The 70,726-nt window shown below is 45.7% G+C and overlaps 4 protein-coding genes and 6 non-coding genes across 11 annotated transcripts; all 10 read left to right on the top strand.

The window, feature by feature from the left end:
- The first annotated feature begins 31,921 nt into the window (after window positions 1-31,921).
- On the top strand, window positions 31,922-32,992 carry LOC109778161 (probable calcium-binding protein CML46). Its single transcript, XM_020336722.4, has one exon. The coding sequence runs from the start codon at window positions 32,173-32,175 to the stop codon at window positions 32,782-32,784; it is 612 nt and encodes a 203-aa protein (XP_020192311.1). The 5' UTR covers window positions 31,922-32,172; the 3' UTR covers window positions 32,785-32,992.
- A 9,005-nt stretch (window positions 32,993-41,997) lies between these two features.
- TRNAI-AAU (transfer RNA isoleucine (anticodon AAU)) lies at window positions 41,998-42,071 on the top strand. The gene has a single exon. It is a non-coding gene; the product is annotated as a tRNA-Ile (tRNA).
- Window positions 42,072-42,530: 459 nt separating this feature from the next.
- Window positions 42,531-42,603, top strand: TRNAI-AAU (transfer RNA isoleucine (anticodon AAU)). Its single transcript has one exon. It is a non-coding gene; the product is annotated as a tRNA-Ile (tRNA).
- A 452-nt stretch (window positions 42,604-43,055) lies between these two features.
- On the top strand, window positions 43,056-43,128 carry TRNAI-AAU (transfer RNA isoleucine (anticodon AAU)). Its single transcript has one exon. It is a non-coding gene; the product is annotated as a tRNA-Ile (tRNA).
- Window positions 43,129-43,587: 459 nt separating this feature from the next.
- On the top strand, window positions 43,588-43,660 carry TRNAI-AAU (transfer RNA isoleucine (anticodon AAU)). Its single transcript has one exon. It is a non-coding gene; the product is annotated as a tRNA-Ile (tRNA).
- A 458-nt stretch (window positions 43,661-44,118) lies between these two features.
- On the top strand, window positions 44,119-44,191 carry TRNAI-AAU (transfer RNA isoleucine (anticodon AAU)). Its single transcript has one exon. It is a non-coding gene; the product is annotated as a tRNA-Ile (tRNA).
- A 459-nt stretch (window positions 44,192-44,650) lies between these two features.
- TRNAI-AAU (transfer RNA isoleucine (anticodon AAU)) lies at window positions 44,651-44,723 on the top strand. The gene has a single exon. It is a non-coding gene; the product is annotated as a tRNA-Ile (tRNA).
- Window positions 44,724-52,615: 7,892 nt separating this feature from the next.
- Window positions 52,616-56,374, top strand: LOC109778172 (exosome complex component RRP41-like). Its single transcript, XM_020336733.3, has 7 exons — window positions 52,616-52,922; window positions 54,043-54,121; window positions 54,737-54,839; window positions 54,941-55,061; window positions 55,607-55,695; window positions 55,791-55,940; window positions 56,020-56,374. Exons 1-7 carry the CDS (start codon window positions 52,766-52,768, stop codon window positions 56,107-56,109), a joined length of 789 nt encoding a protein of 262 aa, XP_020192322.1. The 5' UTR covers window positions 52,616-52,765; the 3' UTR covers window positions 56,110-56,374.
- Window positions 56,375-57,093: 719 nt separating this feature from the next.
- LOC109778171 (RNA-binding protein CP29B, chloroplastic) lies at window positions 57,094-59,370 on the top strand. Of its 2 annotated transcripts, XM_040401785.3 has the most exons (5): window positions 57,094-57,225; window positions 57,298-57,508; window positions 58,176-58,277; window positions 58,605-58,922; window positions 59,045-59,370. In XM_040401785.3, the coding sequence occupies exons 1-5, from the start codon at window positions 57,161-57,163 to the stop codon at window positions 59,111-59,113; spliced, it is 765 nt and encodes a 254-aa protein (XP_040257719.1). In that variant the 5' UTR covers window positions 57,094-57,160; the 3' UTR covers window positions 59,114-59,370. The 2 variants fall into 2 exon arrangements, with proteins under 2 accessions (XP_040257719.1, XP_020192321.1); XM_020336732.4 differs by having other exon boundaries at window positions 57,097-57,508.
- A 302-nt stretch (window positions 59,371-59,672) lies between these two features.
- On the top strand, window positions 59,673-60,632 carry LOC141041562 (uncharacterized). Its single transcript, XM_073508122.1, has one exon. It carries the CDS (start codon window positions 59,816-59,818, stop codon window positions 60,515-60,517), a length of 702 nt encoding a protein of 233 aa, XP_073364223.1. The 5' UTR covers window positions 59,673-59,815; the 3' UTR covers window positions 60,518-60,632.
- The last annotated feature ends 10,094 nt before the right edge of the window (window positions 60,633-70,726 follow it).

Genomic DNA, 70,726 nt, shown 5'->3' with positions numbered 1-70,726 from the left:
ATAGTCTCCCCAACACTCTCTCACAGATTTGGATATGGTGGAAAGATGATTTGAGTGGAAAGCAACTTGGGGAAGGCTAGAAATCAAGATTCTTGTGGTAGGATTGGTATATCTTGATCTCAACACATGAGTAGGTGGTTCTTTCTCAGAAAATGTATGCTGAAAGTGTAGGCACGTTTTGATGGTTCTCTCTCACAAATGGAGATGGGGGTGGAGGGGTATATATAGCCTCCACACAAAACCCAACCGTTACACACATTTGACCCAACTCGGTCAGACCGAATAGATGAACTCGGTGAGACCGATTTAGTTCAAAATGTGAACGTTAGGAATCTCGATGGGACCGACTGGAACAACTCAGTGTGACCGATGTGCTAGGGCTTTGGGAAAACATCAACTCGGTGGCGCCGATTGCATCAACTCGGTGAGACCGAAGTGAAGCAATAAGGCAACAGAGAAGATGTCAAGCAAACTCGGTGGGACCAATTGCACATTTCGGTGAGACCGAAATAACTACAATAGGCAACAGAGAGGTTGCAAGGCCATCTCGGTGAGACCGAGATCCGTATCGGTGTGACCGTGCTGTTAGGGTTTCTGGCAGTGGCTATGTCATATGAACTCGGTGGCGCCGGGTAGAAAGAACCGGTGGGGCCGAGTTCGACTTTAGGTTTTGGACATATTTGGAATGAGAAAGTGGTTGAGGGCTTTGGAGCAATATCACTAAGCATTTGAGCAAGCAACCCATTAAGCAACATCTCATCCCCTTTTAATAGTATTGGCTTTCCTATGGACTATATGTGATCTTGGATCACTAAAAGTAAAATGAAGAGTCTTGAGCTTTTGCCAATATGTGTCCTTAGCATTTTGAGGGCCACATTCCTAGTCCATGCCATGCCATTGTTGAACTTGTCTGAAATACACTAGATAAAAGCATTAGTCCAACAAGAGATATGTTGACATTAATTACCAAAATCACCCAGGGAGCACTTGTGCTTTCAGACTGAAAAAGGCAGTGTTGTCATCGAAGCTAAAAAATAAACAAACTGGCACATTCTACCTCAGGATGCAATACAGACTCCAATAAAAAATTGCTTGAAAATTAGTTCCTTCTTCTCTTTCTTTATAGCACAAAAAAAGAATGGTACAGAGAGAACCTCTTACCACGGTCGGTGGTTGCCGATGCCTCTCGTGGCTCCGATGTCCATGCATCTCCGGCGGGGGAAGATAGGAATGCTTCGCGCGGGCGCATGACCGGCCTCCATCTCCCTAGTCCTCATCTTTGGTCACTGTAAGCCTCTCCCCGTCTCTTGCGCCAACGGTCGGCGTTCTCTACGATCTAGGGAAGGAAGGGTGCTCACTTTTTTCTTTCGGAGGAGAGTGAAGAGGCAGTAGTGTATATTGTCTCATCAGGCATCTCTACCCTAGGCCCACTAGATGCAACCCGCAATAGCCAAAGCCTGAAAAAACGATCACTTAGGTTCACGCGACCCAACATTGGGCCCGAAATAAACAGACGTTTAGTTCCTTGTAGATCCACACAAGAAAAACCATACGTTGTATTAGTTCCTTGTGTGGGTGACCGCTGACTGTAATCTCTTGTAAATATTTTGCTCTCCTTCTATAAAGCTAAGGTACGCTTTTGGCGTACTCTCGAAAAAAACAAAAGTGCTTTTTTGCAGCAACTACTCTCGAGTATTCCGCATTGCTGTCGGAGTTGATTATAATATATTATTTTAATAAAATTTTGTTGCCTGAATTTTAACTACGAGAATGAAGGCTAAAAATACATATGATTTGTTGTATTTGTTAATTATATAGTTCCAAAATCTTGTGCATGATTTGTTGTTTCTCTCACTATATTTCTCATGCATGTTGAGAGAAACAAAAATAGTAGGGTCGATAAAGAGGGTTATATGCATGTTGAGTATAAATAGCATTTCTCATATGCATCTTGAGAAAATAAAAGTAGCGAAGTTGATGAAATGGCATATGTGTCTGTTTTTTTAAACACGGTACAGACGCATGTAATGTGTATGTCAAGATAAATAAAAGTAATTCAATAGATACCGTGTCCCACATGCGACGTACGGCCGACAACGACCTCACAACCCACCGACCTTTCTCAGGTTTGGACCATTCCTTCGCCATTTTTTCAGATCTGCGCTCAAATTATTCTATTGGCTGAACACCAAGTCCGGAGGAGGAGAACGCCTGTGTCAGGTTTCAGCTATCTCCCGAGATCAGTAGCATATATGATCTGGTTCTGAACTCACAGGGAACACCCGTATGATCTGGTTCTGAACTCACAGGAAACACCCTAAATTTGTTACTTTGTAATGCAGTGAAAATACATGCATTCGGCGTTCAGAGCTAAACAGGAAAGAACCTGAACCCCAAGGTGGCACTCAGTTTTCTGTGTTTCAGTCGCAGTGCAAGGTCAGCATCCTCTTTTGTTTGGCGGTACTAATCAGTAACATCTTAATGCGCATTCTATTGTTTTTTAAAGATAATATGGATGCAGCTCAATTCCAATCTGACACTTGTTAAGATTTTCACACGTTAATTTATGCCAAGATAGCATACATGAAGTTAATGTATGCTCAAGTTAATGTGGATGAGAGTGGCTGAATGCACCATCAATGGATGTGAATTTCTCACTGTTACTGGTTTTTATTTGTTCAGTTGCAGGCACTCTACATGGACGAGAATTTATCACTATCACTGGTTTTGTTTCTTCAGTAAAAAGCATTGTCTACTACCTATCGAGTTGAAACTGATGATGTTGTTTCTGTAGTTATTAGCCCTTTAAATAGCAATGACTGTGTTGCATCTGATGTGCATGAGTTCAACCTAGCGAGCTCCTGGGAGAAGAAAAACAGAGCCACAACAGCCCTGACGAAGATCTCCATCCGTGGTCCGAGGACCAACCATGACGTCGAGCTGCTACAACTTGGAGTCAGGAGTCGTGTTCGCACCCCGGCGTGTCCCAGTATGTGCTTTGGAAGACATGCGTCAATCTCAGAAGACCCTGATGCGTCCACATTATTTGCTTCAGAAATAGATAGCAGCTCTCCGATGTAGTAAGGAGAAAGCAAGAATGACAGAGCATCCTCGTGTCAAACTGAACACACCCTGGCACTTCTCCATTATTTAATTCAGAAACAGGGAGAAACAACTGCTATCTCTGAATATATTTAAGGTTGTTTCTCTTATCTCTATTCTGATGTACATGCATCTTCCCTTGCTATCTTCCATACATATATGTGCTAGAACCCATGCCTTTTTTGTCCTGTAAATGTGCTACAGATATGTGCAGCAAAGTAGTCTTCATGTGAGAGGAAGCAAAGAAGGTATGAGGCTATGCAATAATGCTCCATGTTAGTTGGAAGTCCAATCTCGGCTTGAGTACCGCTCTTTAAGCAAAATTACTAGCAACATATCTTATCCTAGATGATTCTTGCTTAAATAACTTTAGAAGCACAACTATCAGTATGTGCACTTAATAAAATGCAATTCCAAGTGCAGATGCTGAAAATATTTTGGAAATTATACATTATTCAATCTCCCAGTTTGTGATTTGCGTTTTGTTTATGAAAAGGTGTGACGAAATCTTTTGTTTATGTTTTCCAGAAATGTACAAACGAGTGGCATGTGTCATCTATAGCATGTCCCCTTTGTGTGAAATGTACATGCAACTCTTGACAGCTATTAACATGAAGTTGCACTCAGGCTCTCGCATGGACTAAAGAGTTATTGTCAGTATGTACCACTGTTTAATTTTTACAGTCCATAGGTTTATTTATATGGCCAGTATTGATCTCAAGGACAACATACTGTAATTTCCTCTATTACTTGTCAATATTGCTGTAACTACAGTCACTCGCATTCAAAATTTTATTTAGAGGAACTACAACATGTATTTTACTGACCTGGACATTGAACTAAGGAATACAAAAGGTTCAAGGCATATGCGGATAATTGAAGTTTTATATTTGTGGACAAGGGAGACCTGCCTAAATTAGAAGGTAGAGTAGGAATCAGTGGGTTCCTGCTGACAGTGGTTGCAAGCACATAGGGATAGGAAATGAAGATGAGATCAAATCTCCTCATTCCATCTCATCTCGGTTCCTGGCGAATGGGGTTCGGGTTGAGTTGTTCGTTTGATCGACCACAATTTTTGGGTGCTTATGAAATATGCAACGCATGTACTGCGAAGCGAGATATTTAATTTGATTTTCTTGGGTAAACCATACTCTTGACATTCCAAAATCTCTACTATTAAAGGTGTAATTTGATTGTTTAACTTCATACTTTGACCATAAATCTCTGAAAAATATTTAATTGATGGTTAAAAGTCATAATCATAAGAAAGTGAGTTTGTGGTTGTTGAATGAAATGTTTTTTCCTATGTATGGTTGCCTGCACCTGCACCTGTTCGATGTCCTCTGTTTCAGATCCTATCTCAGACCGAGTTATTTAGTGCCAAATTCGTCAACAATTAGTACTGAATTATTAGCAGTTAGTACTGATCTATTGAGTGTTGAATACACCATTCTTAAGCTTGTCATTGTAAACCTATTGCAAAACTTGCTTATTTATTGTCGATTCCATCCTCTTTTGAAACAAAGATTCCGAATGTTCAAAATTTATGTCATATATGTTGTATTCTTGGTCCATTTGTTTTACAAAATATTAAAAAATGGTCGCCAGCCACTGCGGCGTAAGAAGAGCAGGCAACTCACGAGATTCGTCCAAGAGGGGAAGAGAGAGGGAGGAGGAGGATACGTCCGTCCGCGCAGGTGCTACTGGTTAATCTTATGTCCAAATTGCTCTTCTTACCTGACGAGAAAACTAAGATGTGCAGCTGCATGGTGTTTATCTTATGTCCAAACTGTTTTCAGTTAGCTTCTAAGAATATGGTATAATACATTAGAAAATATTATATTGTGCATGCATCCAACTCGGAAGGACTCATGAATTCCGCTGAAAAAACACTCGTTCTAAATAACCTTCCCATGGAACTGTTTGATCTGTATGCAATGTGTCGTCTCTGATTCTACAGCAATTGAGTTTGTGCTGGGATCGCACAAATGGCCTGCTGCTCGGTGTTCAGTGTGTTGTTTGATGAGTACTTGGGGTGCTTGTAGGCCCAGGCACCCAGCGGAGCAAGTGCCGGGTCCCGGGTGCCCTACTAAATCATGTTTTCTTAGCTCTACTGATTAGCGTCGGTGAACTAAGATTAATCTGGATGTGTGCAAGTAAGATATGCATTTTTTAGCAAGAGGAATTGTAGTTATTAAATCATTTTGTAGCATCTGAACGGGAAAATGTTCTTGTCATCCGAGGAAGATAACATTCTTTCTCAAAAGTGCAGGGTTTCCTTTGTTTCTGCTTGGTCACTAAACTGCACGCCAATGTGGCCTTTGTATACTCAATTGAAGAATGTATGTTTCCCGTTTACTGTACATCATGCTACGACTACAAGGCAACTCAAATTTAGTTTCAGTTTTCTTCAGTGCGGATCAGTAAGCTGTTTATCTTACTTTCACTTTTAAATTGTTTGCTCTATCACTACACGCATGTGTTCCTATCTACGTCATTTCTCTTAATTCTAAGATGTTATGAATAGGTTATGAGAGTGGATTTCTACTCTCAGGTGCACTACACCCGAGTTTGCAAACAATTGGGAAAACGCAATCAAACAAAGTTGAAAAACTCTGAAAATTTGAGACATCAGACTTTATCAAATATTCGAGCTTCTTGAGAAATTTCAGCCAAAAATAACATCTGAGGAGTTCTCGCCAAAAAAAAATCAATGTTCAAAGTTTTGTGCACTGTTTGAGCAGTGATTTTGTTTTTTATGGTGAGAGCTCCTCGGATGTTATTTTTTGCTCAAATTTTGCAAGAAGCTCAAACAATTGAATATTATTTTTGTCTCAAAATTTCAGATTTTTTGGATTTTGTTTTATCACGTTTTTCAGTTTTTTTGAAATTGGGTGTACTACACTCGAGAGTTGTCACACCTTTCTATATATCTCGTGGTTTTGTGTCTTATGCCTTGGAAGCTTTTTGACAATATACACATGCAAAGTCCTTTCATTTTCCTCCTGCACATCATCTCTCTCTGTATCCTCAGTCGCGTACTATAACATTTGACAACAAGTATGTGTTGTGTTGGTCTCAATGGGCTGGCACAGTACTGCAGACTATGGCTAAAGGCTATGTTTACAAACATAAATTAATGATTCAAAGAAGAGGAGCAGATGGTGATACGATATTTACCTCAAGGTTGATCAACCAGTGAACCGAGGGACTTATTATTCGGTGAGGCCAGCGGGGTATTCCATTTCCTGCGTTTTCCTCTTCAGTATGTTGACTCCAATCTCCAGAGTCCTGGATGCTTCTTTCTTAGTCCATTTAAATGGGTAATTGTTTTTACCAGTTGGTACACGTTTTTCTTTCAATATGCACTCTCAGAATAATATACTTGTTTTGTTCTTCACATTGATTTGTTGATGGTACAAGGGAATCATTGAAAAAAATGTCTTCTCATCAAGGATTGGACTGTGTTCTCATTATAGAACATAATTTATTATGTGAGGCATTTGCCATTGCAACATCTTGCCTAGGGTATATTTTTTCCCACTAAACTGAACTGCCTGGCAAACAAATTGTATGTAATACCCCCCTTCTCCATAAATAAATAACATCTGCTTGGGCAGTAGGTCATGCTTGGCAGAATTGCCTCCTCCCGGTCTTCAGCACTTCTGCAGGAATTGAGCGCCAGTGTGGTCGGGCCACATAGAACACCAACAAGCCACAACAACACACCACTCCGTAAGTTATTTTGCCTCATGTTTCGCTAAATTTGAAAGCGCGGACCTGCATGTCTATATAATTATATATACTTGTCCTCGTGGGAAGTCAAGTTGCTATTCTTCATAGCATTAAACACAATGAATTTTACAGGAATATTGATAGAGGGATTCTATAAATTTATTTATGACTTTATGATTATGTTTTTACTTTTTACTATAGTTTATGGTTCAATTTGTACCTTGCAAACTGGCAAGTAAAATATCACTTATTTAAGAAACAGAGTGCTGTTAAAATGTGGCTGATTACCTTCTAATTGTTTTACATGATTCAACGATATATGAGTATACCTCCATGTCTACTTGATCCTTTTATACAGAATATGCAGCCAGAGTTTGGGCAATGATCAAAACATGGCTTGGTTTATATGATGTTCATCCTACGGATTGGGGAGGCATGGTTTCCGTCAAGGAGTGGTGGCGCAGCAACACTTCTGGGAGGTCGCAATCTCGAAGGCCGCTTGTTTCCCTTATTCTTATCTCTTGGGAAATTTGGAATGAGCGAAATGCTCGGGTGTTCTTCAATAATGCGACTCCGGTCGTTGTGCTTGTGACACACATCAAAGCGGAGGCATCATCGGGTTGCCTTGCCGGGCGAAATATTTGTGTAATATAATGCCGCAAGAGTGATTCTTAAAATCTTCGTAGGCCGCTTGTTTCCCTTATTTTTATCTCTTGGGAAATTTGGAATGAGCGAAATGCTCGGGTGTTCTTCAACAATGCGACTCCGGTCGTTGTGCTTGTGACACACATCAAAGCGGAGGCATCATCGGGTTGCCTTGCCGGGCGAAATATTTGTGTAGTATAATGCCGCAAGAGTGATTCTTAAAATCTTCGTCTTATTCAATGAAAATGACAGGCCTTTTGACTTGTTTCAAACAAAATATAGACCCGAATGGAGTGAAATGTTTAATATGTGCATACCATTTCTGGATTGAGAGATCTATTTACTGATGGCTGGTTTTTAAAGATGTCTTATAAAGTTGTGAAATTCTACGAGAAAAGGCTTGTGAGTGGAATTAATGAGTATGGTGCTTGTGAAGTTTCCTCCATAGCTCTTTTGCAATCAATCATTGGAGCTCTTTTGCAATCAATCATTCGGCTATTATTATGGGTAAATGGTTGTCCAAATCCGAAATACACCACATATTTTAGGTTGCATATATCTGTGTATTACAATCTATTTCTTTCATATTTTTCAGTTGTTCCATTGTATGCATGCACATTGGAAGGCAGAAAGTAATGTTGGCTGGTCGCCAGAGAAGTAAAAAGGCTAACATCTTGAGTTGTATGGAGCATGGTTGTTTTCTTAAAGTTTCTGATGGACTGTATACCATTGACAGAGAGGAATTGACTGAGAGGAATCGTTCATTCCATGAGAACAGGAGGGACATTTCCGTGCGGCCTTTCCCGCTCCCCCCACCCTCCGCCACCGCATGCTCCGGTGCATCTTCCCTGGCCGTCCTTCGCCGCCATGGATGACTCCCTGCTGTCCCCCGTCACCGTAGAGGTCGCGCACGCTCCTTCCCCTCGGACGGATCTCGTCGCCGGCCATGTTGGCCCCGCCGTCGCCCAAGGTAACGCCGCGCCTGCCCGCAAGCGGCAGGGCAACGTGGTCGTGCAGGGCGGGAATCCGGCAGCCCCCGCCGCGAAGGCCCGCGCTCCGGGCGCTAACGCTGCTGCGCGATCTCGGCCGGCGGCGGAGAAGGTCGCCAAGGCCGCCGGCGGCAAGAGGAAGAGGATTTCGGCTACAAAGAAGCCGCCTCCTTCATCTGCTCACTCCGCCCCGGAAAGAGGTGTCCCGGTGATGCCGCTATTAGAAACTATTCAGACGTTGGCAACATTGTTTGATAGCTGGCCTGGGATGGACAACAACATCTCATCGTGCAACATGGTAAGTAACGTATTTTGCCTATTGTTATCATGGTTTATTGTTGTTTCTAATAGCTCCACGTGTAGATTTATCTTCCCTGTGCATCCATTGGCCGATACATCTTGTACGTCATCGACAAAGAGGCTCGTCGTCTATATATTATGGACCCTATTCAAACATCACTATCATCAGAGGATAAAAATTTGAGGCAAGGGATTTCAAAGAAGCACTCGAAATAAAGCTGCCTGGTTGGAATTCTGATATATCTAAATGGCAACGTTTGTTTCCGTTTGGTATTCCAACGAGTATAGACGGGTAATGAATTCATAATAAAAATATTTATTTTTGTTATCACTATATTCTTTATATTATTAATTTAAAAAATTGTAGGAATGTGTCTGGCTATTTTGTTTTTCATTTTATGCTCTGGTGGAACGGTAAAGAATTGGCCAAGCCGGTTTGCGCGGTGAGTATTGTCTGTTGCATGTTCTAAGACTTTTCGCGTGAAATTTTCATACTAACTACATATATTGTTTGTGCAGGACGGATATGAGTTGGGGAATCAGTTTTTATTATACTTGCTAAAAACATCGTGGGAATGAAGCTAAAGGGAACTTTCCTGATATTGTGAAAGAATTTCTTAAACACATCATCTAGATATTGATAGTTTTGTAATAGATGTTAAGGTCGAACATCGCTCAGTTTGTTACATGGACATGTCGTTATTTTTTCTTTTTGTTATCATTTTACATTGCAAAAACGGAGGAAGTAATTAAATAATTGTGTTTGTGTTATATTGTTTGTACGTGTTATATTTAACATGTAACTCGTGCAAACTTCAAGAGCCCGTAGCAACGCACAAGCATTCTCTAAAAGTTGGTTGTATTATTAACCATGCTCTAAGAAATTGTCATGTCATCTACAGCCAACCTCTTAGCCGGCATGTACAATAGTAAGTTTTAGACATGTACTATACCCACAATATTTAGCATGCATTATCTTTATGTGACTTTAACAAATTATTTCAGAAGCCCGTGGCAAAGCACGGGCACTCTACTAGTACAGGTTAGTTGATTGATTAAAGCCCGTATGCTCTCTTGTTAATTACCGCCTCCTGACTCTTACTTAGCTGTCACATTACAGCCCCCGATCAGATCCGACAGACATAGTACTGAATCCGAGCGTGGTGCCAGCTAAACTGGTCGATCAAGCCCATGACGGGCTACTAATTACGGCCTAAACAAACCACGCTCCCACAGTGACAAAAATAAACCTGTACCCACGAGCGAAGCCTGCATGCATGTGAAGCCGTCAGGTCTTGCCTGTGTGGGCGTACGTACCAGCTGTACGACCGACCGAGCACACACGGGGGCTCGCATTTTAAAGCTCCACCGGGCCAACTTGGACTTAAGTACGTACGGACGCCACTCGTAAACCGCGAACCCCTTGTGATTATCCGGATCCGCTGCGACACTGCCTCGACATGTACACGCACGGCGGGTGCTAATCGTTTGCTTAGCGCTAAGCGCGGTTAGCCCGACAATAGATCCGGATGGGCCGGTGTACGGGCGTCATGTTGGTCATTATTCTAGGAACAAGTATGGTTTGTGCCAGTTTGGACAGCAGGACGTGCGTGCATGCGATCCAAATGTGCCAGCTGCACGAAACCGGCTAAGGGGTTGTTTGAATAGATGGTTTGTAGAAAATCCGTTTTATATAAACTAGGAAAACGGCCTAACAACCTAAAACCATGTTTGGCTAGCCTAACTAATCTGTGGATATGGAAAAGCGAATTTTCTATAACCCAGAATTTCACGTTTGTGGAAAAACGACTATTAGTCGTTTTTGTAAAAACTCGATTTGCGTATCCTTATTCCTTGTTGCCTATCCCGACGGGCCCGTTCATGAGCGAAGAGAAGCTACCGAGGCTGGTGGCCATTGCCACGTCCTCACTACATATCGCCGGCCTGCTCGAGGGTCAGTGAGACGACGGCAGCTGTGATGGACTCACCGGTGAGTCGTACAACGTAGTCGTACTCGTACGTCCTCGTCTGGCCGCCGTGCCACGGCTGCCGCGTCCTTCGTGTCGTCCGTCCTGGTCGTCGTCGCAGCAGCCGAGGTCAGCTCGTTGAACAAAGCAGGAGGAGACATATATGGCTGCAGCTTGGCGTCGACCAAAGGGTTTGCACCAGTGGGCACAAGCTTTTCTCGTCCTTAACCCCAACGGCGAGGGTGCATAGCCACAGGCAGGGGCGCCATGGCCATGAACGCCGACGTGCATGCAGCGTGAACGACCAAAAGGAAGGTGGATCCGAGGAGGCTTTTGCCATGAATCCTCTTGTGTCTCTCACGTACGTGTACGTTTCGTACATTTCGCAGCCGGTTGCAGATGCTTGCCCATGGTAGCAACTTTCTACGTGTGCGTGTACGCGGCCGTCCGGCGAGATCAACTACCCAGCTCCATTACCTGCGTTTCATTGACGGAAAGTCGAGAATAAGAAGATCGCCGGAGAATAGGGAACTGGACAAACACACTTTTCGACCCAAACGTGGTCTTCTATAAACTGACTATTAACAAAAAAGTTAGTAAAACCGGTTTTCCTAAAAATCAGGTAAAAACTCGTTTTCTATAAACTCAATGCTAATATTTGTTATCCAAACAACCACTAAGAGCATCTCCAGCCGCGTCCCCAACAGGCCCTTCCAGGCGATATTTGAGTGTCGGCGCTCAAAAATCGGTCTAGTCGCGTCTCCAGGAGCCTGTTTTTCGTCGGTTTGGGCTGAAACTGACGCCGGCGGATCCAGGCCGAACCCGGCGTGCTGGGGGTGCCTGGAGGCGTCGGGGCAAGCGATTTTGACGTGAACGAACTGCGGGCCTGGCGAGTCAGCGACACTTGCCTCGTCGTCCTCACAACGCCTCGGTTTCCCCCGGGGAATCAATGCCAAGGCTGCCGCCGGTCAGCCTTCCATTGATTCCTCACGCGCGGCGCGGCGACGCCCCTCCTCCCGCCACGCGTACACGCGACGCCCACCTCCGGCCGCTATAAAGCAACGCCTCCCCCTCGCCTGTGGCCACACCCCGCCCACACCGCCGAGCTCTACCTCTCTCTTCCCGTGCGCAGCCGCCTCCGACGTTCCTCCCCTCTCTACTATTGCCCAGCCGCGACGATGGGCGAGCGATTCCCCGGCGATGGGGCGGCGGCCAATGTCTTCGGCCGCCGCTCGCTGCACGAGCGGGAAGCCCACTTGCTGTTCAAGGCCAACATCCCGGCGCCTCTCGACATGCACGCGCCGGGGCGGTGGAGACTCAGCGCCGGTGGCGTCCCCATCCCCCCGCTGCCCGACGTCACCGCGCGCGCCGACTACTTCGCCGACGAGGTCGACCGCGTGCGGGCTTTGTCGGTGTCAAAACCGGCGGATCTCGGGTAGGGGGTCCCGAACTGTGCGTCTAAGGTCGATGGTAACAGAAGACAGGGGACACGATGTTTACCCAGGTTCCGGCCCGCTCTATGGAGGTAATACCCTACTTCCTGCTTGATTGATCATGATGAATATGGGTATTACAAGAGTTGATCTACCACGAGATCGTAATGGCTAAAACCCTAGAAGTCTAGCCTGTATGATTATGATTGCCTCTACGGACTAAACCCTCCGGTTTATATAAACACCGGAGGGGGCTAGGGTTGCACAAAGTCGGTTACAGAGAAAGGAATCTTCATATCGTACGCCAGGCTTGCCATCCACGCCAAGGAGAGTCCTACCCGGACACGGGAAAGAGTCTTCAGTCTTGTATCTTCACGGCCCATCAGTCCGGCCCACGTACATAGTCCGGACGCCCAGGACCCCTTAATCCAGGACTCCCTCAGTAGCCCCTGAACCAGGCTTCAATGACGAGGTGTCCGACGCGTAGATTGTCTTCGGCATTGCAAGGCGGGTTCCTTCTCCGAATACTCCAAAGTAGCCTTGGAACATAGAAAACATATCCGGCTCTGCAAAACAAATACCACACACAACCGCAGAGAGTATAATATTTCACGAGTCCAATCTGCTGACAACTTTGGTAGCGTGACATCATGTCGCTGCCCGGTTATTATTTCGAACTGTTTCTTAACCTGCCACTCCACGCTTCAAGATGCGGTTTTCATTGGCACGTCTTGTCGCAGGAGAGATCGTGTCCCCTTATTGCGGGATTCTCATCAATACGGGTGTGGGTAACCCAACCGTTCCATTAGCACGATTCCTTGGGAATAGGCAGGTTTTAAGGCCTAGGAGGAGGCGTCTGATATTCATCGCCTTTATAAAGGGGCACAGACCCATCTTTCTCCTCTACGCTTACCTCTTCCTCAACCTTTCCAACCTCGAGTTCCAGCACCCAGGTTTCAACTTAATCGCTCCGAGCCTCTCAGTCATGTCCGGATCCAGCCCTCAAGGCCGGTGGATGGCCTCCTCTGTTGCAGAGGAGGATATCGCGAAGCTCCGGGCGGCAAGATACTTGACCGCGGAAATCCTCCACAGGCTCCCTGCAAAAGAGCAGGTTATTCCTACCCCCAGATCCGGCGAGAGGGTCGTATTCATCTCTCACTTCCTCCGGGGGCTAGGGTTCGCTCTCCATCCCTTCGTTCGCGGACTCATGTTCTATTACGGGCTAGATTTTCATGATCTAGCCCCGGACTCCTTTCTTCACATCTCCGCGTTCATCGTTATGTGCGAGGCCTTTCTCCGCATTCCCCCACACTTCGGCTTATGGCTCAAGACTTTTAATGTGAAGCCGAAGGTAATCGAGGGGGAGCAAGCGGAGTGTGGCGGCGCTACGGCGAGCAAACTCGCCAATATCCCTTGGCCAAAAGGCTCTTTTACGGAAACCTCCGACCTGTGGCAGCGGGAGAGGTTTTACATCACCGAACCCCGTGGTACCAAGTGGGCAGCTACAACTGCGTTCCGGTCTGGCCCTCCATTACAGCTTGCATCATGGATTAATAAGGGGCTGGACTGGGGATCGATCGACGAAGTGCAGACGCTTCAAAGCCGCATCCGGAGCCTCATCGAAAAGGACACCGGCCTCATCAACGTAATCCAAGTAATGCTAGTCCGCCGGGTCCTACCGTGCCAGCGATGGCCTCTCCGCATGTGGGAGTTCAGTCCATAAGGACCACGGACCCTTCAACACTTCTTCGGCACGACGCACGGAGGAATGTGGAAGTTATTCTTCGGGACACGAAAACAGTGGCCGGATACCACCGAGGACATCGGCCTCGACTGCAATCATCCGGATACCTCGGTAAGCACTCGACTCCCGAACACAGTTTAGTTAAATATCCCGCAACAATATACTGAGAAAACCATCTTCGACCAGGGCTGGATAAAGAAGGCGGAAAGAATTAGGTGTTCAGCCCCTCTTCCCGAAGACTCAGCTGATCCTGTGCTAAGAAGGATGCTGGCTTCGGTGCCATATCAAATGTCGGCGAAGGGGGACGAGGAGGAGGGCAAGAAGGCCAAAGGTGACCTCCATTCTAAAGGTGCACCGGACACTATGTCCGGGGAGATTGGAACTCCCTTTTCCGAAGGCAAATGAGAAGGAGAAACTGACATCCCTCCTCCCCATGGGAAGAAGAGGACCACCTCCGAGGATTTGGAGGTAAAGTCCCCTAAGCGAGGGAAGATGTCCCTGTCAAGTGGTTCGGGTTCAGAAGACGACGTTGTCGCGCAGCTTCTCCATAAGGACAAACCCTTAGCTGAATCGTAAGTGAATCAGGGGTGCCTTAAACATATCTCGTTCCTTTCTGGTCACAAGGATAACATATGAAATATATGCTTGCAGTCCGGCATGCAGTCTTCCTCAACAGTCCTCCTCCTCGGGGGATCTTCTTCCGGAGATGATGGAAAGCGAGTCACCTCCGCATACCCACTCCCCAATAGGGCAGACGATTTTGAGGTGTCGTCCCGGAGGATCTCTCCCGATCAACAAGTGGCGCGAGGGACAATGAGGACCACACCCGAAGGTGTAACTTCGTCCGTCCAGGGTCTGGGACGTGCGGTCACCACGGGGACCAACAATAGAGGCCCCGGACTATCCAGTTTACAGCCGGAGATGACTCTAGGGTCGGGTAAACATATCCTTTTGAAGGGAGTCCGTACTCCCACAACCGCTTCCAGGAATCCGGAGGCGCCGGATACATTGATGGGCATGTTGCAACATGCGTCCGTCTCAGAGGAACATCGTGCCATAATGGGTATGGTGGTTGAGAGGATTCTGTCCGTGAAAAGCGGGTTGAATGAAGCATTCACGGGCCTGCTAAGAGGCTTCAAGGTACGTAATGTAATATTTTCAATTGTGCTCTATGCACAAAATGCACCTGTGTATAGATAGTAGCCCCTGAGGCTCTGGTTGGCGTCCAAAGGGAGGCAATCAGAGGATCGAAAAAGACATGCCCAGGAAATAACCAAACTAATTGGAACACGGGCTGTTACATCCCTGGCGACTGCCCACACTACAGAGGTTGCAGGTCTGAAGCAGAAACTTGACATGGCGGATGACGACAGCACCCTTATTAACAAGCGACTTGACGAGGCGCAAGGTATGTTTTGGGGCGGTCAGTATATGTATGTATAATAACATGAGCACAAAGCTGAGAATTACATACTGAGACATGCATAACTGCAGATAGTGCTGCCGCGGTTGAGACCCTTCGGGCTGAGCTTGCCCGAGCCAAGGAGCAAGCCAGGATGAGTAATATTGCTACCAAGAAGGCAGCTGAGGAGTTAAAGGCCGAACATGCTGCTCGGCGCCAGTGCGAGGAGAGAATATCTTCCATAGAGCGAGATCTAAAGGATGCCACTGGCAAATGCCAAGCACTCGAGGAGGAGAACAAGGCCAAAGTAGCCGAACTCGAGAAGGTCTTACAAGAGGCGAGAGAAGCACGATCCGAGTCTAGAGCGGCTCGGGAGGAGATCCGGCAAGCCGGGGAGATAGCGGCCGGTAAGCCCTTTCTATTACAGACTAAATTCGGCGATCTGAAGTATGCCCCGCTTAATCAAATGTGGAGCTCTCCGGACGCATTCTTGGACTTGCCGAAGAGTGTCTCCGATGCGGCGCAGTTTTACCAAGCGCAAGAAGGGTATGCAACGAAGAAGCTTTTCTGGTCACAATTCGACACGCCAAAGCGCCCGCTGTTGCTGAACGAACAGATGGCCCAGTGGGCCGAGCTCCACAAGATATCCGGATCTGCCATGAAGGACGTCGTGGTCCGGCTGTGGCCGACTGAGCTTGTGCCGAATAGGTTATTTCGGTTTGGTGCAGCGACTTGTGGATGTGGTCCCACGTATCAACGCCGTGAAGCGATCAACGTGCATTGAAGGTGCACGGATGGCCTTTGCCCGTGTCAAGACGTATTGGGCAAAGATGAAGGCCACCGATATTGCAGCGAAGAGTCCACCCGGGGGCAAGGACAAACACGCGCCGGAGCATTATTTTGAAGATGTCCTAGAGGGCGCCTGCTTGATACAGGGTCAGTGCTCAAAGAATATGATCTTTGAGTGAATGTACCAAAATTGTAAAAACAATATTATGATATATTAAGGCTACGCTTTTTATACTTTTGCCTAAAAGTTTTGGTTCCTCCTGTGCGGCCGTTTTTGTATAATCTGAAAGTTTTCCGGTCGTCGGCTTCGGCCCCCTCGCATAAAATACGGGGGTGTTCGGAAAAGCACTTGATCACTCTTGACCCAACGTCTTGGTCCGTGAAGGAGGTGTCAATGCGGTGAACTAGGCAATCAGACTATAGGGCTATAACACTTTCACTTAGCCATAGGAGTTTGACGGTGGGTCTACGATATAGCCACTGGTATGTACGCGGTTATCCCAATACGGTGCGTTACATAGGTGACCTTAAGAACGGTCCTTCGTGTAATATGGAAAGAATCGCGAAAGATTTTGATAAGTCATCGAGTGGTTGACCAGCTCTCGCCGCATCATGACAGTCAGTTTTCGACTTTCTCTAATGAGGTGCTCATCTGGATAAACCGGGACACAATCGCAGTAGTTCTCCCTTTACTACCCTAGCCGATAGAGCAGAACGTAAGGTAGTAAGCACAGGAGCCGGACAACCCAGCTATTGACCAAAGACATGATTCGGAGCTAATGCATATAAGGCCAAACTCATGACGCCGAAGTGTGCTATAAAGCTGTTCGGACTTGTCGGCAACTCAATTTGTTCCCATATCGAGCCCCTAGCAATTTGTGCCGAGGTGCGTGTGTGAAACAACCGAAGAGGCAAAATCCAGTTCTTTTAGAAAGAAGTGAATACTGAATACGGATTATGTTCACTGGGACCTAATTGATATGTCAATCGCCATCTTACAAAGAATAACGCCACAATCCAGGCTATTTGACATGCCGGGGGTCGAAGGCTGAGGGAAAAGGCACTTTACAGGCTCGAAATAGAGAGTGCGGTCTACAAAAAATTATTTTGACCTCCTGTCACACGTCTGCGCCGCCTTGCCTCGGTGAAAGGACTCCTTAACAGGAATAGCCTTTGGTAAGTGTACGAAGCCGAACTCCAAAATAGTCCATGAGATGACCAGCCTTTGAGCCACCTGTGGTAAAAGATAGAAAATAGTTAGAAAAGAAAAAGAGGCTATGGGAGTGCTTGTAGGCCTGTCCGTATTGTGCCTCCGCCGATGACCAGGGTATTTTAAGTGCATAATTATGTATGCGCGGTACAAACTTCGCAGGTATATGAGGCAAACGACGGAGGCCGAACTGCTAATCCAGCTCTGATATTGATCGGTCCTGTTTAATAGAGACCGGCGGCTTAATGGCCGATGAGATACGCGGCTTGATGAGGCCGCTTTTACTTCGGCTGTAGTAGCCGTAGTATGATCCTCTGTACGGAGGGAGCGTTCCGTATTTCCATTTATTGTTATGACGCCGCGTGGACCGGGCATCTTAAGTTTTGCATGGGCGTAGTGTGGGACCGCATTAAAACAAGCAAAAGTGGTGCGCCCCAGAAGTGCATGGTAGCAACTGCGGAACGGGACAATATCGAAGGTCAAGCCTTCGCTTCAGAAGTTGTTCGGTGAACCGAAAATGACTTCCAATGTGATGGAGCCCGTGCAGTGAGCTTCTACGCCGGGTACTGCTCCATTGAGGGTAGTTGTGGTGGGCTTGATTCTTGAAGGATCAATGCCCATTTTGCGGACAGTGTCTTGGTAGAGTAGATTAAGGCTATTGCCGCCGTCCATAAGGACTTTCATGAGATGGAACCCATCGATAATTGGGTCAAGGACCAGAGTTGCTGAACCTGTGTGACGGATACTGACAGGGTGATCCTTGCGATCAAAAGTGATCGGGCAGGCCACCCATTGATTAAATTTTGGGGGACCGGCTCTATGGCGTAGGCATCCCGTAGTGCGCGCTTGCGCTCCCCTATAGGGGTGTGCGTCACGTATACCATGTTTACTGTTTTTTACTTCGGGGGGAAATTGCTTCTGACCCCCGGTGTTTGGTTGGCAAGTCTCTTCGTCATCACTGTCACTAGGCGGCCCCTTCACCCTGTCTTCGGCATTAAGCTTGCCGGCTTGTTTGAAGACGCAACAGCTTCTGTTGGTATGATTGGCTGGTTTATCGGGGGTGCCATGAATCTGGCAGGGCCGATCCAGTATCCTATCTAAATTGGATGGTTCGTCTCTGTTTGCCTTCAATGGCTTTTTCCGTTGACCGGGTTTGAAGCCGCTGAATCCGGCGTTGACCGTCGTGTCTTGCGTTCCTTCATTATCATTGCGACTCTTATGTTTATTGTGTCGTGGCTTGACGTTGCCGTCTTGGACTTCGGAAGTGTCCGGATCGCTGGCGCTGTTGCTTCTACGAGCGAGCCATCTGCCTTCTCCCGTGCAAAAGCGGGTCATCAGAGCGGTAAGGGCTGCCATGGATTTTGGTTTTTCTTGACCGAGGTGGCGGGCGAGCCACTCATCCCGGACGCTGTGTTTGAAGGCCGCTAGGGCTTCGGCGTCCGGACAATCGACAATTTGGTTCTTTTTAATTAAGAACCTAGTCCAGTGCTTCCTGGCTGACTCTCTGGGCTACTGGATGATGTGGCTTAAGTCATCGGCATCTGGTGGCCGGACATATGTACCTTGGAAGTTATCGTGGAAGGCGTCTTCCAGGTCCTCCCAGCTGCCAATGGAGTTCTCTGGAAGGCTGTTTAGCCAGTGCCGCGCTGGTCCCTTTAGTTTTAGTGGGAGGTATTTGACGGCGTGGAGATCATCACCACGGGCCGTGTGGATATGGAGAAGAAAATCCTCGATCCATACCATGGGATCTGTTGTTCCATCGTATGATTCGATATTCATGGGTTTAAACCCTTCTGGGCATTCGTGTTCCGTTACTTCATCGGTGAAGCAAAGGGGGTGTACGGCGCCTCTATATCGGGACAAGTCGTGACCCAGCTCGGATGGAGTTCGTCTACGGTTTTCGGCTCGGGCGTGGTTATGTTTGTCGCGTCCGGCTAGATGGCCGTCGTCGCGCGTCGGCGCACGCCCCCGCGATCTATAGATCGATCTGGTCTGACCTGCTCTACTGTCCAGGTCCTGCCGTAGGTTGTATGTATGTCCCCGAGCTGCTTTATCTCTGCCTTTACGGTGAGCTAGTGTGGGCTGGTGTTCGGCTTGAGTTGCTGCTTTGTCCCGGCCATGTGGTGGTCGATCAGCCGCATTACGTGCTGACGGTACAGGCTCCAGCGCCTCGTCGTCCAATTGAGGTAACAATTTGTGCTTCGGATAACTTTTGGTCGGGCACTCGAGGCCGTGTTCCTCGGCTACTACGACCTGAGTCCATCTGTCGTTGAGTGTATCCTGTTCGGCTTGAAGCCGTTGCTGCTTCCTTTTCAGGCTCCTCGCGGTTGCGATGAGCTGTTGCTTAAAGCGTTCTTGCTCGAGGGGTTCTTCTGTCAAGATGAAGTCTTCGTTGCCGAGACTTATTTCGTCTTCGGAGGGTGGCATATAGCTGCTGTCCTCCGAGTCGTCGTTCCCAACTGGCTCGTCGGGGTTACTCCGCCCTTCCTCCCTGCCTTCCTGTTCGGAAGCTAGTTCGATGAGGGCGTTTGGGTCTTCGGCATTCTCTGGAGTACTATTTTCTCCAGTGTCGGTACTGCTTTCTTTGTCACAGCGTGATTTTGAACGGCGCCGCTGATGCCGCCGCTTCGGTGATTTATCAGCGTTATTGTCCTTAAACGGATCCTTACCGTCGTCCTCGCCATCGTCTTTGGATGTATCCACCATATATATATCGTACGTGGAGGTGGCCGCCCAGTGTTCAGTATGCAGTGGGCCTTGGGCCTTCTCCTCTCCGGCGTCATCGTCCACACCGTCGATGTCTTCGGAGTCGTAATCGAGCATGTCGGTTAAATCCTCGACAGTGGCTATAAGGTGGGTCGTGGGTGGGAGAAAAAATTCCCTGCTCTCAGCCCCTAGTCCGAGCTGGGCATAGTTCGGACGTTGCTCCTCAGTAATGACAAGGGATCGCATTAAGTCCAGAGCCTCGCTTAAAGGTGAGGTTTGTTCGGAGAGATAAAAGTCCATGGAGTACGGCGGGAGGGATACTCCCCGGCCGGACTCACACAGTGCTAACTCCGAGGGTTTGGAGCCACTGCCCGAAGAAGGGTCTGGCTTCGTGATGGTTGCCAGCGACGCCACTTCAGTCGGCTCTCCCGTACTGGGTTTGGTGGGCGCAGACAGTCCGGCGGGCTCGTGAAGTCCGTCTTCGGACATGGCGACGTATTCCGGATCTAAGGCCAGAGCGGGAGTTGGAGTCACGAATCCTTGGAAGATCAAGTCTCCCCGGACGTCAGCGACATAGTCCAGGTTTCCAAAACTAATCCGGTGACCTGGTGCGTAGCTATCGATCTGCTCTAGATGGCCAAGCGAGTTGGCCCGCAGTGCGAAGCCGCCGAACACGAAGATCTGTCCGGGGAGAAAAACCTCCCCCTGGATAGCGTTGTTGTAGATGATTGACAGAGCCATCGAACCTCCTGAAGACGATGCAACGGACCTCTCAATGAAAGCACCAATGTCGGTGTCAAAACCGGCGGATCTCGGGTAGGGGCCCCGAACTGTGCGTCTAAGGTCGATGGTAACAGGAGACAGGGGACACAATGTTTACCCAGGTTCGGGCCCTCTCTATGGAGGTAATACCCTACTTCCTGCTTGATTGTTCTTGATGACTATGAGTATTACAAGAGTTGATCTAGCACGATATCGTAATGACTAAAACCGTAGAAGTCTAGCCTGTATGATTATGATTGCCTCTACGGACTAAACCCTCCGGTTTATATAGACACCGGAGGGGGCTAGGGTTGTAGAAAGTCAGTTACGGAGAAAGGAATCTTCCGCCAGGCTTGCCATCCATGCCAAGGAGAGTCCGATTCGGACACGGGAAAGAGTCTTCAGTCTTGTATCTTCACGGCCCATCAGTCCGGCCCACGTACATAGTCCGGACGCCCGAGGACACCTTAATCCAGGACTCCCTCAGGCATCGCTGACGGAGGAGGAGCGGGCCCTCCCGCAGTACGCCGCCGGCGACCACGAGGCGTGGCCGGTGTACTTCCAGCACCGGCAGGCGCAGCGGCTGGCCTCCACCAACGGGGCACCGGTGGTGCGGGGCACCAAGAACAGCGAGGGGCGCCGCCTGTGGTGGGGCGCCCCCGGCCGCACGCTCCACGCCGTTCTCCGGCACCTCGAGGCCGGCAACGACCCGCCCTTGACGTACCATGTCGCCCCTTTCCGGAGCGGTGGCCAATGGATGCCGAGGAGGACGGTGTCCTCTTCTTCCTCCTCATGCTCCTCCTCCTCCGGGTCGCCGGCGCTGTTCAGCGTCAAGGCCGAGCCCGCGGAGACGCCGCTCGGCCGGCGCACCCACAGTGTCGGCATCGTCATCAACGAGGGCAGGCGCGCCTCCTCCTCAGCTCCTTCCTGCTTCTTCAAGCCGAAGACAGAGCCAGGGATCGCTGCCGTCATGAGGACGGAGCCCGGGCTCGCCTCCGTGAAGACAGAGTCAGGACTCGCCGCCGTGAAGACGGAGCTGGGGCTCTCCGACGCGTCTGCCTTGAAGTGGGCGCGCGAAGACTGGGCGCGGACGGAGCTAGAGTGCCAGTGCCGCACCTTGGAGCATATCGCCGCTCGGTGCCGTGGGCGCGATGAGGGAGGCGTCGTAGTTCTCGATGAGGACAGCGACGATGACGCGCCGCCACCGGTCCGCTAGGGCGACCCCGGGCAGGTGTCCAGCAGGGGCGGCCGCGTGAAGGAGGAGAAGGATGACGAGGACAACGGCGATGGTGGCGACTTCTCCGCGCTCAGCGCGTTCTTCGGCCAGTAGTTGCGGCCTTTGTTTTTTTAAGTATTTCACTTTCATATTAAAAAAACTGTTTAAGTCGCCTAAGTAATGTCATGTTCGCCGAATCTTTGTCCCGTTTGCCGAATTTTAGCTGAATTCCTTTTCAAAAATAATTAAAAATGCCTTCTAGGGGCGACCCTAGGGTCGGCGGCCGGGAACCCGAAAGCCCCCACGCCGATTTTAGCGCCGGTTCGCCCCCATGCGGCGATTTTACGAGCCCCCTAGGGGACCAACGGCTGGAGATGCTCTCAAGTCATTACGGAATCAGCCGGATTCAGATCGTAATTTCGAGGGATTCTCTTTTGCCGTACCGTGGCGTGACAGCTAATGTGCATTTGAACTTGTGCCAGTTTCATGGTTTACATGTACTGTCTTATGAATGAGAAAATGTACATTTTTCTCGTCCCTTAATCATTGTCTAAGTTTTGTAAGTGCACAAAGAATCTCTAGTCCTCTAGTGGCCGACGCCCCGAGTTTCCCTTAGTCCTCCTCCACTCGTGATCGTCGATCCCCTTTGTTCTCCCACTGTTCGAGACGACTAAGGGGTAACCTGGTTGGTTGCCCTATCTTGTCTGGTTGGGAACTTAGGGTTTTGAGGAAGCAACGGAGAGATCGATCATCATGGCAGATACACATGGGTGTCTGGTTCCCGCAACAAGAAAGATGATGATCCCAACGTTCTACTAGAAAGGTTGCATTTGGAGGATGACAAACTTGATAATATGATCTGGAAGGAGGAAGTCGACGATCCGAAGGAGAAGCCGAAGTGGTTAGCCCTTGCAAGGCTATTGACTACAAAAGCTTTCAATCAAGGAGCACTAATTGCGGATATAGAGCCGCATGGCACTCGACGAGGGATGTGGCATGGAGAAGGATTAATGCCAACCTCTTCTAGGTGCAATTCAATTGCTTAGCTGATTGGAATAAGGCTATCTACCAAGGCCCTTGGGATTTCCAAGGTACGACTCTGGTAATTGCCGAAAAGTGCTAAATTGGACAAGATCGAAACCAGGTGTCAAATACATAGGCTGCCAGATGGAGTTTTGAAGAAGTAATAGTTTGTAGAGAATATGGATAAGCGCATTGGAGAAGTACATGAGCTGCAAATTACCCTACCTAGCAGTTTCATTATTGAGTTTGTCCGAGTTAGGGTTAAGCTTGATGTGAATAAGAAACTGGCCAGATTTATCAGCTTCACCAAGGCCGAGAATACTGAGTTTTATCAAGTTAAATTTGAAAAGCTACCCACTTCTGTTATTGGTGTGGTAAGCTTGGATGTTGGCATGAGGAGTGTTGCATGGTAGAGCTCAGTGAAGACAATATGGAGTGGGGTTCGTTCATCTTAGCAACCAAGAGAGGGCGTAAAGGAGGAAGAGGATCAGGCCCTAGCCGAGATACAAGTAGGGGAAAAGGTTGAGGCAATGCAGGTGGTTTTTGTGGGCGTTTTCATGCTAATACGGCTGGGCGATTTGGCGGTAGAGGTGGTACATGGGATTCAGAGCATACTGAAACTGAGGATGTGTACAAAGGAGACATGGACTATGATGCGAATGATACTGCTGCCAAGTCTAATAATGCTTTGGTGCTTACGAGCACTGGTAATGAACTGGTTGATAACCAAACATGAGAGGGTGCAAGACTGCTAGGTAAAAGACTCAATGCAAAAAAAGGAGACCCCCCCTTAATCAGTGGTAACATGGAGGGTAGATCGAAGGTTCTGACTATAGTAGACATGCTTGAAGGAGGTCAGAATGTACTGATTGATCCAGAGGAGATGCTAGAAGGGGAGGAAAGTACTCCCAAAAAATTCAAAGAACAAAAGGAACTTAAGGATGAATGATGGTAGAGTGATCAACAACCTAATTGATAAGATATTGGTGGCCTCCAAGATGGGGGGACTGAACGCAATGAAAATACTAGTGTGGAATTGTCGCACTATGGCCAATGTTGCGGCAAAGAGATTGCTTCTAGAAATCCAGAAGCAAGTTTGGCCAGATGCGATTTTTCTGTCTGAATCGCACCTAAAAATTCAAGGTAGAAAAGCTTACTAAGTGACTAGATTTGGATTGTTCGAATGCTCGAAAAGTGATGGATTGGCGGGAAGTTTGAAGTTGACGTGGAAGAATTCGTTCAAGGTTTTTCTGCAATTCACTCAACCTGGGTTTGTTGATGTGCGATTAGAGAACAATGATGGAAATACATGAGATTTACTTGTTTTTATGGGAATCAAAATGGGAGAGGAGGCATCTCTTATGGAGCAATTTGCATGATCTAGACCGCCAAGCTAATCTTCCATGGCTTGTGGCAGGTGACTTTAACGAGATCCTCTACTCTTTGACAAGGAGGGTGGTAATCTTAGACCAAATAAAATGATGGAGAACTTTTGAGATGTTCTTGTTGATTGTAGTTTGGAGGATCTTGGTTATTTAGGAGATATATTCACTTGTCGTCGAGGCCATATCAAATAACGCCTTGGTCGTGCGCTAGGAAATGGACTTTGGCAAGGTATCTTCCCTACGACAACTGTAACAAATGAAGAACATTTCAACTCTGACCACCACCCCCTTATCATTTATTTGAAACCAAATGATGTTGTTATTCATCAGTTGGCGGGAGGAAAGAAATTTGAAGCGCAATGGCTACAAGAAGGATCGGTGAAAGAGGCTATTTCAAGTGCATGGAATGATGCGTTAGAGGCACCTAATTTTGCTACATGTACTGCTCTAGTACATGGTGTGCTGCATAGGTTGGATAACCAAGTTTTAAGGACCCCAGAGGAAAGGCTTGACGATGTGAAGGCTCGCAGGAGACTACCCGTAGGGCGTAGCCCATAGATGATAATGATGCTCGGTTACTAGAAAGTTTGATTCAAATTTAAAATGTATTGGAACAAGAGGAATCTATTGTTTGCAACGTTGTCATGCCATCTAGATCAAGAACGAAGATCACAATACCAATTTCTTCCATAATTTCGATTTGGCCAGGAAGAAAAGGAATTCTGTTAAGAAGTTGAAGGGTGATGAAGGTAGCTGGCATGAAGGTAGTGATGAGCTAGGTCATCAAATTTCCTTTTGTTTTCCTAATCTGTTTGGTGCGGATATTGTTGAACCAGATATGGAGGTTACTAATAATTTTATCCATGGGTTACGAGGCATATGAATTATTCTCTTATTACCCCATATACTGTAGAAGAAGTCAAAAAAAATGTCGTTTAGTATCGTGACCTTAAGGCCACAGGTCCGGATGGACTTCATGCGTTCTTCTATACAAAATTTTGGCCACTACTAGGGGATGATTTGATAGTGGCAGTACTAGGGGCAATTAACTCTCTAAGCATACTAGAGGGGGGGACAATACCATAATTGTGCTCATTCAAAAAATAAAGAGTCCATAGAATATCACATAGTACCGTCCTATCACTTTATGTAACGTTATCTGCAAGGTAATATAAAATGCGTCCTGTCTAAAGGTGTTCCTACCAGAGAGGATTCCGACACCAAAAATGTGTTTAACCTGGGTCCTATTATCACGGACAATGTTATAGTGGCTTATGAGTGTTATGATGCAAAAAGAAGAAAGGGGAAACTGGTCTATGTGTGGTAAAGTTGGATATGCATAAGGCATGTGATCGTGTTGAATTGAGTTTTTTGAGAGTCATTCTTCTCGGTATATAGAGTTCTCCATGGAATGCGTGAATTTGGATATGCAATGTGTGAGTACATTAAAATATTATGTCAGGTTTAATGTGAAACAGATGAGATTATCCCCACAACAGGACTTTTGCAGGGCGATCCCCTCCCCCTACCTGTTTATTCATTGTATAGAGGGACTGACAACCCTTATTAATGGGGCGGAAAGGAATAATGTTTTGCATTGAGTGCAAGTTTGTGGAGATGCCCCCTTGGTCTCAAATATGTTATTTGCAAAGTATTGATTAATCCTTAATTACGAAGGCAGACTCACAGAGTGTATTAGCCCTACGCAATGTTTTGAACAGTTATTGTGCAGCTTCGGGCGAATTAGTAATGGAGATAAATCATCCATTTACTTTATCCTGAATAGATGAATACAGAAATTACAGTTAAGGCGGAAGTCTGTCAAATCTTGAATATTCTTACTGATTCATTATCAGATTAGTATCTTGGACTTCCTTTGATGGTTGGCCTTGATAGGTCGTTTTTTTTTGCATCTTATCGTTCTAGTTTGTCAAATGGTGAACGGTTACAAAGAGAAAACCTTGTCTCTTGGGGGCAAGGAGGTGCTTCTGAAAGTGATAGCTCAAGCAATCCTAACATCAATTCCCGTCTTTAGGCTCCCAGAAAAATCCATAATAAAATCACTGATGCGATGGTGCATTACTGGTGGTGTGATGATGAGAACTAGAGAAGAATGCACTGGCTAGTGTGGTGGAAAATGTGTGTTCCAATGGAGAAAGGAGACATGGGATTCAAAGATATTAGCAATTTTAATCAAGCTATCTTAGCTAGACAAGTTTCACGATTGATTGGTAATAATAAATCTTCATGTGCAAGAATTCTTAGGGCGAAGTATTATCAAGATGGTAATATCCTTTCAGTTAAGTTGAATAAGAGCTCTTCATATGTTTGTTAAAGAATATGCTTAGGCATTGAAACGTTCAACCAAGGGCGTATCTGGAGAATTGGTAATGGTGCAAGTGTTCATCCTTGGGATGTTCCATGGATCCCTACTAGTAGTTCCAAAAAGATTGCTACCAGAAGGGGTGTAACCCTACTCACTAGGTACATGAACTCGTCCATCCGACTACCCAACACTTTAGTAAAGTATTAATTAGGGATGTTTTTAGGAAGTTGATGCAAAAAGGATTCTTCAAATTCCACTACCAAACAATGATATGGAGGATTTTGTTGCTTGTCAGCTCACAAAATTCCATAATTTTTCTACGAGATCAGCTTTTCTTGCCAGTTCACAAAGTCCCATAATTTTTCTGTGAGATCAGCTTATCAGTTAGAGTAGAATTGTTATTATGGAAGTAATTTTGAAGGAAGTAATATACAAGGTGCCTCAGTTGCCAATCCAATCTAGAAGGTACTGTGGAAATTCAAAAGTCCTAGGTAAAGTGAAAGTTCATGTGTGGCGGACGTTGCATGGGTTATCCCATGCAAAGTTGTTCTTATTGATTGGCATATGAATACCCATATAGTGTGCATGTGTGTCAGGTGAATATCAAAGACATACGACATCCATTATTGGAGTATTGTTGAGCAAAGAAAGTCTGGGGAAATTGGGTCTGCTGGACGAAGTGGAAAACACTCTGAAATGATATGGTCGGTTCAGCTGTACTAGAGGAGTTGATTGGTGGCTCGCGTGATGACCCACTATACCTTGAGAAGGTCCCTGTAACATGCTTTATTTTGGTGGTTAGCTTGTATTTATGGTGGGGAAGAAGGCAATGTGCAAAGGGTGAAAATATATCGACACCAGAATGATTTTCCTTATTGGTACAAGTATTGTCGCTTAACTATTGTTGGGATGGTACTGTAGCTCATACGACAAAGAGCATGTGGGTTAAACCGCCGCAGGATACAGTGAAGTTAAATGTGGATGCCTCATTCGAATGTGAAATAAGTACAACTTCTATTGGTGTCCTTTTAAGAGATGAGGTTGCCAATTTCATTGCGGCAGAGAGTAGATTTATGGGGACAACTGTACAATAAGTTTAAGCTTTGGCGATGAATAAGGGACTTAAACTTGCAAATTCATTGGGCATCCATACATTGTTGGTCCACTCTGACTATGTGGGACCAGTGAATGAAATCTAGCAAGGAACGATGGTTTCACATCCTTAATGATTGTTTCGATATTTGTAACAATTCTAGCAATATTATTATTGAGCTTGTGTGTACGAGACTAACTGTGTGGCTCATGAGCTAGCTAGGAAGGCTAGGGTTAATCCTCTAGGTGTGTGGACGAAGACATCACCCCTTTTATTTGTAGTCTTATCATGGACGATGTAACCATGATGGCATTCCACCAAATAATCATTGTCTAAGTTTGACTTTGATAGTCTCTCGAGTGTCAAAAAAATCTCTAGAGAAAAAGTGTCAAAAGCATTTACATTTGGTCCTTTACATGGTGAAAAGCGTTTTGACGAAGATGCGACTGTTTCACATGCCAACCAAGAAAAGAAACATAAATAATAATTAGAGATATTCTTAAAAAAACATAGATTTCAATAGATTCAAAAGTTAAATTTCTAAAACAATCCAAATCTCCTATCTGTCTAACTTCCAAAATATCCTTTTGATTTATGTATTTCCAAATATTATTTTAAAGTATTTTTTACACAAGAAGCTACCTTTTTATTCCCCCACCCCACATTTTTGTTGTTGTTTTGGACTCTCCCTATTTTCCTTAGTTGCGCTCTCCTGAAAAAAAGGTTTCAGAGAAATTAGCAATTCTCTTACGAGTACGATGTTTCAACAAAAGAGAAAAAGAGTCTAGTTGTTACCACAAATATTTTTATAGAAGTCCAAAGTTGACCCAATAATTTTTATGTCCAAATAAGATTTTGCTAGTTGTCCAATCTTTTTATTTCCAGGGACGCAAGCCTTTATACAGTCTTGATCCCTTGAATGCGAGAATCATAACGTGCAGGCATCATGCGGCTCAGAGTGTTGACTTAGACATTAGAAAGTAGCACTTGATTTGGATTTAACAATCAGAATAAAATATTTCATAGGGTTTATGTGCAACAACAACAAAAGCTAGTTAGTGCCAAAAACTAGTATAAAAGCTCTCGAAGCAATCTGAGCAAAAATATCAAACTACTCATACCTATGTCCACTTGAAACTAGTGATACCATGTTTCAAATAAGTTTATAAAAAGTCCAAGAAATGTGGTATGTTGGGAGATGATGTTGTACAAGCATGTAAAATTTCAAAGTTAAAACTATATTAGTTTTGGCAAGTGTGAGAAAATAACAATTAATAGTCTCAAACAATGCTAGATCTCTATTCAGCATAATGAGAGCATGGGTTTGAACTTTAAAATCCACGTGTTTCTGGAACATTATTTTTCTAGCATACAATGTTAATTTTTTGAGAATTTGGGAAACTTCCAAATGTGGTTTTCCTTGAAGTTACCATTGTAACCTAGCTTCAACTTCCTTGCCAGAAAATTCCATGGAGGCATGGAGCCTTCACACCCACGTTAGCCAATTTTGTAAACTGAAATAACCAGAACCTAGGCCGACCACTTTTTTGAGAATAATTATTGTATTAATCAAAGTTTAGGGATTACAATCTCATCTGACAATATCAATGATGCCTTCGAGTCCAGAGCCCAGCCACGATGCAATTTGGTATTGGGTTCTACCAAAGTTTGCCATGTAATCACAAGCAATATTAGTAGTATGATGAATGCGGGTAAAGAAAAACTATGTTCCTCCATCTTCACCTTCATCTCCTCAAGCAAGAAAGAAAATATGGACTTATTACTAATGAGATTGTTCACTAGTGAGGTTGCCTCCAGACAAACTGATTCCATGTTCATCTCTAGTCGCCACTTCCGGCCGAGAGCTCGGCGTATGCCACCCGAGAGCTCCACATGCATCATCTCCCACTGCTCCACCCCTCCTTGATCTCTGGTCCTCGTCTTCTGCCACCATCTGCTCTCCACAGATCCAGATGCTCCACCTCTCCCCCACCTCTGTCCACTGTCCTCCGCTCCTAGCCAACCTCCATCTACGAGCTGCAGTTGCGCCCGTCGTCGCCCCCGGCTGTAGTTGCGGCACCGGCCACCCCCAAGCATGGTCGCACTTCCCACAAGCTCCCTCGAAGCCAATGCATGCACGAGCTTTGTATCAGACACCCCAAGCTACTCCAGCTCTTCTCCCTTGTCCAACGTTGTAAGGCGAGATTTGTTCTGTCATGTTTTTCCTCCCCAACAATTTGTTATTTTCTCTTCTCCTGGCTACAATATGTGGTGTGTTCAGTTTAATTGAATTGCATATACTGGCTTAGTTGTACTTATGAATGCCATATGCATAGATGTCAAAAGATCAAAAGTCAACTGGAATGTGGAAGTGACCACAATGTTTTGCAAACTTGCTGATATTGAGAAGCAAAAGGGGAACAGACCTATCAAATTTTTGAATGTTACTGGGTACAAAAACGAAGAAGTTGGATTCTTAGAGAAGATCGGATGACATTAAATAGGTTGTTGTACAAAAACAAATTGGGGGGGGGGGGGGGGTTGAGGACTTTTTTCAGGGATTGGTTGATCCTTAAAAACAAATCAATTGAACTTAGTTGGAATGATGTAACAACACCGTGATAGCTGACAATGAATGGTGGGAAGCTGGTGAAATAAGTTATCTTAATAAGATCAAATTGTCATCTAACTAATCTTCCACTAGGATTTTTTGTTCACAAGTGCCAAACTATTTATCTAGGAAAACAAGGACATATTGTAGTTTCATAAATGTGGTCCTAAAAATTTGGAGGAACTGTGTATCATGTTTGAGAATATCAATGTTACAGGAGAAAGTTCTATCGTGCCTGGTTGTAAGAACACTAAAGTGCATGATGTTGAAGATGACGAAAGAGAGGAGGGGAAAGCGCAGACAACCCAAGCATATTTAGAGATACTTTGGTCAAGTATGTAGATAGGTTTCCACATCCATCTATAGGTATCCATTTTTTTATGGATGCATCACAATATTGTCTCACTCATCTTGTTGATTCCATGTATAAAGCTATTGCTTTATGCTGACAGGTACTATCTTGTTGACTCGGGTTATCCCAATTGTGATGGATATTTAGCTCCATAGAAAGGGCAAAAGTACCATGTGCCGGAATTCCGCCAAGCTCTCCCACCAAATGGGATTTTTTTTAAATCTATGCACATTCATCCCTGCGCAATGTCATTGAACGTGTGTTCAAGATGAAATGGCGTATTTTACTGAAAATGCCAAGTTACCCTTATGAGAAGCAAGCTTGGATCATCATTGCACGTATGACACTTCATAACTGCATTAGAGAAAGCCATTTGAGAGACTTCGAGTTTGATAGATGTGAACATGACGAGAACTACATGCCACAACCCCACCCATAGGCTATGTTTCCAACATTTTGGTTGGTGATTATGCGCCCATGCAAGCAACTCGTGAGGCGATTGCTAAAAGATTATTGGAGGGTCAACCATAGTTTGACATATTACTTAACGAGATTGTGATCATTGATGCATATTTTGGATGATATGTACATATGTAAGACTATGATGGTTAGTGCATATTTTGGAGAATATGTTTCATATGTAAGACTACGATGGTTCGTGCTTATTTGGATGCTATGTTTCATAGGCATATTTTGGATGATATGTTTCCACAATCATTACATTTGTAGATTATTTAATATTTTATATGGTTAAAAAATTGCCAGTTCTCCATTCATCTAGTAAAACAAGCTAACTATGTTTTATTCTGCACATAAACATCATACTCATCACCAAGTCATATTACTGACATTTCACAACACACAAAACTCCTACAGCTGTCCAACAGCAGGGTAAACAAACAGATAACTTCTGATTCTCGGGAATCTAGAGCCACAACGAATTCCCTGAAATCTATTGCGGGAATTTGCAACTCAAACAAAGTGGGCCTAATTCTCGAAGGATTCTTCAAAATCCCTCTTTCCAAAAAAAATCTGTACACTCACTGATAATTAGTGCTACTGCATTCCCAACCCCTAACCATCACTCTCACGCTGGGGGAAGCACGCAGGCAGCTTCCCTCGAACGCGCCGTGCCAAGTTGCCAACGCCCCAACGCCATGCAAATATGCAATGCAAAGGGAGCTTCCTCCCTTTACGACTTGTTTACTCCATGATCGAGCTCGGGCCTCTCATATAAACCCCCCGCCCTCCCTCTATCTTCACACACACCGTCGTTCATCCTCACCTGTCACCTCACCTTGTAGTTGTACACCCACGCAGCATTCTCCATTCTAGCCGGCACCAACTGTTTGCTCAACACCAGCGAATTCTAAAGTCTAGCGATGGCAGACGCGACTGCGCCGCGACCGCTCCTCCGCCGCGCGCTCTCGTTCCGGGAGCCGCTGCTGCTCATCCCCCACCTCGTCGGTTTCCTCGGCACCGTCGCGTCCGCCTTCTTCCACAGCTACGCCTCCTTCCTGCAGTCCTTTGCCAGGTCGATCCTCGTCCCGTCGCCGGCCGCTTACGCCAAGTGCGCTTACGCAACGTCCTCGGCGGCGCACGTCGCGCCGTGCTGCGAGGACGTCCGCGCCGAGGAGGAGGAGGACAACGAGCTGCGGAAGGAAGAGGTGGAGGCGATCATGGCTAGGATGGGGCTGGGAGTGGCCGGCTCCGGCGAGGGGCTGAGGGCCAGCATGGGCCACAACGAGGTGTCCCGGCTGTTCGACGCCGAGGAGCCGAGCTTCGCGGAGCTACGGCGCGCGTTCGCCGTGTTCGACGGCGACGCGGACGGGTTCATCGGCGCGGCGGACCTGCAGGGCGCCCTGGCCAGGCTCGGGTTCCCGGAGGTCGACGCGGCCGCGTGCGAGGCCATGATCTCGGCGAGCTGCGGATCCAGGGACGGCAGGATGAACCTGTTCCAGTTCGTCAGGTTCCTTGAGGACGGACTCTGCTGACAGATCGGCCTCAGCTGGCGCGCGGCAGAAGATGGGAGTTCTTGATTGTCCTGTTTTTCCTTCTGCGACGCGAAGAGTTGGGGGTGGGGTGGATGGATTGTGCAACAAATTAACGCACTAATTCTCGAGCTTATTGATGGATCGAACTGATTTCGCCAATTGATCATAACTAATCTTTGATTAATGATTATACACATTGCTCCCAAAATCGACCGGTGGTTTGCTTCACTTTCACGTATCAATGATCTTGCCTTTCGGCATAGTCGTCGAATTGTCTCTGCCAAATCGTGTCGATAAATCAAGCCTGACAAGTTCAACCCTCAGACTTGAGAGCATATTATTTGGGTCCCTGTGCAAGACGATACAAAGAGGCCACCGACTCCCGGCGAATCTCTTCCTCCTGACGGATCACGTCGCGTGCGTGCGTCGACATCACAGGCTGCTACTTCGTCCTGCCGTCACAAGGAAGCTTCCTCGGAGCTGCTCGCGGTGTACGGACTGGGAAAATTTTGGTGAGGTTGACACCTACAGAAGGGTCCCAGGCTGCGCAGCCACCCCCGTTCAAGTGTGTGGAAGCACACCGCAGAAAAAAAAACAAGGGTGTGGCATAAAATTGAAAAGATAGGGATATTACAAGAACACCCCATATAAGGCACGGCATAAAAGTGAGTGCCAAAATTTGAAAAGACTTCGGTTTATTGAGTAAAAATCAGACAAAAAGCTAAACAACGCTTAGCTAAACTAGGTCTAAAACATCACAATACATACAAAATGTCAGAAGGCCAACACCCCCACATCACTCCCGGCCAGGCACTCGAGCGCTTCCGCCGCTACCAGAGTGCACTCTAAAAACATTCGTATTATACCAAGCTGACACAAGCACGTTTGCGAAACTCGACAACACTGGAGAGGACTCATATGTCCGATAGAGCGAATTTATGCCGCTTCGATCCTTCAAGGCTGGCAAAGTTAACTCGCGTGACGCTCCTTGCCTCCTTGTATGTGGAGGGCCCTCCTGCTGTCCTCACAGAGATGTCATGCTAGCCGCCGCCGGCCACCTCTGCAAGCCCCAGCCCCTCTGGCTGAATCCAACTCCAAGACGAAGCCCCCAAGAGGGAAATGATGCTAAGCAAAGTTAATAACACTGCCATCTTCGATCTAGGTGATCGGATCTAAGGTTTCCCTAAAACTACGTTCGAAGGGGAAGGGAAGGACCCCAACATCGACAACTCTAAAAAGGGAACGACGCCCGTAAGCGCTGCCACCGACTCCCACTGCAGCCGGAGCAGCGGAGCTATGGTGGCGGCGGTGCAGACAAGGCAGAAAAGAGGAACGGAAGATGGCAGGCCAAGCGATTTGGAGTGATTTGGGATGGGTTTGCCATGTTGGATCCGACGTGATGGATTCGTCTGGGCCTCTCCATATTTTCTCACATATGGATTCGGTTTGAGGGGTATCGGACAACCCGCATGTTTAAGTTGGGTATAGGGGTCCGGTTGGGTGACAATTTCATGACCGGGCAGTGACCGGACCGTCCGTCCGGACATATACAGGAGATTTGAGGGGTCCAGTTGTAGATACTCTTAACCCGCCACACACGCACGTCACAGCAACTACCATCTTTTCTTTGTGATAAATTGGGCCATAAAGCGTGATGACTACGAGCAATGCTTTTGTTTTTCGTCATGTGCATCCTTTGACCGGCCCATTTGCCGGTTTCGAATGAATTTTTTGCTCTATTTCTCGCTTTTCACTTTTTTCTACTCATTTTTACCTTTTTTTTTCTTTGTTTATGTTTTATAATTTTTGAACTTTCAACATTTTCTATAGTACATGAACATATATCTGCATATGTATGAATGCATGATTTTTCGAATGCATGATTTTTCTTCTTAAAAGCACATGTACCTTTTTAATAATGAAATGTATTTTTATACACAATATTACTTAAATATGTGATGAATATTTTATTCGAGATATGCAACGTCCGAACGTTCGGATCTTGGGAATAGATCCGAATCGAACTTGGGTCTGCTAGCTTTTGTATGATGCCGATGACCAACTCACCTAATACCACTTTCATGTCTTTTAATTGGAAAAATACCTAGATGACCTTTTTTAAACCCCATGGCAGCAAAAGAAAAGTTGTTTCTTTATTGCTTGTTGGCCTTGTCTAGTACATCATTTCGTACGAGATTATACGTTGTGGAATTAGGCATACATACAAACATTTTTGTTGGTAACTTTGACCCGAGGAAAAACAAGTTGTTGAAAGCATGCCCCGTAAGTTCTATTTAAATATCACGGTATTTTACGCACCGCGGGCCTTGATAACTTACGTAAAAACACTACGATAACTTTGACCCGGGATGAAAATTTGTTTTGGAACATCACACAGTACCCCGATCCTGGTAACTTTGGCGCCGGGGGGAGGCAGGGGTGGTTGATGAAATATCCCCTTGGTAACTTTTATGTGAATAGCATGGTAACCCACACATCGCAGATCTCATAACTTATGTACTTCGGTAACTTTGGCATTGGGGGGGGGGGTGACGAAATATCCTGCAGTAACTTTTTGTGCGAACAACATGGTAATTCACACATCCAGACCTGATAACTTATGTGCCTCGGTCCTGATAACTTTGATGAGGGGGGTGATAAAATACACACACGGTAACTTTAATGTTAATAGCATGGTAACTCACACATCGCATACCTGATAAGTTATGTACCCTGGGCCTGGTAACTTTTGACCCTAAAAAAAGTCGTTGGAACATATCAATATGGGATCTAATTTTGAAGGTCTCGTTGCGACAAATCTTTCATGTGAAAACATTTTTTCAATCAGACTGACGGTTTGAGCTACAAAACATTTTGAAGTTTTGAAATATGGGGGAATTTAGGATGACATCAGCTATTATGTCCTCTAGTTCATTTGCACGTGGGTAGAAGGTTGGTTGATCTTTTTTATGCCCCGGTAATTTCTATATAAACAAGATGATAACTTATGAACCAAAGACGTGATAACTTACTTAGTGTGGGCCTGATAACTTTTGACTAAAAAAAGTCATCGGAACATATCAATATGGAATTTAGTTTCAAAGGTCTCCTCGCGACGAATCTTTTATGTGAAAACAATTTTTCAATCGGAGCAACAGTTTGAACTAGAAAACATTTTAAAGTTAAAAAAAGGGAATCTAAGATGACATCAACTTTTCGTCCTCTAGTGCATGTATGCATGTAATTAGAGGGAGAAGTACACGTGAAAGCAAAAATAGTCATTCTAATGCATGTATGCATGTAATTAGAGTGAAATAAGAATCGTTCTTGCCTATTGCTAAAATCCGAACGTTTGGTAATTATAAAAGTCCTATTTTATTTTATACTATGTGTGAACATTTTTTTCATCTTCATAATCAAATAAAAACTAGTTGAGGATGTAAATGGATCGGGACATGCCCGGCCCATATAAGGTGGAAACTTTTGCATGGAGACCATCGATGAAAGAAAAGCTGAGTAATAAGTGCTGGTTGGTTTGCAAACGCATAGGGAATAATTCCCGCATGTGCATCACCTAAAGCTGCATGTACTTTGAGCGTTGGCATATTTGCTCTGAAGTTTATGTTCAGCATGCTAGAACTTTCCCTGCCACTATCCATGATATTTCTCTCTCCAGTGCACCAAAGCGCTTCTTTGCAGAACATTATGATTTTTTCTTATGGTGTCTCTAGAAATCTCAAAATGACAACCTTTTTTGCAGGAATGTTGGATCCCCAAACCAGGTCTACCCCGCTGCTTTTGCTATCATGCAACGGTTTTCTATGGAAGCTAAACTTTCAGGTGCCACAGACACAACTTAGGTACATATGCATGGATTGGAGTTCATATGAAAGCCCATGGATCCAAAATCGACATCCTTAGAGCATCTCCAGCCGCACCTCCAACAAGGCCCCCAGACGATTTTTCGGCCGCCGGCACCGAAAAATCGGCCCAGTCGCGTCCCCAAAGGCCCTTTTTTCGCCGGCTTGGGCCGAAATTGGCGCCGGCGAACCCAAGCCGAACCCGGCGCGCTGGGGGGTGCTTGGGGCGCCGGCCAAATCGTTTTTGGCGCGAAAATCGGCGGGCCCTCCTTGGCAACGACTCGGCTCTTCTCGCCGCTTCGTCGTCCTCATCGCCTCGGTTCCCGCGGCGGAATCAATGCCAAAGCTGCCGCGCGCTGCCGCGCCGGTCAGCCTCCTTCATTGATGCCTCACGCGCGGCGCAGTGAAGACAGGACGACGCGCGTCCCTCGCCCGCCACGCGTACACACGGCGGCCACGCGTACGCGCGGTGCCTCCGCCTATATAAGCCGCCCCCAGCGCGCCGGTGACGCACAGACTCTCCACCGCCGACGCCCCCGTTCCTCGACACCCCCGTTCTTCCCTCTATTCTCGTCGTTTCCAGTTCAACCATGGCCGAGCGCTTTCCAGGCGATGGCGCGGCTGCGAACGGCTTCGGTCGCCGCCACCTTCACGAGGACGAAACTCGGCTCCTCTATGAGGCCGAGTACCCGGTCCCGCCGGACATGCGGGTGCCCGGGGCGTGGAGGATCAGCGTCGGCGGGGTCCCGGTGCCACCACCGCCCACCGAGGCGGCGCGGCGTGCGGAGATCGCGCGTATCCGCGCCTCTCTGCCGCAGGCGGCGAGGGAAGGTCAGCGGTACGTCCCCGACAGCCCGCTGTGGGAGCCCTACTTCTGTCGTCGCCACGCCGAGCAGCTCGAGGCCACGCGTCGTGCCCTCCGGAAGGCTCAACTCCGAAGGCCGCCGCCGATGGTGGGGCGTGCCCGACCGCATGCTGGAGGCCGTCCTCGAGTACATCAAGGGCGGCAACACGCCCAGGCTGGAGTACCCCGCTCCCCCGTCCTTGACACGACCACTATGGCATCCAGTGTGTCGTCAAGCATTTTTCGTATTTAGACTGAATCAATTAAGAAGGTGGGAGATAATTTAATTACGGGCATGGTTAGTCATGTTCAAAATTGTGTTTTGGCTCGACAGCAAAAATAGGCTGTGGACTCGGATAAATTACATAGAGGGAAAGATGGAAAAGTACGCATGATTTGTGGCCGGAGATTATCGAGTCAAATAGAAACAAATGTGTTGTGCCTGCTAGACGTCAAGATCAGAAGAAAAATACATGTGCCGAGAGAAAAATGTGGTGCAAGAGGTTAAATCAAGAGTTCTTATAGATTTAACGTGTAAAGAGAGGAGTCTGTACATGCATGCGTTCAACAATCAGTTGATTAGCCAGGTGGAGCCACGGCCGGCTAAAATAATTCCCAACTTTCGTACTCCTCCATGTATAGTTTTTGTAGGTTCAATTACAATCGTAATTAGTACTTGATTATTAGCCTTAGTTGGTACGGGTGTTACAAGAAGTCTTGGAGGGCACGTCTTTTCATCATATAGGAAAGAGAAACAGGGTAAATCTTGTGCGTTAGTTTTAGTAGGTAAGATTTAGTTTTCCTTTCTTCTTATCTATAGACCAGGCTGGCGTGTGCTTGTGCCATATAAAAGGCAAAGGCTTCGGCCGTGTAAAGGGGAGTTTTTTTTTTGCCAGTTATAAAAAAGGTCAGAAAACGCCTAGTTTGGGGGCGACCATATCATGAGTATTTTTCTGTGATTTTCCATCGAGAAAATTTACTAGCGACGGAGGATCGATCATCAGATCGACGCCTACGTGCTGATTCAAGGGGATCATTATCTTTGTTCTTGTACTGATCGTGCACGGGTAGAGATTGTTATTGAAGGTTGCGAGGAACAAGGCGGAAATACAAAGCATCGCCGTGAAAGATCGGGCCGTCTACGCGCGTGAATTAGCATCTTGCTAGTCCGTGCTTCATCAAGTGTTTCCCCTCCTCCTTGAAACGAAACCGTCCTCGGTTTCAAGTCAAACCCTTCACCAATAGCGGATGGAGCGGTGACCAGAAATTTTTTAGGAGCTTCAACCTTCTTTAATTTTGATGCAACTTGAGCAGTATCCCGCTTCTTCCGATCAGCCATATACTTTTCCGATGTGTATGAATCAAGTGGTATGTATTTTTTCCCACGTACAAAAGAAAATTCTCCAACCGAATGATATGTCAATTGTCTTTTATCCGTCTATGGTTTTCCTAGCATTATCGAACATGTGTGCATGTGCATAGGAAGCACATCACACATGACCAGATCACCATATCCGCATAAACTGAACTGTACCTCGACGCGATGCATAATCTTGACAAACTGATGCTTCCACCAAAGCTCATATGGCTCTGGATGTTCCGTCAAAGGCAGGTTCAAAGCATCAAGCATAGTCTGACTCACCAAATTCATACTGGAATAGCAATTTACCAACGTTGCACAACTCGCCGGCCCGACGAGCACACGCGTGAAGCATTGGTACCAAGGCAAGGCACGCAATGGATCCTTCTCCATCGACATCATCATTTGCGAGCTACAATCTTTCCTCATGATAAAAAATTTAATAGTAACTCAAAGAAAAAAATTGTACCGTGAACAACCTTTGCTTTGATACCAACTGATGGAAGCATGATCTCGGTCGCGTCGATGATTTGGCCCTATCTTTCACGATACAACGAACTCCTCCGAAATCCACCGATAAAATCTCTCAACTACGTGAGCAGTACACGTAACCTGAAGATGGGGTAACGACAACCAACGGCCAATCCCTCGAGACACGAGGAACCTACCGCCAAAGTAGACGTAACCAGCGCGCAACCCGTCGAAAACGACGGACCTCGAGCCGAATGCAACTTTCAAACAGAAAATTCACACAAAATAAATAACGACACCCGAAAAGGGCCGCTTCATAGCCGATACACGACTCTGTCTAAACTCCAAAAATAACATGGCCGTTCAAGGACTATATATACTAGTATAGCTAACTTGCCTAAGAAGTTGACCGTGCAAAATCTTCACTATGTCTCTAACTGTCAGACCTAACAACTAAGGAAGGAAATCTGATCACGTGCTTTATTTTAGCAGGTAACCAGTACAGATTAAATACGAAAATAACTAAACGCAATTTATTTGGTGGCCCCCATCCGATATCTCTCAGGCAAAGTAATTTCCACCATTGAAACCTGTTGATGTACGCATCTTGCTCCGGCGGTCTTGATCGTGAGAAATACTCCCTCCATTCGGAATTATTCGTTCAAAAAATAAATGTATCTAGATATATTTTAATTGTAGATACATTCAATTTTATGATAAGTAATTCCGAATGAAGGGAGTAGTAGCTAATTAGGATTCTTTGATTGATCTCATTAAAAAATATCTCTTGTACATGCATAGCCGGGCCAAGTTCTGGACGTGACAACCAAAAGAAACAACCAAATTCCTGTTCACCTTGATCGAACGTACATGTCTGGGACTTCTTCTCTTCATTTGCTAATACTGTAGCATCTACTAGTATTTCATATTTTGGCAGAACACCGACTATTGACTCGGCTTTAATCTTCTCTTGACCAGGATGCCACATATTTTGTAAAGCATCATCTTGCGTACAAATAATGACCAAAGCTTTGTCTGCCTCGTTATCTTCACTCAACTGAAAATAATTAGGAGCGTAAATATTTCGCCTTATTGATTTCTCAACATCACTAGCATCACCCATGTTCGTATCAGTCCTTCTCCCGCCGGCGTGGGAGCTCGTGGACGCCGAGGCGCATGGACCGAGGGCGTCCTCCTCCTCGTCCGGCCGCTCTTCCGGCTCTCCCTGCCTCCGCCCCGTCAAGCCGGAGCCCCAGGACACGCCGGTCAGCCAGCGCACCCGCAACTCCGGTGTCCGCATCGCCGACTCCTCCCCCACCTCTGGCCGCCTCATCCTCGTCAGGCCGAAGCCGGAGCCCGGCCTTCCCGCGGAGTACGATGCCATAGTCCGGCGCGGCTTCTCCGACGAGGAAGCCCTAAAGTGGGCGCGGGACGACTACCTCCGCAACGAGATGGTCCGGCAGCGCCGAGCCCTGGAGGAGATAGCCGCCCGCAAGCGTGGGCGCGAGGACGAGAACGGCGTGGTGATCCTCGACAGCGACGAGGACGAGGACGCCCCCGGACCGTCCAACCCGCCGCGTCAACCTGGGGAGGGGTGCAGCAGGGACCGCGGCCGCGGAGGAGGCGCCGACGACGACGACGACGGCGGCGGCGGCGTTGGCGGCGACTACACGCAGTTCTACAGGCTCCTCGGCATGTAGAGCTTCAAGGGCGGCGGGCGGCGAGGAACGGCGAGGGCGACGGCGGGCCTAGTAGCGTTTTTTTTCTTCTTTTGTAAAATATTTTAAATATGTATGAACTCGCCGAAGTTTGGTTGAATTTGCGCCTTATTTGTGCCGGATTTTAGTTTTCAAAAAAATCATGGGCGCCGCGACTGGGGGCATCACGCCCCCAGCACGCGGTTTGCGCCGGTGCGTCCCCGGAGGCGATTTTTAGCGTCTCCTAAGAAGCCAACGGCTGGAGATGCTCTTAAATGCATGTATAAAGATGCTGCTAACTCCCCTATGCTGGCTGAGGTGAAAACGCTCCACCTTGTTGCAGAAACTGCGTAACAATTATGGATTCTTTTTTTTTTGCGGGGAAACAATTATGGATTCAAGAAGTCACGTTTCTTACAGACAATCAAACCCTTGCAAAGGCTACTGATTCAAAAGATCTTGGATCGGTCCAGTCTAGTGGGAGATCAGATCAGAAGTTGATATCTAGTCGATTTGTCACATCCCAAGGGATCTAAATAGCACGAAGGAATCCAACAGCTAATTCTAAATGAACACCATCACGCCAGTTCTCATTTTTAAAAGCTCTAAATGACTTCAAATCATAAAGGCCTATTAGCTCAGCTGGTTAGAGCGTAGTGCTAATAACGCGAAGGTCTCAGGTTTGAGACCTGCATGGGCCTTTTTTTTTCTTAATATTATTGTTTGTAACAGTTATCCATATTTTTTAGGCTGTTTCCCTTTCAGCCTCTTCATATTTCTAAGAACGGGCCGAGCCCAATATCGAAATCCAGAGCTCGTAGGCCGGCCCATTTAGCACAAGGTGATCTAATGCACTGTAGCGAACTATATTTTTTTCTTTGCTCCCCTAAAAAAATATTTGCTAAAAAAGCTAGGAGTATATATTTTCCTGATTCTAAAAACAAACCTATCTAATATTCATTTTTTCCTTTATATCAGAAAGGCCTATTAGGTCAGCTGGTTAGAGTGTCGTGCTAATAACGCGAAGGTTGCAGGTTCGAAACCTGCATGGGCCAACTTACTTTTAAATTTTTATTAATATTTATTGTTTGTAACAGTTTTACATAATTTTTTAGCAGTTTCCCTTTCAGCCTCTATATATTTCTAACTTCTAAGAGCAGGCCGAGCCCAATATCGAAATTCAGTGTCTCACGCACAAGGAGAGCTCGGAGGGCCGGCCCATTTAGCACAAGGTGGGCTAATGCACTTTAGCGAATTATATATTTTTTCTTTGCTCCCTTAAAAAAAACTTTGCTAAAAAACTATATATTTTCCTGATTCTAAAAAAACTATATATTTTCCTTTTTATTCTCACTAGCAAAAATGCCCGTGCGTTGCAGCTGAAGCAAAAAAATATCAGCCGTTTTCCTTTTTTTGGTTTGAGAAAAAAGGTAGGAAACCAAAACAGGAGGTGCAGTTCGAGCCCAATATCAAAATTCAGTGTTCTCACGCACAAGGAGAGAACTCGGAGGGGCGGCCCATTTAGCACAAGGTTAGAGCGTCGTGCTAATAACGCGAAGGTCGCAGGTTCGAAACCTGCATGGGCCAACTTACTTTTAAATTTTTATTAATATTTATTGTTTGTAACAGTTTTACATAATTTTTTAGCAGTTTCCCTTTCAGCCTCTATATATTTCTAACTTCTAAGAGCAGGCCGAGCCCAATATCGAAATTCAGTGTCTCACGCACAAGGAGAGCTCGGAGGGCCGGCCCATTTAGCACAAGGTGGGCTAATGCACTTTAGCGAATTATATTTTTTTCTTTGCTCCCTTAAAAAAACTTTGCTAAAAAACTATATATTTTCCTGATTCTAAAAAAACTATATATTTTCCTTTTTATTCTCACTAGCAAAAATGCCCGTGCGTTGCAGCTGAAGCAAAAAAATATCAGCTGTTTTCCTTTTTTTGAGAAAAAAGGTAGGAAACCAAAACAGGAGGTGCAGTTCGAGCCCAATATCAAAATTCAGTGTTCTCACGCACAAGGAGAGAACTCGGAGGGGCGGCCCATTTAGCACAAGGTTAGAGCGTCGTGCTAATAACGCGAAGGTCGCAGGTTCGAAACCTGCATGGGCCAACTTACTTTTAAATTTTTATTAATATTTATTGTTTGTAACAGTTTTACATAATTTTTTAGCAGTTTCCCTTTCAGCCTCTATATATTTCTAACTTCTAAGAGCAGGCCGAGCCCAATATCGAAATTCAGTGTCTCACGCACAAGGAGAGCTCGGAGGGCCGGCCCATTTAGCACAAGGTGGGCTAATGCACTTTAGCGAATTATATTTTTTTCTTTGCTCCCTTAAAAAAAAACTTTGCTAAAAAACTATATATTTTCCTGATTCTAAAAAAACTATATATTTTTCTTTTTATTCTCACTAGCAAAAATGCCCGTGCGTTGCAGCGGAAGCAAAAAAATATCAGCCGTTTTCCTTTTTTTGGTTTGAGAAAAAAGGTAGGAAACCAAAACAGGAGGTGCAGTTCGAGCCCAATATCAAAATTCAGTGTTCTCACGCACAAGGAGAGAACTCGGAGGGGCGGCCCATTTAGCACAAGGTTAGAGCGTCGTGCTAATAACGCGAAGGTCGCAGGTTCGAAACCTGCATGGGCCAACTTACTTTTAAATTTTTATTAATATTTATTGTTTGTAACAGTTTTACATAATTTTTTAGCAGTTTCCCTTTGAGCCTCTATATATTTCTAACTTCTAAGAGCAGGCCGAGCCCAATATCGAAATTCAGTGTCTCACGCACAAGGAGAGCTCGGAGGGCCGGCCCATTTAGCACAAGGTGGGCTAATGCACTTTAGCGAATTATATTTTTTTCTTTGCTCCCTTAAAAAAAACTTTGCTAAAAAACTATATATTTTCCTGATTCTAAAAAAACTATATATTTTCCTTTTTATTCTCACTAGCAAAAATGCCCGTGCGTTGCAGCTGAAGCAAAAAAATATCAGCCGTTTTCCTTTTTTTGGTTTGAGAAAAAAGGTAGGAAACCAAAACAGGAGGTGCAGTTCGAGCCCAATATCAAAATTCAGTGTTCTCACGCACAAGGAGAGAACTCGGAGGGGCGGCCCATTTAGCACAAGGTTAGAGCGTCGTGCTAATAACGCGAAGGTCGCAGGTTCGAAACCTGCATGGGCCAACTTACTTTTAAATTTTTATTAATATTTATTGTTTGTAACAGTTTTACATAATTTTTTAGCAGTTTCCCTTTCAGCCTCTATATATTTCTAACTTCTAAGAGCAGGCCGAGCCCAATATCGAAATTCAGTGTCTCACGCACAAGGAGAGCTCGGAGGGCCGGCCCATTTAGCACAAGGTGGGCTAATGCACTTTAGCGAATTATATTTTTTTTCTTTGCTTCCTTAAAAAAAACTTTGCTAAAAAACTATATATTTTCCTGATTCTAAAAAAACTATATATTTTCCTTTTTATTCTCACTAGCAAAAATGCCCGTGCGTTGCAGCTGAAGCAAAAAAATATCAGCCGTTTTCCTTTTTTTGGTTTGAGAAAAAAGGTAGGAAACCAAAACAGGAGGTGCAGTTCGAGCCCAATATCAAAATTCAGTGTTCTCACGCACAAGGAGAGAACTCGGAGGGGCGGCCCATTTAGCACAAGGTTAGAGCGTCGTGCTAATAACGCGAAGGTCGCAGGTTCGAAACCTGCATGGGCCAACTTACTTTTAAATTTTTATTAATATTTATTGTTTGTAACAGTTTTACATAATTTTTTAGCAGTTTCCCTTTCAGCCTCTATATATTTCTAACTTCTAAGAGCAGGCCGAGCCCAATATCGAAATTCAGTGTCTCACGCACAAGGAGAGCTCGGAGGGCCGGCCCATTTAGCACAAGGTGGGCTAATGCACTTTAGCGAATTATATATTTTTTCTTTGCTCCCTTAAAAAAAACTTTGCTAAAAAACTATATATTTTCCTGATTCTAAAAAAACTATATATTTTCCTTTTTATTCTCACTAGCAAAAATGCCCGTGCATTGCAGCGGAAGCAAAAAAATATCAGCCGTTTTCCTTTTTTTGGTTTGAGAAAAAAGGTAGGAAACGAAAACAGGAGGTGCAGTTCGAGCCCAATATCAAAATTCAGTGTTCTCACGCACAAGGAGAGAACTCGGAGGGGCGGCCCATTTAGCACAAGGTGAGCTAATGCACTGTAGCGAATTATATTTTTTCTTTGCTCCCCTAAAAAATCTTTGCTTAAAAAGCTATATATTTTCTTGATTCTAAAAAAATATATATTTTCTTTTTTGTTCTCACTAGCAAAAATGCCCGTGCGTTGCAGCGGAAGCAAAAAAATATTAGCCGTTTTCCTTTTTTTGGTTTGAGAAAAAAGGTAGGAAAACCAAAACGGGAGGTGCAGTCCAGCTAGGAAAAAATCGGTGGGGGTATGGAGGTCATGAGTTGGGGTGGAGATGGATGGATGAGACGACATATATATTTGCCTTTAATAGTATGAATATTATGGCCACAGGGATCAACTTTCTTATTGCCTAAGAGATTAGATAAGGAAAGATGGCAAACCAATGCTTATAGATTCGGAGATCAACTTCTAACGCTTTGTCTGAGTCAATCCTATGACCACTTTCGTCCGAAACATGAATTCTAGCCTATCTAAGTCAGAGAAGGTGCTAACCACTGTCTTTGTTGTTTGTTACTAGTCCATAGTACTTGGATCCCAACAAATTATTGTTGTATGTACACAACTGGGTCGGGCCAGTAATAAAGCTTCATGTTTTATTGCAAGATCTCCATGAAAGAACACGATTGTTGCGTGAGCTGAGCATTTGTAGTCCGTGATATTGAGGAGTGAAGTCATGGTGAACATGCGCCTATAGTCAGTCAAGGAGATCGTGAGTGAGCATGAAGAACCCAATAGGAAACATCACCTTCGGCCACGAACGCCGAGAAGCGAATGTTGGTGCACACAATACAAAAAGAGTTGAAAACAAACCTTGAACTTGTAGACACAAGCTAAATCGAACCCTGAACACCTAATTCCCCAAATTAGCAAAACCGAACTCTCTTATCTCGGTCTATTCTGAACCTTAAGAGTGTTTAGCTGGTATTTGCTGATGTGGCAAGTCAAACCCTGAGATTATTGACTGAGTCGTGCGTTCCTCCGTTTGTTCTGATTGCTGCTTGTCTTAGGCTTCCCCCTTTTTTCTTTCATTTTCATTTCCTTTTATTTATTCACCTGTTTTCTTCCTTTTTTTTTTACTTTTTCTTTGTTATATATTTTCTTTTATTTTTGTCTCGGTTTTATCATGGTTTTCTTGTTCTCTTTTGTTTCCTTCTCCTTTTCTTGTGTTTTTTATGTTTTCTTTCTTAGTTTTTCTTTTTTTTTTTCTGTTTCAGTTTTATTTGAGTTTCTTTTCAACACAAGTCCACATTTTTCGTATACATCAACTACATTTTAAACACATGTTCGACAATTTTCACGGTTAATGTTTTTTACGAATATATGTTTGATGCCAATTTTCCCTTCTTATACACATCCTACATTTTTATATACAAATAGGAACATTTTTTATACACATAATTAACATTTTTAAATACATGATTAACATTTTTAAATATGTTTTTATATCCGCTTTTTTACATACACCTTCTACATTATTGTATACATCAGAAACATTGTTTAATATTTCTAGAATACATGATGAACATTTTTACATATTTATGTTTTAATGTCTATTTTTTCCATACACGTTGTACATTTTTCATATACGTTATAACCATTTTTATGCATGTTTAACATTTTTTTAATATATTATTAGCATTTTTCATTTTATGTTTGGAAGTCTACCTTTTTAAAACACATTGTACATTTACACACACCTTGTACATTTTTTGTATACATGAGAAACATTTTTTATATATGTTTAATAAAAATAAATGCATGATTAACATTTTTAATAATTATTTTTTATATACTTTGTACATTTTTGTATATATTAGAAACATTTTTTGTACATGTCTACCATTTTTCAAAATTTTATGTCAAATGTATATATATTTATAAAGGACATGGGGCATGAAGGTAATTACTCCCAGGTGATAGTATATATTTTCCTTACTTATAAATATAAATATATATGCATATTCCAAATATACACAAAACAAGGATGGACGGGGTGGACCGCTATGGGCAAGTCCAACTTCTACGCACGAGCCGCGCCCAACCGGCCATTTCTGTCAGCGGAAATGAACAATCCTGGGTTCGACTCCATGTCGACAATCCTTGTTTGGGAAAATATGTTAACCGTGAAAATTATTAAACGTGTATTAAAAAATGTATATGAAATTTGTTAAACGTAAAAATCTGTTTTTTTGCGGGTAATCCCAGTCTAAAGTTTTCACAGTTTCTCGTGCCTCCCATGGGTGCCGCAGCCGGTCTACCTAGTGTTCTGTGATCTTAGGGCCATGAAGGCAAGGTGGATCCCGGTGCTTGCCGATGGGAGAACTCCGTTTTTCATGTTTTTTTAGTTTTGTTAGGGGTTTGTGTCCTGCTCAAAGAGGCGAAACGATAACGACTCTATGAAGATGGAATAAAATTCTCCCCACCTAGTCCTCGTCCCGGTGGAGTTTCTAGCATAGTCGGAGGGCTGTGGACATTTGTCTCCGGCGGATCTTGCGGGATTTCGGTCGGCGTTTGTCTTTGGTGGGTCCACATGGATCTTGTCTTCATTCGTCTGTGTTCGTGTGTCTATAGGCTGGATCCTTTTGATATACGCTTTTCTTCATCGGCGGCGGTTGTTGTTCTGGTGTGCTATTTTTATAGGGCCTTAGCTCGACAACTTCCCGCCTATCTAGTATAATAAAGTTTGCTCGGCTCCAATGAGGGAGGGGCGAAGACGGCGGCGCGCCTTCGGCTCGCTCCAGTACTTGTATTCGTTGTTAGGTGGTCTACTGATCTATCTTTCTGGTGTTTTTTTATTATTTTTTTAGGAAAGGCCATCATGGTTAGCTTTATTGATTAACACATGAAGATACATCATCTACGAGCTTGCTCACCAGACAATCCGGAGGCTCGTCTGTCCAACTAGAAGAAAGTTTATTACAATAACTAAAATTAGCTAGCACATGCGCCGCTTGATTTGCCGATCGAAAACAATGCTTAAAGTTGACCTTCTCAATCAAGGTAGAGATGTCCACACATTCCGTGAATATCGCTGCCGCTGCGTCCCACCAAGTACTCTGACCGGAGCAACAGTTGATCACCGTTAGAGAGTCGGATTCCGCTTCAACTCGCTGGAACCCTAGGCTATTTGCCAAGTGCAGTCCATCTCTCATCGCCATTGCCTCTGATGTCATTGTGTCCGCTACATATGGGATAAACTTACATTGAGCTGCAAGGAAAATACCTCGTTCATCTCTAATAATTGCTGCCGTGGCTCCAACTCCTTCCTCCGCAAAAAAGGTCGCGTCCACATTAAGTTTGATGAACTTTGGGTCTGGCTTCAACCATCTTTCCTCTTCTGTCACAACTATCTTCTCCATGGCTCGTTGATAGTTGCTTGTAATTGCCAAGACCGACAAAGGCCATCTTACCACCTGCAGGCAACTCTCATTATGTGTTATAAGGCGGCGTGTCCACCAGAGATACCAACATCCCACCACTACTACATGTTTAATCTCCAATGTCGACATTAGAGGTAGTGGCGTCCGATCAATAGACAAGATATACTCCATAATAACCGACCCAGATCTATCAACATTTGTTGCGGTGTTGATAAAATCTGTCAATCCAAGTCGGCTCCACATACCTATTGAGTGAATACACGTGAAGAATAGATGGCGAATATCTTCAGAGCTCTGGTGGCAAATTGGGCACCCTCCAATTGCCCCAACGTGTCTATTAGCGAGTATACCTTTTAGGGGTAGAATTCCGTGCAGTAAACGCGGGCAAAATATTGAAAACTTTACGAGGAATTTGCAGCTTCCATAATTACTCCATACCGCTGGAGTAGCAAAACCTCCCGATCGGCTGGTGTCATTTGCATGCGCCCCAAATTTATGTAACCATTGGATTCGACAAGCTGTTCGAATGGAGAACATCCCTTTTTTATCGGGGTGCCATGCGATGAAATCGTCAAAGGCATGAAGACTTAAGGGGATTTGCAGAATCCTTCGAGCATCGACGGGATTAAAAATCATATTAATGAGTTGTTCGTCCCAAAGTCCTGTGTGAGGATCAATCAAGTCACTCACCACCGATACAACTGCTTGACCTCTGGGCGTGATGATCATTCTATTGGGACTAGAAGGAATCCATGGATCCGACCATATGTTGATTTCATTCCCATTGCCCACTCTCCAAATATAGCCTTTTTTAAACACTTCAAGACCTTTCATGATGCTTTGCCAAGTGAACGAAGCCCCATTTTTTAGAGATGCTTGTAAGAGGCCTCCATTTGGAAAGTATTTTGCCTTAAGAACTCGTGCACAAAGTGACTCAGGTGAAGTAATAAGTCTCCAACATTCCTTAGCTAGCATTGCCAAATTAAACGAGTATAGATCTCTGAAGCCCATACCACCTTCACTCTTTGGGTAACACAATTTCCACCAAGAATACCAATGCATTTTCTTATTTTCCTCATCATCTCCCCACCAGAAACTAGCAATAATATCTGTGATTTCCTTGCAAATACCTTGTGGTAGACAAAAGACAAACATAGCAAAAACAGGAATAGCTTGTGCCACAGCTTTAAGAAGAATTTCTTTACCTCCAACTGATAATTGTTTTCCCATCCATCCTTGGATTCTTTGTTTAATCATTTCAATGAAGTGCTTGAAACAGTCACTACGATCAGCTCGCTACCATAGCCGGAAGGCCTAGGTACTTATCAGATAGTGCCTCAGTATCAATATGTAATTGTTGGCAAACTTCAGATCTTGAAACTGCATTGGTATTAGGACTGAAAAAAACAGTAGACTTTGCCAAACTTACCAATTGTCCAGAATTTTGGCAATAGTTATCTAGTACTTGCTGTAAGGAAGCTGCATTCAAAACATCCGCGCTCATGAGAATCAAAGAATCGCCAGCAAATAAAAGGTGTGAGACTGACGGTGCATTCCTGCACACTTTAATTCCCTCGATGCCACCAGCTTCTTTTTCATACTACAATAGACTAGAAAGACCTTCTACACAAAGGAGAAATAGATAGGGAGAAAGGGGGTCTCCCTGCCTAATTCCTCTAGTAGGTATGAATATCTCAGTTTCTTGTGAATTGTACGTTACTTTGTATCTTACAGATCCAACACAAGCCATCATCATTTCCACAAAACTTTCATGAAATCCCAACTTCAACATCATATTCCTCAGAAACACCCATCTACTCGATCATATGCTTTATGCATATCCAACTTGACTGCACATAGACCTGATTGGCCCACTCTTTTATTTTTATTTTATGAATACATTCATAAGCGATGATAATGTTATCAGTAATGAGCCTCCCAGGAACAAAGGCACTTTGGGTTGGAGAAATAATATCAGGAAAAAATGTTTTCAATCGAGCAGCAAGCATCTTTGATATAATCTTGTACAAAACATTGCAAAGGCTAATGGGTCTGAATTGAGTTACCATCTCTGGAGAGTCAACTTTAGGAACCAAAACAATCGTTGTATCATTCCATTCAGCTGGGATCTGCCTTGAAATAATTGCAATAAGAACTTCTTGGGTTATCTCCTCCCCTAATATATGCCAGTATTTTTTGAAAAAGACTGCATGGAGGCCATCAGGCCCTGGTGCCTTAAGATCACCGATGCTAAAAACAGCTTTACGAACATCATCCGGAGTATAAGGAGCTAATAACATGTTGTTCATCTGAGCTGTAACTTTGGAATTGACCTTAACAAGAATAGATGGATCGGTGTATTGTACCTCCGATGTAAAAAGGTTGGAGAAGTAACTCTGAATATGTGGGTTTAGTTCCGTTCTACCTTCCATCCAATTTCCATCCGAGTCTTTCAACTTTTTGATAAAATTTCTTTTTCTCCTTGCCGAAGCATAGGCTTGAAAGAAGCCCGTATTTCTATCACCATTTTTCAGCCACGAAATACGTGACATTTGCATCATATGAATTTCTTCAAGTTTTAGTAGGTATTCAATCAGCTCTGAAAGCTCTTTGCGCGCTTCTTCACTGTCGTCAATAATTGGGCCTCTCATCACCCTCTCAAGATCACGCTGCGCCTTACGGAGGCGCTGTTTAGGTTTCTTCAAAACCCTCTGGTCCCAATCGTAGAACATCGCATGCATGCGATTTAACTTCTCATAAACCGAGTTGGCTGTAGGGTCCGATCCTACTTTCTGCCAAGCGTCCATTACAGTATCATTGAACTTTGCTTCTCGCAACCACCTCGACTCAAATCTCATTGGTCTTGCATCGCCATGAACGGGCACAATATAGTGTTCAGTGTTGACCAACAATGGTCTATCATCCGAGTTGTTGTACTGCAAGTTTTCCAAAGCTGCCATGGGAAAAAGGTTCGCCCATGCTTTATTCACCAAACCCCTGTCTAGTCGTTCTCGGATCCGTCCTCGATGCCATGTGAATTTATCACCCAAAAAACCCATATCCCTTAGCTCACAATCATCAATAGCATTCTAAAATGCATGCATATACTGTTGTGGGCGTGGATTCCCACCCTCTTTTTTTTGTAGAAACTGAATTTCGTCTGAGTCCCCGATCAGCAACTAGGGAAGATTGTGAGCATGATGGAAATGGCGCATGCGACCCCAGGTTTTGTACTTGTTTTCCCATCTAAATTCACCATACATGCCCGTAAGTCTCCACACCAAGCTATTTGAGTCTTCCACTATCACGTCTATATACATCGGATCTAGGCTCAGATGCTGCACTTTGATTTCCTTTTTCCAAAACAAGATCAGTCCTCCCTTTCTACCATCTTCAGGGCACACAAACTTTTGGTCCATGTGCAATCTCTTTCTCAAACACTCCGATGGATAACTTTCAAGATGTGTACAAAAACATCACCTCAGGGTTGCATGCTCGCTGGACATCCAGTAGAGTTCGAACTGCCGCGGCGCTCCCAAGCCCGCGACAATTCCAACTCAAGACTTACATGACGACCGGCCCGCCTACGACGAGGAGACCGTATACCCGGTATTCGACAACGAAGAAACTCTCGGTCGGCGTAGCCGCCGGAGGATAGCAGATCTCCTCTTTACAACGGAGATGAACGAAGAGAACTCACGGTCGACGGAGTCGCCCGAGGACATCAAATCCTAGCTTCCTCTGCTAGGGACAGAAAACTAAGAAGGTAGTACCTCGTCAGTACATCAATCCAGCTTCACGAGAAGGCCACAACCCACAGGATCAGCGGCCGTCGCCGGCGGCGGCGACGCGCTAAACCTAATCGTCAGGAACTTCGCTTCCGGAAAAAACACTTCCTTTTTTTATACGTTAATGAATAGATCGGTAGTTTTCTAAAAGAAAAAAAAACAAGAAAAAACTGGGTCGAGGCCTGAGGTCCGGGGGTGCCCTGGCCGGTCGCAGGTTCCACTGGTAATCGACTGGGTCGAACCGGAGCCGAGCTGTATGTTTTCAGTTTATACGAATCTAAAAGCAGCGACCTCATCCCTCCACCCTCGCCGTAACAGCACAGACAAGCCCTAGGGTTTTAGCACTGCTCGAGCGCGCGGCCGGCGACGCAGACCCGCAGACACACTTTCCGGCCATGTCGGCGGCGGCAGCAGCTGCGGACACGTACTCCCCGGCCGCGGAGGCTGGGAGCAAGCGCCGGGAGAGGAGGGAGGAGCTGCGGCGCCACCTCGCCGAGGACGCCGATTGGCCCCGCGCCGACGGCCGCTCCTTGCACGACTGCCGCCCCGCATGTAACTACCCCACTCCTGCATCTCTCTATGTTATTCCGTGTGTGCATACCTCTGTATAATGCTCTGCTTCGTGCTGAACAATCTCTGTTGGCCGCCTGTCCCTTAGCTTGGACAGCACCTGTGGTGTTCGACGTTATGCCTGAACAGTGAGCGCATGTCTGATGCAACGCTGATATCCAGTTCTTTGGGTTCTGCGGTCTTTTATGATTTGTACTGTGGAATGCCTGTATGACCACAGCGTTTTTTGCGTGTCCTGTGTCATGTATGCTGCCGTATCTCTTGACAGACATGTTGCTTGACATGGCTTGCTGCCTGGCGTTCCTTGTACACTCCTGGGCTAGTGGTTTATTCAGGCTAAAGTTTTTTAGCATCGATGTTCTGAATGGTAATTTTTTCCTGAGGGTGCTTGACAGATGCTTTATAAATTTGAATTGGATCCATGGCTATGAGCCACTTGCACTTTCAGCTGTTTAGATGATGGAAGTCCTGGATTTCATGCTTTCGGGGTGATTCTCTAGTATTCAGCCAAAGGCTGTTCCTTCGGAGAATTACCATTCAACACTTTCAGGTGTTCCTTTGGAGAATCTGTACTCTGCTATCTGCTTCTGCAGATGATGATATAATGCTATTGCTCTTGGGGAATAGTGAAGGTTTAAGACAGTTTGCCCTAGATGATGATTGTCTACAGCATTCTAGATGTGTCCTGCTGGCTTTTCTAGCCTGCACTTGCCTTACACTGATGTTGTGCTTTTCTGACTTGCAAAGTGTTGAACACGACGGATTTATGCTTAGCCTTGTGCCAGTTTTTTCCGTGCTTGATTTTAGTTATAAAATGTTCAAAACATGGTGATTTGTAGATATATGCTAAACCAGTTTGCTTGTGGTAAATCTTCACAAAATCTTCAGGGCAGCACACAAATTTGTTTTATGTATTATCATGATATATAACATGCTTGCACACATTTCTTTGATATATCATCTGAAAGTGTGCTTCACGGCTCTCCCTTTCTCTTCTTTTAACCTTGGCTAGAACATATTGCTTGTTGTTCTATAAACTATGTAGTCGAAACTGTGTGTATCTTCAGTTCTGAGTCATTTATGATTTAATTGTATGTTGCAGTTATGCAAACAGGGCCAACTACTGCTGCATCAGGGTCTGCTTACGCAGAATTTGGGAAGACAAAGGTCATTGTGTCAGTGTAAGTTTAACATCATTTATATTTTTTCATTTTATGTATGATGTATTACAACATAAATTTAGAAGTGTGCCAAATTCATCCTTCGAAGTTATTCCAGATTTGACAATTTAGTAGTCATCTGAGTGTTCGTGGAATCAAATATTACAAAGTTAAGGTCAACTGATATATATTTACAAGTTCTTTGTTTGAACTCAAAAATGCATATTTTTGCTAAGCAACCAAGAACATCATGTTCATCTTGAAACAGTGTATTTCCTATCATTCTGAGTGTACAAACACATGTAAGTACTAAGTATTTTCTAATCTTGTGCTATTATCATTTATCACTTTGGAGTTTTGACTACATGGCTAAACCTTTCTCACTGGGCAAATCACAAATTCAGAAAGATATCTTGAACTTTGAAGTCCTTCAGCTTCAGCATGTGCTTCCTAGCTTTGTAGTGAATTCGGTGTATCCTGTTAGCGAGCTTGTTGAATTGTGCAGTTTTTCAGGACTCGTACAATAGACCCAAAGTGATCGGACCCTGCGCAAGCGGGAGCTATGTGCACCGGGCTGCCCTTTGTTTCCTATTGATTGATTGGTTAGTCATGTTTATTTGATTGCCATCTTTGCAGGTTTGGCCCAAGGGAGAGCAAGAAAGCAATGCTGTACAGTGACACTGGTAGGCTCAATTGCAGTGTGAGCTATACGACTTTTGCTACTGGTATACGTGGACAGGTGTGCTGTTTAATGAGCTTTCATCATTTTATTTGGAGAATATTCCAAGTCACTCACATATATTTGAAAGTAAAGATTGATAGCATGCATCTTCATTTCAGGGGTTGGAAAACAAAGAGTACTCTGGAATGCTTCACAAAGCCCTGGAAGGCGCAGTAATGCTACATACTTTTCCGAAGACAACTGTTGATGTTTTTGCGTTGGTTCTTGAGTCTGGTGGCAGTATGATACTATTCATGACTTTGCTTTTGGTTTCCAGTATATTACACTAGTTACCTATTGCATCTTTCAACTAGGAAATGCTCCTAAATTATTTTTCTAGTGCTTATTCATAAATTGTGTTCATATTCTCACTCATCGTAGTGTCACACTGACACACTATGTTCTTGGTCTTGCAATATAAGAAAGCTAAGTTATTTATATTACTCACAAGTTCATAGTATGAATGTACTGTGTTATTGTAGTATTTACTAATTTGAGGAAAAGTTAACATATTTAGGTATTCCCTCCGATCCGAATTAATTGACGCAATCTCTATACAATGTCCATTTTACATTGTATAGCGGATCGGAGGGATTAGGTATACGTAATGGGTTAATACTTTGAGTCTGCATTTCATCACATTTGCCGATACATACATTTTGTATCTCTTTCCATATTTTATTTGACCGAAGCCTTTATCCCCCACCATTTCTTTCTGCAGTACCATACTTTCTGATAAAGAGAAGCAACTACTTTCATCCTTACTGCCGTCTCTTTCATTTCAGGCGATCTTCCCATTATTATATCTTGTGCTAGTCTTGCATTGGCAGATGCTGGGATCATGATGTATGACCTTGTTACATCAGTATCTGTGGTATGCCCTCACATTCTGTCTGCTTTATGACACATGTACTTATGTCAAGAGATATTTAAACTGGAAGCTGATCAGTTTCAACTTTGATCTGCCAGTCCTGTTTAGGGAAGAATGTCATCATCGATCCAACCTCAGACGAGGAGGCATGGCAAGACGGAGGCCTTATGGTGTCTTACATGCCGGCCCGCAAGGAGATCACACAACTTACGCTGACTGGGGAGTGGACTGATGGCAAAATCACCAATGTATGTTATCTACTGCATTACCTGAGATGATGGCAAAGCAACATCGACTATACTAACTTCTTGCTATGTTCATTAACAGGCGGTAGAGCTCTGTATGGATGCTTGCAGCAAGCTCTGCGAGATATTGCGGGAGCGCTTGAAAGACCCCGCGAGCTTGGCGAGCGAATGACATTTGAGCAGACACATGTTTTCAGATTCGCAACAGATATCCTTAGCTGTAGAGGTTTTGTAGGGAAGGAGGACAGGGCTGATGTTTGGAGGAGCACAATTTACATGGCTGTGGTGATTGTTTCTTTTGGCAAAAGAGCGAATTGTTTAGCCGAGAGAAAATCTTGTAGGTGTGCTAGTCATGTCTTTTAGTATGCATTTGGAACCTGAGACTTTTCGGAACTTTGTATCATTCAATGGATTTAGGGATGCAAATTTGGAACCTATAGGGTATCCTCCAACCCTACTTAGTTCAACCAAATGAACTAAGTTTTCAGAAATGGGGTAAATTCTGAAAATTTAGCTCATTTAGTTGAACTAGGTAGGGTCGGAGGTTACCCTTTAGGTTCCAAATTTGCATCCCTATATGGATTGTTTATGATGTCAAAGCTATTGCCCTGTATTTTGGGCTGACAGCCTGGGACTGGGATCCTAAAAAATTTGTGCTGCTGCTATGTATCTCATCTCGTTGTTGTTTCGGCTGGTACGAGCAGCTTGTTTTTACCACTTTCAACAAGCTAATGCCTCTAAAGTTTTGTGTTTACCTTGAGTAATTTATTACTCTGTTCCTCTTTTTTTTTTCCCTTTTGTTTACCACTTCACCTTCCAGTTGCAGTGGGCTTTATTTTCAGCAAGAATGCCTCTAAAAGAAACATTCTCAACAAGAATACCGGTGCTAACGATGCTTGCTAGTGCATTATCATGAAGTCTAAAAAAAAAATCTTGATATGTTTGCATTATCCCATCCAATTCCAACAAAATAACACAGCTAGTTTCCAGCTAAACATTTGGCCGGCCTCTCAAACTGCCAGTGGGCCACACCCCCTCTCATCCCAACCCAAGAAAAATATCTCCCCAGAGAAATATCCAGCCGTTGGTGTGGCTCATCGGCTGGCCGTCCATCCATCGTCCCCGTACACTATAAAACCCCCTCCACAGTCCATTCCCACACTCACCCCTCCCAAACCCCAGCGGCAGAACCTTATCCCCTGCGAGTCTTATCCCCCTCTGCAATGGCGGCCACCCTCTTCTCCACCGCGCTCTCGCACCACTTCATCCCGCTCCCCTCCGCCGCCAGGCCCGCCGCCGCCTCCGCCTCCTTCGCCTGCGGCCCGCTGCGCGCCGTGTCGGCGCTGCTGGCGCCGCGGAGGCGGCTCCTGCTGCCCGTGGCCGTGGCCGTGTCGTCCGAGTTCGGGACGGAGGACGCCGAGGAGGAGCAGAGCGAGGGCGAGGGCGGGGGCGACTCCGAGGCCGAGTACTCCGAGGACCTCAAGGTCTTCGTCGGCAACCTCCCCTTCACCGTCGACAGCGCGCAGCTCGCCGGGCTCTTCGAGCAGGCCGGCTCCGTCGAGATGGTCGAGGTATAAATTGACAGTCTCTCGTCTTGCTACAAGTTGTAATGGGCTTAAGTTAAATACTCTAATTTCCTAAAAATAATTGTAAACTTCTGCTCGGCATTGCATGGTTGGGATAGAGTCTTCAGGGTCAGGACATTTTGTTTCAGTGTAGTGTCAGGTTATCCGATGGATGTGGAATTGTTGCTGTGTAGACTATTTCTTTAAGGATAAGATAAGATACTGTAAATTGTTTCGGCCTAGAGTAAGTTCGAATTGGTTCAGTACTTCAGGGGCCTCGTAAATCACTACAACAAATGAATGCTCAATTGTAGCAGAGCTGTGCATGGACGTGGAGTTGTTATACTAGTGTAGGTCGTTTTTCTTCAGGATAAGATAAGATGTTGTAAAATGGTCTTGGCTTGAACTAACTTCGAATTGGTTCAGTAAATTACTACAGCAAATCAATGCTCAATTGTAGCAGAGCTGCGCATGGACGTGGAGTTGTTATACTAGTATAGGTTGTTTTTCTTCAGGATAAGATAAGATGTTGTAAAATGGTCTCGGCTTGAACTAAGTTCGAATTGCTTCAGTAAATTACTACAGCAAATCAATGCTCAATTGTAGCAGAGCTGCACGCTAAGCCTTGGATAGTTTATTTTTTCAGAATGATATAGTATCTCATTTCTTGCAGGTTGTATACGATAGGATGACCGGACGGAGCCGTGGATTTGGATTCGTCACAATGGGTTCAGCTGAGGAAGTTGCTGCCGCTGTCGAGCAATTCAATGGTTATGTAAGAAGACTTCATCTGTTTTAAACCACCTTATCTTGGTACATTAAATGGGTTTAAATGACTATCTGTGGATAAATTTTATAAGCTGTTGTGAAAAAGTTAGTTCTCTATACATTGTTGGGTGTTTGTTTTTCATGTAGTGTTATGTAGAAATGATGCTCATATATGTTCAGCTTAGTGATACAAATGAAATCTGATTTCCAGCATAATTAAGCCTTGTAGTGCGAACTTTGCTGATTGTTGGGACTATTTGTTTTAGTCTGCATATGTAGTGCAGTTGTTGGAGTATTAGACTGTTGACTAATTGATTTTTATCTCTCACATTAGACGTTCCAAGGAAGACCCCTCAGGGTTAACTCCGGACCACCACCACCCAGAGATGAATTCGCACCCAGAACACCGAGGACCATGGGCGGTGGTGGCGGCGGCGGCGGCAGCTTTGATTCAGCCAACAAGCTCTACGTCGGAAACCTATCCTGGGGCGTCGACAACTCAACGCTCGAGAACCTGTTCAGCGAACAAGGAAAGGTGCTTGATGCCAAGGTCATCTATGACCGTGACAGCGGCAGGTCGAGGGGCTTTGGTTTCGTTACCTATGGCTCTGCTGATGAGGTCAACAATGCAATCTCGAACCTCGACGGCGTGGTAAGTTCTTGTATAGTATTATGTTCAGTGTCGAGTTTGAATTGTTTAATGTGAATTGTACAGTTCCTTCACATTGTTTTCTGAATAGCTATGCTAATTCAGTGCATGATTTTGTTCTGTAGGACCTCGACGGCAGGCAGATCCGGGTTACCGTCGCAGAGTCGAAGCCGAGGGAGCAAAGGCGGTTTTAAGATGTCTGACGCTGGTTAGAGATTAATCATGTGTTCCGTAAGTGTTAGTTTGTAGTTTCTACTACTATTTTCTCGCGGTTGATGAGAGAGACTCGGAAGTGAATTTGTATACCGGAAGATTTTTGTCAGCCGTGCAACTCGTTGCGCCTCTTGATAGAAAAAGTAGAAATTTTGTCAAAGTCATTCTATATGCTTAGCAGCAGAGATGATGTACGATACCATTAAAAACCCTTCTGAATGTTTGTTGATGCTGTGTATGGCTCTCTCTCTATCCCTCCTGGAAACTAAAATGCCTACTGTTTCTCTGAATGTCTTTTTCTAGATGAAGTCCCTACTTTTTGCAAAACAAAAACTCGTAAATCCACCGTGAATTTCTGGACTTCTTTGCAAAAAATCTTAAATCCACGTTGTCATTGGTCCCTGCATCCCGTGCGCACTGCGGTCAGCTCTGATGATGCGATCGAGTCGGATCGATGGTCTAACCCTCTTCCTAGTCCGATCATCAACGCTTCTTCCCCACGTTAATTCGAACCGGAAGCCAGTTCAGCCGGGTGTCGGATCACGAGCCTATATATGCCGTGTACGTACATGACATTGGGTGCAATTAGCAAGCGTCGCCATGGGAATTCAGACTCTGCTAGTCTAGGGCATAGAGGTACAGCGACGTAACTACTCTCCATCGATCGTGTAGTAAACTCGACCATGGCTCAGGTCGACGGCGGCCACGCCATCGACATGGACGTCGGCGGAGGCGCCAAACACACGGGGCCTCTCGCAGACCATCAGCTCGCCTCTCCAAGCAATCCAAGCCACGTCATCGACATCGACGTCGGCGGAGCCAAACGCGTCGGCGACAAGCTCGCCACCCCGGCCGATCCCCGCCACGCCGTCGACGTCGACGCGGCGCCCTCCGAGCCGTCCGAGTGCGGGGTGTGCATGGAGCCGCTCGAGTGGGTGGCGATCGGGCCGTGCGGCCACCGCGAGGTCTGCTCGGACTGCGCGGTCCGCATGCGCGTCGGCTCCAAGCCCCAGCACGCCAGCCGCCGGTGCTGCATCTGCAGGGAGCCCTGCCCCACCGTGCTCGTCACCAGGTCCGGCGGTGGCGGGCCGCGGGCGTGCCCCAGGCTGCCGCCGCTGGGCGCGTTCCAGGGGCCGGTGGGCGGCTACTGGTACCACAGCGGCTCGGCGGCCTACTTCGACGACGAGCAGCAGTTCCTGGCGGCCAGGAGGGCGTACTCGAAGGTGGAGGACGGCGCGCGCGACGAGGGCGACGGCTTCGCGCCGGCGTGCCCGTGGCCCTGCTCGCCGCTGGCGACCGGCCTGTTTTACGTGGCTCTCTTTTTGTGGGTTGGCTTTATGGTCGGCGTCAACGCGGGCGTCATACCCTACTGGGGCGCTCATTGACAAGGGTCTGGCTTTAAATTGCTGGACTGAGATCATGTCAAGTCTGAATTCTGATCGGCTATGTTTGACATGGGTGTTGTATTTCGATTTGTTTGCAGAGTATTTGACTCAGTTAGAGCTATAGTTTAGCATCAAGAGGAAACTTTTGTAAAATCAACATGGAAAATTGCTCAAATATCTGTAAGCGACGCTTACTTGGGTCGTGTTACAGTGCTCTGTTAAGAAAAGCGGAGGCCCTGTTCAATATATTCTTTGCTATTTGTAAGTTGTCTGGTTTTGTTGTATATAAGTTGCATCCTTTTACTTGTATTCAGTCACTTCACATCATGTCATGAAAGTGAAACCACATATTTTTTGTCCAAAGAATCATGAAACCACAAATGGGCATATGCGATTTATCTAGAGATTATTTGTTATATGTGCCTAAAAACCATCTAACTTTCAACACTTCCATCCATCCACTATGATGGGCTTCTTTCTTCATGAGCTTTCTCCTTTGACCTCTTATTTTAATCTTCTCTCTTTTTTGACTTGACACTTGGAATTTTATTGACTTAACTTACCATACGCCGCATTAAAATATGTGTGTGTGTGTGTGTGTGGGGGGGGGGGGGGGGGCTCGCATTTATCACCATGCCATGGTTTTCAACGACTAGGTTTGCAAAGGCACAAAGCAATTTTTTCCTCGATCGTTTTCTTTCTTCTAGGAGAAGAAAGAAAGGCAATCTTGTCTGCTGCCGCCGTCCCCCGGCGACCTCGGTCATCGGTGGCGAGGGGGGCCATCGGATCCACGCGTGTGGATCATTTTCGGCTCTAGTAGCTTAGGTTTTTGGATTGTTCAATGACATGGCCTCGGCCGTGGCGATGGCGGTGCTGAATAAAGAATCTTCAGATCCTTTCCCGACGAGGCGATCTGTGATATGGTTGGGGTTGAATTTGGAAACCAGTCTGTTCAAGCAATGACGGTGTGGCGGCGGCATCCTCGTGGTGGACTTGTGTCCTCGGGCTCCGCCGTTGCACCGGCATTTGCTCCAGCACCGGCGTGGAGCTTGGGAGGTAGTTGAGGAGCGGATGCAAATTATGGTCTGCATCGTCGGCATCTGGAATATGTTGTATCATGTGTCTGGATTGTGGTTCGTGGTAGGCATGTATGGTGTCCTCTTCCGACGTCTTAGTCGTACGAGTGTAACAAATCTGAAGTTTGATGGCATGTCTTATTGGAGATATGCCCTAGAGGCAATCATGTATGATGATATTTTCTATGTGTTTATGAATAAAGATAGTCCTTGGACATTATCAATCATGTGTATTAACAAGTACGTGACTTGTTTGTGAGACTATGCATTATATGATGACTGTCCTAAAAGGTCCCTACTCGAAAGGGCTGTGTGGACGTGCAGCCGACTAGACTAGCATATGACACGGTCGATGGTTTGGTCTCACTAGTCATGGAGCATTTGATGCTAACCGGATAATATGGACTCGGAAGGATCTGGTTGGATTCGACATGGTTGGATCTGAGTCGGGCAGACCCAACTATGAGACGCAACGATATATCATCTGTGAGTCTCTAGTACAACGTAACATTTTATGTCCTAAGACTTGAGCTGGCGCATGTACTCGTGATGGTGACAACCCTGCTTTGGGCCGACCAAACGTTACTCCGTAACTGGGTAGTTATAAAGGTAGGTTTCGGACTTTTCCAGACCCATGCTGCGAGACATGGTCGAGCAATATGGGATTTGCCCCTCCGATTAGAAGAGATATACTCTGGGCCCCTCGTGTGATCCAACCAAGATAAACATGGTCAGGCGACAAGGATTATGATATAATTCGGTTTGTGGTCGGCATCAATAGAACGGGAAAGATGTCAGGCTAGCACAAGGATGACAAACTCACCTTAAGCCCGACAACATATATTGTGTGGCAAAGGAAACATAAGTGGGACTCGCATTTATCACCATGCCATGGTTTTCAACGACTCGGTTTGCAAAGGCACAAAGCAATTTTTTCCTCGATCGTTTTCTTTCTTCTAGGAGAAGAAAGAAAGGCAATCTTGTCTGCTGCCACCGTCCCCTGGCAACCTCGGCCATCGGTGGCGGGGGGGGGGGGGGGGGCACCGGATCCACGCGTGTGGATCATTTTTGGCTTTAGTAGCATAGTTTTTTGGGTTGTTCAATGACATGGCCTCGGCCGTGGCGATGGCGGCGCTGAATAAAGAATCTTCAGATCCTTTCCCGACGAGGCGATCCGTGATATGGTTGGGGTTGAATTTGGAAATCAGTCTGTTCAAGCAATAACGGTGTGGCGGCGGCATCCTCATGGTGGACTTGTGTCCTCGGGCTCCGCCATTGCACCGACATTTGCTCCAGTGCCGGCGTGGAGCTTGGGAGGTAGTTGAGGAGCAGATGCAAATTGTGGTCTGCATCGTCGGCATCTGGAATATGTTGTATCATGTGTCTGGATTGTGGTTCGTGGTAGGCATGTATGGTGTCCTCTTCCGACGTCTTAGTCGTACAGGGGTGACAGATCTGGAGTTTGATGGCATGTCTTATTGGAGATATGCCCTAGAGGCAATCATGTATGATGATATTTTCTATGTGTTTATGAATAAAGATAGTCCTTGGACATTATCAATGATGTATATCAACAAGTACGTGACTTGTTTGTGAGACTATGCATTATATGATGACTGTCCTAAAAGGTCCCTACCCGAAAAGGCTGTGTGGACGTGCAACCGACTAGACTAGCATATGACATGAACAATGGCTTGGTCTCACTAGTCATGGAGCATTTGATGCTAACCGGATAATATGGACTCGGAAGGATCTGGTTGGATTCGACATAGTCGGATCTGAGTCGAGCAGACCCAACTATGAGACGCAACAATATATCATTTGTGAGTCTCTAGTACAACAAACATTCTATGTCCTAAGACTTGAGCTGGCGCATGTACTCGTGATGGTGACAACCCTGCTTTGGGCAGACCAAACGTTACTCCGTAACTGGGTAGTTATAAAGGTAGGTTTCAGACTTGTCCAGACCCATGCTGCGAGACATGGTCGAGCAATATGGGATTTGCCCCTCCGATCAGAAGATATATACTCTGGGCCCCTCGTGTGATCCAACCAAGATAAACATGGTCAGGCGACAAGGATTATAATATAATCCGGTTTGTGGTCGGCATCACTAGAACGAGAAAGATGTCGGGCTAGCACAAGGATGACAGACTCACCTTAAGCCTGACAACATATATTGTGTGGCAAAGGAAACATAAGTGTGACATGTAATACAGGTTCGCCAACCGGCTTCATTGTCTACTTGGTGGTCGGCACGCCTTGCTAGAGGCCGCTACCAGCCGAGCAGGTCAGAGGTGATCCGACCTGCGACCAAGCCGACTTGAACCTAAGGGGTCACACGCTTAAGGGAAGGAACCTGTGAGGCTAGATCAAACTCCACAAGTCAGATGTGATCCTACTTGGACTCGGATTTAGGCCAAACAGAATTTGGGCTTTAGGATCCGTGTGAGGCCCACGTGTTGAGCCCATGACGGATGCCTATATATATAGTGGAGGTGCTACACACTCATTGGGTTGATCACTTCGGCGCCGCCACTAGGGCTTTGCATGTGTTGCAAGTAGCCACCTCCACTCGCCGATGACTGTGTGATCGGACCTAGCAGTCTAACACACGGTGTTCCTCCTGCACGTGCGGATACCGTTAGAGGCGGTGCACTTGCGCCACTCCGGTGAACCAATACGTGGAATCCGACGACCGACTGTTCGAGGGAGATTGAACAAGAAGGAGACGATCCACGCGGACGTGCTGCGCCAACTCTACTTCCGCTGCACGACACTGCTCGTCTAGTGGTAAGGATCCATGATTCATCTCTCGTAGCATGTTCTTGGATGTTCTGCAGGTAGGAATTTTTAATTTGCAGTCGCACACCCTGCCGTAAAACCCAACATGTCTAGTGTGTTGCCCTGGTCTGATTCGTTCAATGGAAATGACTTTGTCTTTGGTAAGCCACCTTGGAGGTCCGTAAAGTTGCGTATCAGCAATGGAACCGTGTCGAGCTCGGGTGATGAGCCAATCTGTCATTTTTCCTTTGGTGTCTGCTGTGGTGGCACCGGAGACAGGTCACGGGCGTTGGTGTCAAGCTCAGAGGATTCTTCGGTTTTGATTGTATTTCTCTTTCTTGGCTGGTGTTTCTTTGTGCAGATGCTAGGGTTATGTTCTTTTCAGTTTTATTTGATCAGTGTCTGCTTTATTGTTTTCAATTTGGGCAGATGGATGTCTACGTGCCTTATACTTGTTGGGAATCGTAGCATAATTTAAAATTTTCCTACGCTCACCAAGATGCATCTATGGAGTCTACTAGCAACGAGGGGAAGGGAGTGCATCTACATACCCTTGTAGATCACGAGCGGAAGCGTTCCAATGAACGTGGATGACGGAGTCGTACTCGCCGTGATCCAAATCACCGATGACCGAGTGCCGAACGGATGGCACCTCCGCGTTCAACACACGTACGGTGCAGCGATGTCTCTTCCTTCTTGATCCAGCAAGGGGGGAGGAGAGGTTGATGGAGATCCAACAGCACGACGGCGTGGTGGTGGATGTAGCGGGTCTCCGGCAGGGCTTCGCCGAGCTTCTGCGAGAGAGAGAGAGGTGTTGCAGGGGAGGAGGGAGGCGCCCAAGGCTGTAGGTTGCTGCCCTCCCTCCCCCCTTTATATAGGCCCCTGGGGGGTCCGCCGGCCCTGGGAGATGGGATCTCCAAGGGGGGGGGGCGGCCAAGGGGGGAAGGGGTGCCTTGCCCCCCAAGGCAAGGGGGAAGCTCCCCCCTAGGGTTCCCAACCCTAGGCGCATGGGGGGAGGCCCAAGGGGGGCGCCCCAGCCCACTAAGGGCTGGTTCCCTTCCACTTTCAGCCCACGGGGCCCTCCGGGATAGGTGGCCCCACCCGGTGGACCCCCGGGACCCTTCCGGTGGTCCCGGTACAATACCGGTAACCCCCGAAACTTTCCCGGTGGCCGAAACTGGACTTCCTATATATATAATTCTTCACCTCCGGACCATTCCGGAACCTCTCGTGACGTCCGGGATCTCATCCGGGACTCCGAACAACTTTTGGGTTTCCGCATACATATATCTCTACAACCCTAGCGTCACCGAACCTTAAGTGTGTAGACCCTACGGGTTCGGGAGACATGCATACATGACCGAGACGCCTCTCCGGTCAATAACCAACAGCGGGATCTGGATACCCATGTTGGCTCCCACATGTTCCACGATGATCTCATCGGATGAACCACGGTGTCGAGGATTCAATCAATCCCGTATGCAATTCCCTTTGTCAATCGGTATGTTACTTGCCCGAGATTCGATCGTCGGTATCCCAATACCTTGTTCAATCTCGTTACTGGCAAGTCTCTTTACTCGTACCGTAATGCATGATCCCGTGACTAACGCCTTAGTCACATTGAGCTCATTATGATGATGCATTACCGAGTGGGCCCAGAGATACCTCTCCGTCACACGGAGTGACAAATCCCAGTCTCGATCCGTGCCAACCCAACAGACACTTTCGGAGATACCCGTAGTGCACCTTTATAGTCACCCAGTTACGTTGTGACGTTTGGCACACCCAAAGCACTCCTACGGTATCCGGGAGTTGCACGATCTCATGGTCTAAGGAAAAGATACTTGACATTGGAAAAGCTCTAGCAAACGAAACTACATGATCTTTTATGCTATGCTTAGGATTGGGTCTTGTCCATCACATCATTATCCTAATGATGTGATCCCGTTATCAATGACATCCAATGTCCATAGTCAGGAAACCATGACTATCTGTTGATCAACGAGCTAGTCAACTAGAGGCTTACTAGGGACACGTTGTGGTCTATGTATTCACACATGTATTACGATTTCCGGACAATACAATTATAGCATGAATAATAGACTATTATCATGAACAAAGAAATATAATAATAACCATTTATTATTGCCTCTAGGGCATATTTCCAACAATACTATGATCTTTAGGATACAAATTAGATACGTATTGCCATGCAAAACAACAACACCAGGGATGCAAACTTCCAATTGTGTAACGGAGTTTTTTTCTTTTTTGCGGGAGAAACTTCTGATTTATTCATAACCAATCATGGCACTAAAAAGAGCTTCAAAGATAACAATAATTACAACCAGGTTTACGGACCATATAGTGATGACTACAAGCCGAAGGGCATGCAACGGCCATCGTCCCTTCATCATTGGAGCTAGGCAGGTCTTGTTGTATTAGGCAGTCGAAAAGTCATCGTGGTAAGACGCCACAGGATCAACGCACCAGAGCAGCAACCATGGCTATTAAAGAGAGTCGTAGATCGAAAGGATCAAACCAATACACCCAAATGAAGACCAGATCTAAATAGATCCACCGATGACCAACACAGACCGTATTCCGCGAGATCCAACGGAGGCACGCCTCCACACACACTCCGACGTTGCTAGACGCACCATCGGGATAGAGATTGAACATGGGAGACATTATTTCTATTGAGGGACATCGCCGCCGCCGCACAACCCCAACCAAGACGTTAAACCTAGCAAGAACGAGAGCGGGGTTCTTCCTGCCTGGCGGTGAAGGGGCCCAGGTCCTTTGCATCTCCATGGCCCGAAGGCCGTCGAAGATGGGGCAGACCGGCGACGACACCGACAGGAGGAGAAGGAGAGCATGTGATCTTTTCTTGTGGAGGAGGAAAGAACGCGTGACAGGAGCGGAAGATCTTTGAAAGCAATAGCAGTTAGGCACCGGCAAAGCATGATCAAGTAGCTTGGGCATCTTTGAGATATTTGGAGATCCTACTTGCACCATAGCTGAGAATCAAACCGCCCGTGTCAATGGCATTATACTCCGTCACTTCCTGTATGGTGTTGTTCCTGAAGTCAACAGCCAACACCCATGCCCCACAGCCCGCGCTCGCTGTCCCGGTAGTCGATCTTGGCAAGGTAGTAAACAACATAATCATCTTGAAGGCTTAGGTTGGGTAGGCCTACGTGGAGTCTGTGCAAGGGTGTTTGGGCATCGTCCTCCACCTCCAGCTTAGATGCTCCAGAGATGCTAGACAAATCGACCTGGTAGTCTATGTTGATGGATTATGGATGGGCATAGGTCCATATAAGACAATAATCCCTAGTTAATATCTAAGGCCCATGAATGTGCACGACAAGTGGTGGGAAGTTTGGTGGGAAGTTAGTACCATATTGCTACAATAAGAAGAGCGAGACCTCTTTATAAGGGCTGCTCTGGCACTTGCTATTGGGAGCTTGGGAGTAGGAGATGTACACACACGCTCCTTCTCCTCCACCACCCGCCTCGCCATGCCCCATCACGCGGCGGGTTACGGGGAGCCGAGCCAAAGCTTATTTTTTCCGGTCAGGAATGATCAATTAATCTCAGATTAATTAATGAGTCGCTTACGGAAGTGCATTGTCCGAGACGTTGGACTGTGGGCTGTTCGTGGACTCGGTCGTGGGCCTGAGCCCAGGCCCATCTACCCGACGGACTATATAAGAAGGCGCTGGCCAGTGGAGTGAACCCTAATTAACTCAGTTCACTCACTCCCTCTCGCACAACCCTAGCCATCATCTACTATTCCTCTCTCTGTGCTGCTTCCGGCGATCCCCGACGACCGCGTGCACGGTTGGTCGGGAGAGTAGGTGCCTCCGGAACCCTGCCGTTCGAGATCCTGCCCTGGAGAACATCAATAAGGTTTTTGGGGAGCGTCTCGACGCAACTGCTCCCGATCCGTCCCCGTCTCCGTTTGCCTTTGCTTCTACTACTTCCCCTACATCGTGGTCGAAGACGCCGCCGCCAAGAAGAATGCCACGGACGACGTCGAGGCTGCTGCTACCGCCGCAGCATTGGCCTGGCCAACCGGAGGGTATGCTCTTTTCATCCCTCGTTTACTCATACATGTGCTAGCCATATATATGCTATTCATAGATGTTTCAGTTCTATGTACTGTACGTGCTCACATGCTTATGTATCGGTATGAGATGCATACCGTATTTGCCATGTTTACTGCTTACTCGTGGATTAGATTAGTCGGAAAAGTGCTAATATTTCCAACAATCCAAAAACATTATTTTAGGCACTTTTCGACTCATGGCTTCGTCGCTCTGAAACCGGAAAAGTTTACCGGGACGCATTTTAAGCGTTGGTAGACTAGGACCACCTTGTGGCTCACAACGATGAACGTGTTCTGGGTTGGTGGTGTGTCTCCCACTATAAAGATTGCTCCTAAATAGGAGAATGCAGTTAGGGAGGCAACCACCATCTTTGTCGAAGCCGTTCTTACTGTGATCGAAGACAGGCTGGTTGACGCATATCTCCATATGCGCGTTGCCAATAATTTGTGGGATGCGATCAAAGCTAAATACATCACAACCGATGCTGGAAGCGACTTGTATGCTATTAAGCAGTTCCATGATTACAAAATGGTTGATAATCGTTCTGTATTGGATCAGGCCCATGAGATACAATGCATCGGTAAGGAGCTGGAGCTCCTGAAGTGTGAGTTACCAGACAAGTTTGTCGCGGGTTGCATTATTGCAAAACTCCCTCCTGGATGGAGGAACTTTGCTACTTCTCTCAAGCACTTGGGACGTGAATTCTCTATTGAGGATGTCATCGGTCATGTAAGTGTTGAGCAGAACTTGAGAGCAAAGGACTCACACGTGAAAGGGGCAGAGGGTTCTTCTAGCACCAATGTGGTGCAAAAGAATTCCCACAAGTTTATGGGAAAGAACTTTGTCCAGTAGAATACTACCTTCAAAAAGAAGGGTAAGAAGAAAGACAAAAAGAGAAATGGCCGCTTTACTTTTGGTTCAGAGGAACACTGGGAAAACAAGTGCCCAAACAAGTACAAGAAGCCAGGACAAGACCCCAAGTTTTTCAATGTTGCTCTGAGCAACAATGATGGGTCATCTGGGTATGGTAATCCGTTTACCGTACTTTCAGTTTGTCAGTCCACCGATTGGTGGGTTAACATTGGGGCCAATATTCATGTGTGTACTAATGTGTCTTTGTTTTCTTCTTACCAGATCGCACGAGATTGTTTCATCCTGACGGGGAATGGCTCGCATGCTTCTGTTCATAGTGTTGGCACGGTAGATCTGAAGTTTACTTCAGGAAAGATTGTGCAACTGAAGAACGTGCAGCATGTCCCCGCCATCAAGAAGAATCTCGTTAGTGGCTCCCTTTTATGTAAAGAAGGGTTCAAGTTAGTATTTGAGACCAACAAACTAGTCGTATCTCGGCATGGACTATTTGTTGGAAAAGGATATTATGTGGTGGTTTGTTCCGCCTTTCCCCGAAGGATTTCTGTAATAAAGTCGTGAACCAAATTCATTCTAATGTGAACAAATCCGAGGTTTGGCATTTACGTCTTTGTCATATAAATTTTGGTTGTATGACGCGACTGGCTAAGATGGATTTAATCCAGAGTTTCTCCTTAGCCAAAGGCTCTAAGTGCCTTGCGTGTGTGCAAGCAATGCAACCTCATAAGCCTCACAAGCCTGCGAAGGAGAGACACCTTGCACCACTACAACTCATACATGCAAATCTCTGTGAGATAAATGGTGTGTTGACTAAAAGTGGAAATAAATACTTCATGACTTTGATTGATGATTCCACTAGATTCTGTTATGTGTATTTGTTAAATACAGAGGATGAGGCTCTACACTACTTTAAAATCTATAAGGATGAAGTTGAGAACCAACTTGAGAAGAAAATAAAACGAGTCCGGTCTGATCATGGTGGAGAGTACTTTTATAATGAGTTCGATTTATTCTGTGCGAAACATGGTATTATTCATGAGAGGACGCCTCCCTATTCACCCTAATACGTCTCCAACATATTTATAATTTTTGATTGTTCCATGCTATTAAAGTATCATTCTTGAATGTTTTATATTCATTTACTAGCAACTTTATATCATTTTTTGGGACTAAACTATTGACATAGTGCCCAGTGCCAGTTGCTGTTTTTCTGCTTGTTTTTTACTTCGCAGAATATCCATATCAAACGAAGTCCAAATGCAGCGAAACTTTTTGGAGATTTTTTTCTGCCCAGAAGACACCCATGAGGCCCAAGATGTGCACCAGAGGGGCCCTATGGGGCCCACTAGGCACCAGGGCGCTCT

This window comes from Aegilops tauschii, chromosome 2, assembly GCF_002575655.3.
Source record: "Aegilops tauschii subsp. strangulata cultivar AL8/78 chromosome 2, Aet v6.0, whole genome shotgun sequence".
Taxonomy (NCBI): domain Eukaryota; kingdom Viridiplantae; phylum Streptophyta; class Magnoliopsida; order Poales; family Poaceae; genus Aegilops; species Aegilops tauschii.
This window is presented reverse-complemented; position numbering and strand designations above follow the sequence as displayed.

Bases quoted from the DNA above. Each gene is read 5' to 3' on its own strand.
- LOC109778161 (XM_020336722.4), top strand. From the start codon at position 32,173: ATGGCAGACGCGACTGCGCCGCGACCGCTCCTCCGCCGCGCGCTCTCG.
- LOC109778172 (XM_020336733.3), top strand. From the start codon at position 52,766: ATGTCGGCGGCGGCAGCAGCTGCGGACACGTACTCCCCGGCCGCGGAG. The intron at 52,923-54,042 runs GTAACTACCCCA...TGTATGTTGCAG, and splicing joins GCACGACTGCCGCCCCGCAT to TTATGCAAACAGGGCCAACT. The intron at 55,941-56,019 runs GTATGTTATCTA...GTTCATTAACAG, and splicing joins CTGATGGCAAAATCACCAAT to GCGGTAGAGCTCTGTATGGA.
- LOC109778171 (XM_020336732.4), top strand. From the start codon at position 57,161: ATGGCGGCCACCCTCTTCTCCACCGCGCTCTCGCACCACTTCATCCCG. The intron at 57,509-58,175 runs GTATAAATTGAC...CATTTCTTGCAG, and splicing joins GCTCCGTCGAGATGGTCGAG to GTTGTATACGATAGGATGAC. The intron at 58,278-58,604 runs GTAAGAAGACTT...CTCTCACATTAG, and splicing joins TCGAGCAATTCAATGGTTAT to ACGTTCCAAGGAAGACCCCT.
- LOC141041562 (XM_073508122.1), top strand. From the start codon at position 59,816: ATGGCTCAGGTCGACGGCGGCCACGCCATCGACATGGACGTCGGCGGA.